This window comes from Lolium rigidum, chromosome 1 (assembly GCF_022539505.1).
Source record: "Lolium rigidum isolate FL_2022 chromosome 1, APGP_CSIRO_Lrig_0.1, whole genome shotgun sequence".
NCBI lineage: Eukaryota > Viridiplantae > Streptophyta > Magnoliopsida > Poales > Poaceae > Lolium > Lolium rigidum.
Genome location: NC_061508.1, coordinates 99,237,856 through 99,289,452, shown reverse-complemented (window position 1 = coordinate 99,289,452; position 51,597 = coordinate 99,237,856). Strand labels below are relative to the sequence as shown.

General features: G+C 44.8%; 2 protein-coding genes across 3 annotated transcripts; one reads left to right on the top strand and one right to left on the bottom strand.

Annotated features, from left to right (window-relative positions):
• The first annotated feature begins 1,768 nt into the window (after window positions 1-1,768).
• Window positions 1,769-5,899, top strand: LOC124701403 (oxysterol-binding protein-related protein 4C-like). Of its 2 annotated transcripts, none has more exons than XM_047233551.1 (6): window positions 1,769-2,087; window positions 3,174-3,350; window positions 4,477-4,722; window positions 4,821-4,917; window positions 5,020-5,423; window positions 5,583-5,899. In XM_047233551.1, the coding sequence occupies exons 1-6, from the start codon at window positions 2,085-2,087 to the stop codon at window positions 5,838-5,840; spliced, it is 1,185 nt and encodes a 394-aa protein (XP_047089507.1). In that variant the 5' UTR covers window positions 1,769-2,084; the 3' UTR covers window positions 5,841-5,899. The 2 variants fall into 2 exon arrangements, with proteins under 2 accessions (XP_047089507.1, XP_047089439.1); XM_047233483.1 differs by lacking the exon at window positions 1,769-2,087 and adding an exon at window positions 2,924-3,086.
• Window positions 5,900-19,012: 13,113 nt separating this feature from the next.
• LOC124678516 (pathogenesis-related thaumatin-like protein 3.5) lies at window positions 19,013-20,779 on the bottom strand. The gene is made up of 3 exons (XM_047214392.1): window positions 20,244-20,779; window positions 19,884-20,145; window positions 19,013-19,659 (listed from the first exon to the last, which is right to left on the bottom strand). Exons 1-3 carry the CDS (start codon window positions 20,767-20,769, stop codon window positions 19,305-19,307), a joined length of 1,143 nt encoding a protein of 380 aa, XP_047070348.1. The 5' UTR covers window positions 20,770-20,779; the 3' UTR covers window positions 19,013-19,304.
• Window positions 20,780-51,597: the final 30,818 nt, after the last annotated feature.

Here is a 51,597-nt window from a genome sequence, read left to right as displayed (position 1 = left end):
ACAAAACCTTACAACATGACACATCTATCAATAGGAAGCCGCATTCTTACTAACAAGTGTCCCTACACCTTCAAGTTTGATAGAGGGGATGTGACATCATCTAAAACCGGCGCACGGGTCCATCGGACTACCAATCATGCATCTCGTGCGGACGCTGCTGAAGTTGTTCTCGTTGTCTTTTACGGATCCATCTTCATGATAGAGATCTACACATTGACCTTGACAGGCAACATCGCATCGTTGTAGCCTAGATCTAGCCCGACAACCTCACATCTCAGCCGCCCTTACGCTGTTCTCGGCCGTGCCATGGCTACCACGACAACGCATCACTATCACCGGAGAAGGAAGGATCAGACGCCGCTGCATCCCACTGAGTTACCATTGAAGGAGCCGTCGTCGCACCGCACGGGCTTTGGCTGCCGACATCCTCAACTGTGACGGGAAGGGGGGGGGGGGGTGCGTGGAAGAGGTGCTAAAGGAACCGACGGTAGGCGGTCTGGTGGGGCCCGGCGTGGGACCAGCCCCCCCCCCCCCCCTATCAAGCTTCCAAGTAAACAACATGGCTATACTCATATTAGTTTGAGCACTGCTAGAAAAAGTATAGAGATGCTGGAGATCAGCCAACTTAATGTTGGGTCCTTCTAACTTTGTTGAAGGTGATCGCATGCCAATAATCTGCAAGAGATTAGAGGGCTTGGAATTTAAAATCTGATAAATCTTGTTTCAGCGCTTCGCATGAGATAGCTCTGGAATGAATAGAATGAGGAACCGACCGTGGGGTGGGTTTGGAAACCCTTGCACTCCCCAAGATCGTGATCTCCGGATACTACTGAAAGTAGATAGAAGGTGATTTTTTTAGAAGCAACTTGGGTTAGTGGATTAGTACCAAAAGATATTGCTTCACTCATTTTTTTAATTCTCCAAAATACAAAAAAATGTTAGTAAAGCTTCGGATAATGATTTTTGGATCTCCATAACAACACCCAAAGTAGCCTCTCTAGATCGTACAATTCACCAACATTGTCCAATAGTGCGCCCGATATGATCTGTTGAAAGCTCTCCAACGATTTGACGCTATATGGAAAAATTGGCATAGAAGATGCAACCTCCTTAGAGATTTGGCTTGGTATTCATGACATTGAACCGAGAAATTTGGCAGGCCATTCCACACCAAAGATTGGTGGAGCGAACGAATGCAGCAGATGTAAGGGTGTGTGGGGGGGGGGGGGAATCAAGGAAGGTCGTAGCATCTCTACCTGATTTGGTTTCGCGGGGATTCTAGGAAAGAAAGAAATGTACGAGCATTTCGAAACAAATCGATTACGTCGATAACGAAAATTAAAGATGAAGCGGCACTGTGGTGGCGCCTCCCCAGGGGCTACGGCCTTCAGTATCACAACTCACAAATCCTTAGCCTTGTGGCCAAGATTGGTGTGTAAGACCTCTCTAAACTTTTTGCAGATGCAGCATGCATTGCAGGAGGAGAAAGTATCAGTAACCACCTCGCAGTTTCTCCGTGTTAGTCGCACTAGTCCGGCTAGGCGGAAACTGTTGTGGTTGGCCGGTGCGGCCGAGAAGTGGTACGCGTTCACATCACACGCACGGTCGCTGGGCAGCGACACGAGGAAACACGGAGAGCACGACGTGCGTCACCCCCTCCGCGCTGCCTATCAAGGAAGGCTGTACATGCCCTGAAACTGAAAGGGGAGAAAATGGAAGAAGGCCTGAAAGAGACAGACAGACAGAGCACGAGGGCGGGCGGGCGTGTATAAATAGACGCTTGCGCCACCGAGCCTGCTAAAGAAAGGAGACCCATCGATCGATCGATCCAGCCAGCGATTTGCTTCCTTCTTCCCCTTATCGAGAAGAGAGGATTCCAGCCGTCCCGCCCCACGCAGCGCAGGGAGGAAGGGAGGAAGAAGAAGAAGAAGATATAGTTCCTTGTTCGCCATTTCTAGCTCCAAGCAGAAGATAAGATTAAGAAGGAGCACATCCGGAGCCGGCCGGGGAGGAGAAGATCGGAGGCGCTTCGGTAGCTTGGGCTGGGGATTTGACTCGCGCGGACCTCTGCCTTCATTCCATCGATGGTACGCCTTTGCCCCTGCCCCTCTGTTTCTTGGTTGGACATTCCTGCAAGCTTGCCCCTTCTTTTAGTTTAGCGAGTTTCGTGGTTATTATCCACCGATCACGCCAAGCAGTCGTACTTGCTCTGCTTCTCCGCCGCCGGTCGTCCGGCGAGCATCGGCAGCGACGAGAATCTGCGATTGTCGTGATCGAAGTTTTGGGGGGCGGTGCCGCAAGTGGCCTGTCGCTCGATCGTGCCCGGCGTCCACGTCACGGCTGCTGCGAATATCGCCGATGCTGCTTTTTGCTCCGCTGTCCTCGCCTCGCCTTTTATCAGGGCCCTGCCATTTTCTTCGCTTCCACATTTACCGCTAAGCGGTAATAAAGGCGATTATTATCCGTTTTTCCTTTTGAAAAAGAAAAAACATAAGGACAGAGACACCAGGCGAATCGAGCTAGGTCCGTGACGTCATGTTTCGTCGGCACTGACAATTATCCCCCGAATCCTCGTGCGTCTGCTGGTCCGAATCCTAGCTACCCCTTCTTCGACTAATTTCTTTTTCTTCACAAGGAAGAAAGAGACAACGAAAACGGAGCTCCAGTTCCATCCCACTTTTTTCTGCCGCGTACAACGCGTATATCGCCAAAGAAAAAAAAAGCAATAATGCTAAAAAAAAAGGTGTACCCTCACATGAAATGCAACGCCCTGACAGGCCGACACATGTAACACCTGCTAGCTTTACGCAGCTTGGCCATGGCCGCGGCCGGCGTCTTCATCAGCCGGCACTGACCTTTTCAAAGCTTTATTTTTTAGTGTACACACTCCTACTAGAAATCGGACGACCCTATAATAGCTGGAGGATGGGACGGCACGATTTGATTCCCATTTTATTTGGTCAATCCAAGCAGTACTCCAGACGACTGTTTCTTGGAACCTCCCCTCCAAGGAAAGCAATTGAACGAAGCCTGAACGCAACAAGGAGATGAGGCCACGACGAGCGATCGGTCGCATGAAGCATCGAGTACTTAATTTGTAGCACTAGAACTAGTGGTTCAATTGCTATTCACGGCGGAGCTGAGCTGATCGATCTGGCTGTATTTTAATGCAGGTTGAATCGGAGGTCGACGCGTCGGCGTCGGCGGCAGGGGAAGCAACGGCGGTGCTCACGGCGCCGCTGTCCCTCGAGGGCGGGCTCGCGGCGGAGCTCAAACCGGCCAACATCGTGCAGCGGGTGCTCAGCCTCTTCCGGAACGTCAGGCCGGGCGCCGATCTCTCGCACTTCCAGGTACACAAAAATAGTGCCACTGCCCACTCGCCCTGCCTATGGTTCTTGAATCTTGAATTCTTGATCCAGGCAAAGCAAGCCGTCGTGCACGGTACTGTACATGCATGTGATGCGAGAACTCCGATCTCGAGAGCAAGGCCTGGATCCGGCGGCTTGTTTATTTAGTTCGAGATTAGGACTGCTCCCGAAGCACCCTGAATGCCGCAGAATTCAGGGGGCTGGCCTCTGGTCACTTGGCCAGTGTACCGATCAGGCCACTTAACAGTTTGCCTATGGGAGAGCAGAGTGGGTGGGGTTCAGCTAAACAACGAAGCAACCTTCACGAGCTAGAAAACTTAATTTTTTGCGTGTTTCTAATGGACCGCACGCTTGGACAATGGAATAAACATGTTTGGTCCAAAGATGTTCAAGTTGGGAGGTTCCCACGTCACTTCACTTGACCGCATTGATGTGCAATGTGTTCCGGAAATTCAATTCTGCTCCCGGGTGCGTATGCTCTCTCTACTAAAAAAACATATTTCGAAATGTCGAAAAATTTGGATAAAAAATCCTACATGTACATCTCCATAATGTATGTGCATTCGCTAAGTTTCACGAAAAACCAATATTTTTTGTGGTCTATGTAAAAAGGAGAAACTTTATCTTGTGAAAAGCATTATTTTTAGCACTGAATTTTGTCTTTTTTACACACGTCACATGATAAGTCGATTTTTTATGAAACGACTTTATGAGCGCGTAGCACGTGAAGATGTACGTACAAATTTTTTGTTTCAATTTTTTTGAAATTTAAAATGTACATAAGATGTATTTCAAAATATAGGGAGCATATGCACCCATGTTCCAAAACACCACTCCCAATGTGTTCTCAGTACTATCCAAAGATAAGCTCAATAGGTTACTGAAGCTCAACCATAATGATTTGGTTAGTCGCTTTCCAGCCACCTAAACCACATTCGTTTGTTAGCTCCATGTAAGTTCGTTCGGTAGCTGCATGCGCTTCTTAAGTTTTTCTTGTCTCTAAAAGTCGATGGTCGCTGCTGCTGCCTGCGTTGCTATTTTTTTTTTACAAGTGTTCAAGCACACTTCGCTCCTTCACTGACGACACGACCGATGAACCTCCTTTCAGCTGCCTGCCACGTTCAACCTCCCGAAATCTCAGCTCCAGTTGTACGGGGAAGGTGTCTACTGCGCAGGAGAAGACTACCTGAGCAGATGCGCCCGAGGCAAGGACAGCCTGGAGCGGCTCACGGCGGTCGTGGCGTGGAGCATCTCGACGACGAGGCCGCCCATCTTCGGCTTCGCACCCTACAACCCGGTGCTCGGAGAGACGCACCATGTCTCCGGTGGCTCAATCCATGTCCTCCTTGAGCAGGTACCGGACTTGGCAGATTACTCATTTTCTTCAACAGCAAATTGCTCATCTCTTCAGACTAAATGTTCTGAATAATCATATGGCATGGACATTTTCAGGTGTCTCATCGTCCCCCGGTCTCCGCGCTTCACGCCACCGACGACGGTGGGAACGTCGAGCTTGTATGGTGCCAGAACCCAGTGCCGAAGTTTCATGGTACGCCGCTCGAAGAAAACGAATTCTCAACTTTCAGCATAACACTCCTCTTCAAACAAGAAAAGAAACTTATCTGAACCTCCTGCATCCATTCCACTGAAGGTACTAGCATAGAGGCGACCGTGAACGGCAATAGGCAGGTCAAGCTTCTGAAGTTCAATGAGACCTACGAGGTGGATTGCCCGAACCTTCTCATAAGGCTTCTGCCCGCTCCCTCGGTCGAGTGGTCGGGGACCGTCAGGATCGCCTGCAAAGAATCCGGTCTCGAGGCGGAGCTGAGCTACCACAGAAGCCGCTCCTTCTTGGGCATAGGAGGCGACGCGAGGTGCGTGAAGGGCAAGGTCTTCCGTTCGTCATCCGGCTCGCAGGAGACCGTCTGCGAGATCGATGGCCACTGGGATAGGACTGTCTCATTGAAGGATGTTCAGAGCGGGGAGGTTTCGGTTCTGTACGATGCAGAGCGCGCCATCGGTAACCTCGTCACACCCGAGGTCAAAGATACAGAGGTGAAATTTTAAATCTACTCGTTTTCTTGTTTATCAAACTCATGAAATTTCACATTTCGATGTGATTTGTCATTGTATACTTTATGTTCAACATATATAGCTGAAACTTGCAAACAAGCACAATGGTAATACTCATGAATGACGATGATAATGTGGCAGGAGTTGTCATCTTCGGAGTCGGCGGTGGTCTGGAGCGAAGTCAGCGAGGCTATCCTAGCAAAGGATTGGGATAAGGCTAGCGAGGCGAAGCGGCAAGTGGAGGGCAGAGCTAGGAAGCTTGACAAGGAGAGGAATGAGAGAGGAGAGGTGTGGATGCCCAAGCACTTCTCATTGTCTCAGGACAAGAATGGGAACTGGGAGTGCTGGCCGTTGGAGAAATCAGTGCGTCCAGCTCCTATCATCGTACCTTCTTCATGACAGTACATCCCATGTAACAAGTGTTAAATTATATAATAAAGCTGACCATTTTTTAACAAGTTTAGTTGCTTCCTTTTCTTGTTTGTTTGGTGATTTGGTCGTCCAATTTCTTGGACAACAAATTTCTATCAAGGATTAGGCACGGTTATTCAGTTCAAATGACCCAAACACTATAAAAAGGGGGAAAATTGAGCACTCACGGTGGTAAAGTTCCTAAAAGCCATGAACCATAAAAACGAGCATAATATATTCATTATTGATGGAATCAATAAGTGCATCATTCGTGAGAATGTGTGAAAACCCCCAACTCCTATGTTGGCAATAAGGCTTAGTTTTCTTTTGAACTATCATAGCTTCGGGAGGATGGTTTTTATGATATGACTAAAAGAGAATGGAATGCTGTTACGAGTGGAAATACACCGATGGAAGTTTGGTAAAAAAAATTAAGGCACCTACGGCTTTGTTTGGGGCTGGGCAAAGAATAGAACTGGAGTGTATAATAAACAGAAGGAGAAATTGTTGGCTCTTATTGATGAGCTGGATATAAAAGCGGAAACTGTTTTCCTAGTTATATCAGAAAGAGAGGGCTTTGGAGTGTGAACGACGTTTAGCAAAACTAAGACAAGATGAGGAAGCGCAGAGAGCTAAAGTTAAGCATGTGCAAGAAGAAGAAAATAATACGAGATATTTCCAGCTTATTGCTAATAGTAAACATAGAAAAAGAGGAATTCTGATTGAGCAAGACCAAGGGACAATAGTAGGCTAGAAAAACTTGAAAGTATTAACTTTTTGGGGCACCAAAAATAGCTTTAATATGAGAGAAGATTATGTCGCGGATATACCTCAGTTATTTCTAGAGGAAAATAACATTCTCAATGCGGACTTCACAGAGGAGGAAGTTTTCAATGTTATTTCTCATATGGAACTTAATAAACCTCTGGGGTCAGGCGGGTTTTCCGCTGAGTTTTATAAACAATTTTGAGACATTATTAAATAAGATCTTATGAATTTATTTGCGCCACTACAACAAGTAGATCTCCCATTATTTATGATTAACTTTGGGGGGATCACTTTGTTACCGAAGAAAGAGGATGCCGTTCAGATTCAACAATATAGGGGTATATGCTAAGTTAATGGTGAGTTTTAAGGTATTTACCAAAGTAGGTACTAATATAATAACTGGGATAGTCTACACACTTATTAAGCCGACACAATCTACTTTCACACCGGAGCGATATATACTCGAAGGAGTAGTCGTGTTGCATGATACCATTCGTGAGCTTCAAAAGAAGAAAATGGATGGTGTTCTTTTTAAAATAGACTCTGAGAAGGGTTATAATAAAGTTCAATGGACTTTCCTCTAGCAAACCATGCCTATGAAAGGTTTTTCACCCAAATGGTGTGAGTTGGTTGATAGTTTTGTGAGGGGAGGATCTGTGGGAATAAAGGTCAATGACGACATTAGCCCTTATTTTTTAACTAGGAAGGAGCTAAGACAAGGTGATCCTCTATCCCTAATCCTTTTCATTTAGTGGCCGATGACGATCCTAATTGCAAAGGCAGAGGAGGATGGTCAAGTAGGTGGTCTCATCCCACATCTAGTTGAGGGAGAGGTATCCATTCTACAATACGCGGATGATATTCTTTAATTTCAAGTAACACGACCTAGAGAAAGTTGTTAACATGAAATTGATTTTATGTATCATCGAGCAACTATCGGTCCTCAAATTAATTTTCTCATGAGCGATATTTTGTTTTGTTTTGGAAAGTCTAAGGATCAAGAGGAACAGTATACAAAAATATTCGGTTGTGAAGCTGGTTCTCTTCCCTTTCGATACTTGGATATTCCTATCCATTACCGAAAATTTCTAAACAAAGAAGGGAACCTAGTTGAGAACCGCTTTGTACAAAATTTGGATTGTTGTCAAAGCAAGTTACTCTCATACGGAGATAGACTACTGCTTATAAGTTTCGTTCTAACTAGTTTACCGATATTTATGCTATCATTTCTAGAAATACCTAAAGAGGTACGGAAAAGATTCCACAGGTCTAGATTCTTTTGGCAAAATGATCAACTTAAGCGTAAATACCGGTTAACAAAATGGAACATAATTTGTCGTCCTAAATACCAAGGGGGATGGGGGTGGAAGTGTTATAGATCAAAAAGAAATGTTTACTCAGCAAATGACTGTTAAACTCTTAAATGAAGAGGGGGCATGACAAGAATTGTTGCGGAATAATTACCTCCAGAATAAAACACTGTCACAAGTGACTGTTACGATCACCGACTCCCCATTTTGGAAAGGACTAATGGGAGTGAAAGACATTTTTTGTTTCTCACGAGGTTCTTTTAAGGTTGACAATGGTCAGAAAACACGCTTTTGGGAAGATGTGTGGTTATTCGAGCAACCATTTGCTCGGGAGTAACCATCCTTGTATAACGTCGTACGTTAAAAAAATGCTTTGATAGCGGATGTTTTAACGGGGCTTCTCTAAATATAATTTTTTTAGAAGAACCTTCAACAACGCCAAATAGGTAGCTTGGCGGTATTTCTTACAACATTTTATTGTGGTAAACCTAACGGAAGACACGGATGTTTTGGTTTAGAAATTCACTACCTCTGTTAGATCCATGTATGCAGATATAATGAATGGCAATACGTTTTTTCTGAAAATAAACATTTGGAAAATTAAGGTACCGCTAAATATTATGATCTTCATGTGGTTCCTTTACAAAAAAGTGATTCTCACTAAAGATAACCTCGCCAAAAGAATTGAATGGTGGTAAGAAATGTGTGTTCTGTAAGGCAGATGAGTATACATACCATTTATTTTTTGATTGTCCATTCGCTCGTCTTATTTGGAGAACTATTCAATATACTTTTAATATTTTTCCACCAACTAGTGCTACAAATATGTTTGGAAATCGACTTAATGAATCGAGAAAACATCTAAAGAACAGATTCGAACGGGTATTTGTGCTTTGATATGGGCTATAAGGAATTATTGTAATGATATTGTCTTTAACAAGAGTATGAATGATTTTTTTTTACAGGTTATCCATATGGTTACACACTGGATCGACGAGTATGAATTTTGAATGAAGCCAAGTTGCTCGGATTATCTACAACCAGGGTGGTTGACTGCTTTCTAAGATAATACAAGATTCATAGGCATTATATCTTTTTTCGTTAGTTAATGTTTATGTACACACTATGTGATCCATAAGATGTATTTCTTTTAAACTCTGTGTAACATCCCATGTTTTCTAATAAAATACTTGTTGCTAGTTGTGCATAAGCATGCATGCATTTGCATAAAATTTGAGAAATCTTGCACCAAAATGGTTTGAAACAATGTTGCCAATGTTGTATTTTGCTCTAAGAAAATTTTAGTGCAAAAGCCCCTCAAAATTTTGGGTCAAAACACCCTAAAATTCCCTTAATTCTTCCCTGTTTAAAATTTCCACAAATTTTACTAAATTGCAGGGGGTTTTGGGGAATTTTCCCCTTGTCTTCTTCCTCCTTTCGACAGGCAGGCAGCTGCCTGGCAGCTCGAGGTGGCTCGCCGGCCACCTCCTGCTTCTCCTGGCTAGAGGATGAGGACGCCTCGTCCTCCCTCCTCTCCCTCCCGACCTCACTTCCCCCTGGCACCCTCGTTCCTCTCTCTCTCTATGCACAGGAAGCCAAACCCTAACCCCGGCCAGAGCTCGTCGCCGCCGCCGCTCCGCTCGTCCCCGCGCCCAGCCGACGACGCCATCAGCTCCGCCGCAACGCCCTCGACCTCCTCCGTCCAGCAGCGCAAGCGGAGGCGCCCCGAATCGCGCGAATCAGACCACCTCTGCGCCGCCGGCCACCGCCTCCCGCAGGCGACTCCGGCCTCCTCTCGCCTCTCCGTCAAGCCTCCCGTGCTCGCGGTGAGCTCCTGAGCCGCGTGGTGCTCTCCTCCTCCCCGATTTCTTCCTCCTCCGGCCCAGCACCGTGAGCCCGCCCCGCCTCCGCGCGAGCTCGCCGGAGACGTCGCTCCGGCGACCATTCGCGAGCGGCGCCGCCACCAAAAGCCTCCCCGCGTCGCCCCGCCTCTTTTCCCCCTCGCACGCCTCAATCCCGGACCGAGGCGGCCGATTGTAGCTCGACCCGAGCTCCCGGGGAGCTCATGGCGTGGCTGACGTCATCATGACATCATGCCCACGTCATAATTTCTTTTTCTTATTTTCAGAAAATGGTTAATTCTTGCTTAATTCGTAACTATTTCATTTTAAATCAGAAAAATGTGTATAATATATCAAAATCTTCAGAAAAATGAGATCTACACTTTAGTATCAAAAGCATGCATTGTTAAACAACTTTGAACCCTGTCCTTAATAGAAGAACATATGAACCCTCTTCTTTAATATGCGGGGTTTATGGAATTGCAAAGTATTATGCATTCCAACCCTATTTAAATTGATGAACATGTTATAGATCACTTTCTTTAATATTAACATGTCATATCATCATCCTTGTATGCGCATTGCATCGATGCCATGTGTTGATTGTTCTTTACCTTTCGGTATTTGCTTCTTCGCGGTCGATAGAGCAATTGCTTTGAGACGATGAAGATCGACATCACCGAAGGTCAATAATTGTCCATCAGCGAACAAGTCAAGCATGGGATCCTCGAAGATCCATATTGGTTTGTCAGGGACAAAGGCAAGCCCTAGCCTGGTTCATATATGATTTTGAAATGCTTGTACTCTGGTTCCTACATATTGCATACGATTCAAGCTGTCTTTTATCGATAGGTAGAGTTACCCTATCTATTGCATGTTCCACCCACGTAGCCTCAAATACCCTGATCCACTTGCTCCTAGCATAACTAGGTTTGGCATGTGTGCATCGCTAGAGCCTTTATATCTTTATGCTTAGCCGTGCTTAGTTTGTTACGCTATTTACTCCTGTCTTCGGACTGGAGTCTTACAATGAAATGAATCTAGCATGACAGGTTGACGTGGTAAGTGTAGAGATGTTGTTAAATATGATTAAAGGCTCAGACGAGAGGCCACATTGGGATGTGGTGGGTTGTTTCGTTTCTGCCGACCCTAGGAACCGAGTTCTCGCCTCTTGAACCAAGACCGAGCGTACAACCACACGAGGCCCTATTATGGTACCCTCTCGACTCACTAACTTGCCTAGTAGATTCCATGAGTCACATAGTTTGCGCGTTACCTGGTCATATGCATTGCATTTTGCTTGGGGGTAAAGGTACATAACGAGCGAGGTAAGCGTGGTCGTGGTGGTCGGGGTTGCGGCCTCGCGGGGAAACCCACCTCGGTACACATCGTTAAGGGCCGACTTCGGGACTTGACCCGTTACGGCGGAACAATCCTTAGCGCGTGACTCATGGTCTCGGCGACGAAGCAAGGTAAAGGTCGTGGTCAACCACTCTCTGCCGGCTTTCCAAGGAAGAGAGCTAATGTTCCGGCACTAAGAATCGGTTGGCACGTGTGGGTAAAGTTGTGCACCCTGCAGGGTTAAATCTTTTCGAAAAGCCGTGTCCACGGTTACGGACGACTTGGGAATGGATTCTGTGATCATAGACAACTTTAATCTAATCGTAAAACTTGGCAAACAATGTGTGTTTACGGATACCTTCTCCGGGCGTTGAGGGGGTGATCCGAGGATAGTTGTTCGAGATGATGAAGATTGGTGGATACAATATGATGATCAATACAGATAGAGATATCGCTCTCTTATCCCCTTTTAAAGGTTCTGAGTAGTCGAGCTTCTTCTCCCTCTTGTTTAACCAAGTAAAACTGGCGTTACGCAAAAGAAGCTCTACAGAAAGCCCGCATACCCGCTTTGCTAAAAGGTTGTACTAAGTCTTGCTGAGTCCCTGTACTCAGCTTTGCATGCTTTTGTTTCGAAGAAGTCGCTCCAACGAGATGGTGGTTTCTAGTCGACATCGACGAGTAGCTTGGGGTTCCCGGGTGGCAGCCTGGAATCTATGGGCTGGGACGTCGCCGTTATGCTCCTGGCCTCTTAGGCCTTTTGCTATCTTGCTATGTCTAATAGCATAACTTCGCTTCCGTTGATTTATGTATGTCAGGTCAGTGACCTCTGCTTGTAATACTTTGGTTCTTCGCTCGGTTATGAGCTTGTATTACTTCTTGAGTCGTAGAGTCACTCGTTGTGTTACCGAATCTCTCACTTGTAGTCTCTCGAGGTCTAGGTTAGGCTTATGTCGGACGAAGATCCGGTATTTGTCTAACCACGATCCCGGGGTGCCACGAGGTTTTGGTATCGAGCAGGGACTGCCTGTAGGAAAACCCTTTCTACTAGTCGATGTTGCGTCTAGTGTTTGTGAAAACTATTTGAAAGCTAAAAATATTTGCGAAAATCTGATTAGGCTTCTTTTTACTCCTTATCTGGTATCGCTCTAATTCTAAGGTGCCTTACCTTGTGTTGATTTGAAAATTTTCCTATTGTTTCTAGTCTTTCAAACTTAGGTGCCTCAAGGGCATGTCGTTCCTAAACCAGTTGACCTAGTGCAGAGTTCTCTAGAGTCGAGTGTGTTTTGTGCATCCTCCTTGTTTTGTTCTAATAGAGAGATTTCTTTCCATCATGATCTCTCCATTTTGTGGGTTCCACATCCTTCTGTTCTAGGCTTCGAGATTTCCTTTCGCATTGTATGCCTCCTCTTTATTTGCTTGGGTAGTTTGGAAGCTATGCATTGCTTCTAGATGGTACATCGTGATTACTACCTCGCAGTGTCCTTTGTGTCACTCATTTAGTAGTTACTTCTTTCTCGGTTTTTAACCCTTGGACTTGAACCGAAGGTCCCCGATTGTGCTGGATTCTAGTATGCGAATCTTAGTACATGAAGCTGGCCTTTAACCCAAGATTCATGCCATTGAACACTGGTGTTAATGTTCAAACATTTCATCGGTATGGCTAAATTCAAATCAAGCTAGTGTTAAACCTTGTGCTTATTGTCGTATTGAATTGCGGCAATAAAGATCTTTCCCTTCCCTTAGCAATCGCAGAGGTTCTCTCATTGAACTAAATGGATCACGACAAGAGTGCTCTTTGCGAGTCCCACTTCTATGTCTGTGACTCCGCCACACCTCCCTTTTCAGTATGAGTTTCACAAAAGTGTTATCTTGTGCATCTACATCTCAGTAATTCTAATCCTGGTCATGTTCCTCCTCTTTTATTACTTTCCGACCTTTGTCTGATAGTGAGCAGACAAGTTCTAAATGTGTATTGGTGTTTTCCAATGTATGTTACTCTTGTGGTTCTTCAAGACATTCCACTTCAGTACGTCAGGAGAAACAAACTCCAGTACCTTGTCCATTTCAAAGACTTGGTCAAAGTGTTGTAATCTGCAGATTAAGAAGTCTTGTTAGCTTCTGTTCTGTTCTACCTTGGAGTATCACCCTCTTCTATATCATGAGGTCGTGGTTTGTATCATGGCCTTATTGATGAAGTGATGCTCTTACATATCTTTACTCACCCTTTCTCTGAGCTGTCTATGGTTGGGAATGTTGGGGTTTACGTATTGATGTGGCCATCTGAGATTCTTAGCAATTGTTATTGCTTTGGGATCCAAGGACGTTTGTGTCATTCTTAGCATGATTGGTTCGCCAATTACTAAGCGAAGTTTGATTGTGCTGCCAAGTCCATTTGTTTAGGCGCACCTTTTTGGTCAAAGAGTTAGATTAATGCCAAAGCTCTCGAGACCATATCGTATTGCTTTGTACAGCAAGATCCCCCCTCGAACTCAGTGATATATCGGTGGTTCATGATATTCTGGATGTCTTTCTAGAAGTATCACCATGCTGACACATAACCGTGTTGTCGAGTTCATGAGTAACAGTTGGTTCTCTAAATCACTCCTTCTCCAAGAAACCATACTGGACATCCAGGACTAGTTGGTTGAGCTTGAACAACAACTTGGAGAGTTGAAAGGCAAAAGCTCTATCCGACTTGACCCTTCTTAAAGGGATGTCTAGTTTTGTTCGTGTAGAAGTCACGAAGTATCTCCTTTATGGATATGCTATCTTCCCCATATTTGATTTGGGCTTGGGCTATCGTCAAATCAAACTCAGTTCCAAGGACTATCTTGATGATGTTTATACTCATAGTGCTTCGTCTGAGTAAACCTTCATGTCCTTTGGTCTGACCAATACTTTTGCCTTGTTCATGCAACATATGAGTCCCTCATTGGATTATCTTGATAAGTTTGTTGTTGAGCCCATCGATGACATTCCTATTTTTTTCCATGTTTAAAGAGGTTCATATTGGACAAGTGGCACTAATGTTGGAAACTTTTAAGAACCATCTTTGTGCCACCACGAAGTATGTGTTCTGGATGTCAGAAGTGACCTTCTCAGGTTCATGTGCATTTGCTGAAAGATGTCGCCGTGGATCCGAGTCGAGTTTCCTTTGTTTTCCTCGGGAATCATCGCAAGTCGGCCTTTGTTGTTGAGCCCATCGATGACATTCCTATTTTTTTCCATGTTTAAAGAGGTTCATATTGGACAAGTGGCACTAATGTTGGAAACTTTTAAGAACCATCTTTGTGCCACCACGAAGTATGTGTTCTGGATGTCAGAAGTGACCTTCTCAGGTTCATGTGCATTTGCTGAAAGATGTCGCCGTGGATCCGAGTCGAGTTTCCTTTGTTTTCCTCGGGAATCATCGCAAGTCGGCCATGCATGTGCGAAGTATTCTTGAGAAGGAAGGTTGTTACCTCCATTCCTTGAAACATTCCTCTATGCACACTAAGCCACTGACTGGTTTGTTCAAGAAAGAGAAGAAGCTTAAGAACTTCAATATCTTCTTTGGTGTCCCCATAAGGACTCACTTGTGTTACATTGCAAGTTCATATGCACGCAATTGCCTTTGGTAGTCGCAACCATATGTATCACGCAATCTAGCTCGATCTTTTGGAGCTTGACATTGTGGTCCTTATCTTGAGAATCTAGCAACTTTATCTTGGTGGTAGTTGTTGCAATTTCTATTCGTACATGCTGAGTCTGAAATATCTTTACACCTAACCTAAGCTGAATCTCAAGCGGCAATGATGGTTAGTGCTTATCAAGGATTTTTGACATAGGTCTCTTTGTAAATCCGAGAAGATTGATGTCGTGGTTAACACACTTAGTCGGAAGGCCTAATACCATAATCTCTTGAATCATCAAGAATAACCACTTTCCATGAGGATTTCCCTCCTAGCAGCTTTTCAATTCCGAAGTCCGACCTTGACTCGATGACCTATTGAAGGCTCGTCAATAGCCTAAAATTGGTGTCTATAACATCAAGGAGAACATCATAAGCAGTGTTGCTAAATGTCTCTCGGTCAGTTCCTTGAAACTATTTCCGGTGACAACAACTTCGTTCGGAAAAATTTCACTCCCCGTTGATCCTTGGCACTTCTGTAGCCAGTACCCTTCCCTTTCCTTTGGTTATTACCTGAAATTCTAATCAATTCACACGTTGTGTGAATTCGTCGATCATCTAGGCCCTAGCCTTTTGAGTAGACAACAATCATTTCATGTACCCTTGCCAGAAAAGTGACTATGATTCTTAAATCCAAAGTTGCTATGGTTGGATAATCATTTGTGTTTCCACGAGTCACCCTCTCTAAGAGTGCCTCGTCATGGTATCAAAGGCAGTTTAACTCCTCGCTACCTTGTCCCTTCGTATTCTTTTCAAGCGTGGAGCAATTGGCTACCAAAATTTGAAACTTCTTCCATCTCTTCCGTTACCTTGACGTGTTTCATGTTTGTTAGCTCAAAAGTTGTTTTTGAACACTTCCTCCATGAGTTAACCATGAGATACTCGATCTTTGTGAAGATCCACCGTCTAGTGTCATTCCCTCTTTCCTTAGAGTGAAGAAAGCAAAATGAAGCGCTTCATACATGGTGTAGTGGATCAAATTCATTCGTGGTGTTGTGGATCAAATTCATTCATGGTGTCGTGAATCAACTTCTTCAACAAAGAAGATCACCGTGGTATCGACAAGCTCGTTGAAGAACGGTGTAGTCCTTGTTACCTTCTCTTCTCCTACTTTAGAAATCTCGGGGACGAGATTCTTGTAAGGGGGGTAGAGTTGTAACATCCCATGTTTTCTAATAAAATACTTGTTGCTAGTTGTGCATAAGCATGCATGCATTTGCATAAAATTTGAGAAATCTTGCACCAAAATGGTTTGAAACAATGTTGCCAATGTTGTATTTTGCTCTAAGAAAATTTTAGTGCAAAAGCCCCTCAAAATTTTGGGTCAAAACACCCTAAAATTCCCTTAATTCTTCCCTGTTTAAAATTTCCACAAATTTTACTAAATTGCGAGGGGTTTTGGGGAATTTTCCCCTTGTCTTCTTCCTCCTTTCGACGAGCGGGCAGCTGCCTGGCAGCTCGAGGTGGCTCGCCGGCCACCTCCTGCTTCTCCTGGCTAGAGGATGAGGACGCCTCGTCCTCCCTCCTCTCCCTCCCGACCTCACTTCCCCCTGGCACCCTCGTTCCTCTCTCTCTCTATGCACAGGAAGCCAAACCCTAACCCCGGCCAGAGCTCGTCGCCGCCGCCGCTCCGCGCTCGTCCCCGCGCCCGGCCGACGACGCCATCAGCTCCGCCGCAACGCCCTCGACCTCCTCCGTCCGGCGGCGCAAGCGGAGGCGCCCCGACTCGCGCGGAATCGGACCACCTCGCGCCGCCGGCCACCGCCTCCCGCAGGCGACTCCGGCCTCCTCACGCCTCTCCGTCAAGCCTCCCGTGCTCGCGGTGAGCTCCTGAGCCGCGTGGTGCTCTCCTCCTCCCCGATTTCTTCCTCCTCCGGCCCAGCACCGTGAGCCCGCCCCGGCCTCCGCGCGAGCTCGCCGGAGACGTCGCTCCGGCGACCATTCGCGAGCGGCGCCGCCACCAAAAGCCTCCCCGCGTCGCCCTGCCTCTTTTCCCCCCCCTCGCACGCCTCAATCCCAGACCGAGGCGGCCGATTGTAGCTCGACCAGAGCTCCCAGGGAGCTCATGGCGTGGCTGACGTCATCATGACATCATGCCCACGTCATAATTTCTTTTTCTTATTTTCAGAAAATGGTTAATTCTTGCTTAATTCGTAACTATTTCATTTTAAATCAGAAAAATGTGTATAATATATCAAAATCTTCAGAAAAATGAGATCTACACTTTAGTATCAAAAGCATGCATTGTTAAACAACTTTGAACCCTGTCCTTAATAGAAGAACATATGAACCCTCTTCTTTAATATGCGGGGTTTATGGAATTGCAAAGTATTATGCATTCCAACCCTATTTAAATTGATGAACATGTTATAGATCACTTTCTTTAATATTAACATGTCATATCATCATCCTTGTATGCGCATTGCATCGATGCCATGTGTTGATTGTTCTTTACCTTTCCGGTATTTGCTTCTTCGCGGTCGATAGAGCAATTGCTGAGACGATGAAGATCGACATCACCGAAGGTCAATAATTGTCCATCAGCGAACAAGTCAAGCATGGGATCCTCGAAGATCCATATTGGTTTGTCAGGGACAAAGGCAAGCCCTAGCCTGGTTCATATATGATTTTGAAATGCTTGTACTCTGGTTCCTACATATTGCATACGATTCAACTGTCTTTTATCGATAGGTAGAGTTACCCTATCTATTGCATGTTCCACCCCTGTAGCCTCAAATACCCTGATCCACTGCTCCTAGCATAACTAGGTTTGGCATGTGTGCATCGCTAGAGCCTTTATATCTTTATGCTTAGCCGTGCTTAGTTTGTTACGCTATTTACTCCTGTCTTCGGACTGGAGTCTTACAATGAAATGAATCTAGCATGACAGGTTGACGTGGTAAGTGTAGAGATGTTGTTAAATATGATTAAAGGCTCAGACGAGAGGCCACATTGGGATGTGGTGGGTTGTTTCGTTTACGCCGACCCTAGGAACCGAGTTCTCGCCTCTTGAACCAAGACCGAGCGTACAACCACACGAGGCCCTATTATGGTACCCTCTCGACTCACTAACTTGCCTAGTAGATTCCATGAGTCACATAGTTTGCGCGTTACCTGGTCATATGCATTGCATTTTGCTTGGGGGTAAAGGTACATAACAGGCAGGTAAGCGTGGTCGTGGTGGCTGGGGGTTGCGGCCTCTGGGGAAACCCACCTCGGTACACATCGTTAAGGGCCGACTTCGGGACTTGACCCGTTACGGCGGAACAATCCTTAGCGCGTGACTCATGGTCTCGGCGACAGCAAGGTAAAGGTCGTGGTCAACCACTCTCTGCCGGCTTTCCAAGGAAGAGAGCTAATGTTACGGCACTAAGAATCGGTTGGCACGTGTGGGTAAAGTTGTGCACCCTGCAGGGTTAAATCTTTTCGAAAAGCCGTGTCCACGGTTACGGACGACTTGGGAATGGATTCTGTGATCATAGACAACTTTAATCTAATCGTAAAACTTGGCAAACAATGTGTGTTTACGGATACCTTCTCCGGGCGTTGAGGGGGTGATCCGAGGATAGTTGTTCGAGATGATGAAGATTGGTGGATACAATATGATATCAATACAGATAGAGATATCGCTCTCTTATCCCTTTCTAAAGGTTCTGAGTAGTCGAGCTTCTTCTCCCTCTTGTTTAACCAAGTAAAACTGGCGTTACGCAAAAGAAGCTCTACAGAAAGCCCGCATACCCGCTTTGCTAAAAGGTTGTACTAAGTCTTGCTGAGTCCCTGTACTCAGCTTTGCATGCTTTTGTTTCAGAAGAAGTCGCTCCAACAGATGGTGGTTTCTAGTCGACATCGACGAGTAGCTTGGGGTTCCCAGGTGGCAGCCTGGAATCTATGGGCTGGGACGTCGCCGTTATGCTCCTGGCCTCTTAGGCCTTTTGCTATCTTGCTATGTCTAATAGCATAACTTCGCTTCCGTTGATTTATGTATGTCAGGTCAGTGACCTCTGCTTGTAATACTTTGGTTCTTCGCTCAGTTATGAGCTTGTATTACTTCTTGAGTCGTAGAGTCACTGTTGTGTTACCGATTCTCTCACTGTAGTCTCTCGAGCTCTAGGTTAGGCTTATGTCAGACGAAGATCTGGTATTTGTCTAACCCTGATCCCGGGGGTGCCACACTCTGAAACTATGCAATAAAACGGATGTGTGCATAAATTGATGCAGATACCAGGTTTAGCTCCCCATTTTCGAAAAACGTAAAAGAGTACAATATTTACATATCCCCACTATTGAACCAATATACTATCTAGTTTCTGAGACTCAATTTACAATTGCTAGAGGAACTGCAAGTTTGAACAACTGTCACGCAGTCAGAATTCAGAAACTCCTACAAGATTTCTGCTTGATGCACAGCTGAGCTTCTTCTTTATTCCACCCCTTCGATCACTCAATCCTCTATTGTGTCCACCCTGCGCTATTCGCGGTTTTCCAGTCTTCTGAAGATGAGAATGATCACCGGTGAGAATGATCATATTAGGAAAAACAGCGCCGCAGGTAGCAGAAGCAGCTGGTTGTATCGTGCGCTCGCCGAAGATGGCACCATCCCCGGCTGGTAGGCGCTTCTGAGGCCATTGTTGCCCATCAGGGGGTAGTAATTTCCGACGCCATCGTTGGTAGCCAAGGGCGGCTGGTAGCCACTTCCGACGCCATTGCCGCCTGTTGGAGGTGGCAGGTAGGAACTTCCAGCAGCACTGTTACCTGTGGGGGGTGGTTGATAGACGCTTCCAACACCGCTGTTGCCTGCCGGGGGCGGCACGTAGGTGCTTCCAGCGCCATTGTTGTTGGCAGGAGGAACAATGTTAGCATCACCAGGCGTGTCCAACCTGTGCAAACCACGGGTTATCCATCAAATTTCCAGTATTCCAAAGCCTAAAAATCGAAAATTTCAGGTGTACATATCTGATGAACTTTGACACGTGTGAAGTACTAAGTTTGGTTCCCCAGATATTCAGAAGCACATTTCAAGAATCACCGTTATTTACTGGTTGCAGATTGCAAAACTTTTTTTACTATGTCGAAGTGAATGAAAGAAAGGATTGGTTGGTACCCGGTGGGAGGGAGGCAGAAGGAGATGGTGTAGTCGACAGCGTTGCAGGTGAAGAGGCTGGTGCCGTCGTCGTAGGCGTAGCTGTAGGCCCGCGGACATGCCGACTTGAAAATGGACGAGTAGGCCGTCGAGCTGCACGTCGCCGGCGTCGCATACGCGCCGCTGCAGCAGTACTTGTCCTGCGCGAATGCCTCGCACGCGCTCCGGCATGCCACTGCGCCGCCACCATTGCCACCGTCCACCTGCAGCTCCTTGGGACATGCTGCAGCAACATAATCGCATATGCGTCAGACAGACAACATGTACACTTCTAGAACATGGACGCATAGATGCTTTATAATTATGCTACGTGACACGTACACAGGTTGAGGTCAGCGTTGCAGCCGGTGGTGTTGCAGCTGCCCTGCCGCGCCCGCGGGACGGCGATGACGGGCAGGTTGTACCCGTCGACCAGGCTCACGTCGTAGAAGTCCTGGTCGGCGGGGCCGCCCTTCCCCAGCGTGATCTCGAACAGCGTCGCTGGCGGCGTCCCTCCCGTGCCGCCGCACTCCAAGTGTCCACCGCCACAGTCGCCGGTCTGGCACGCCACCGCACCAGCAGGCGCACCCGAACCGTCGGCGCTGAAGTTGCACCCCGTGCGCGCCCATATACGGCCGGACCACCCGGCTGGCGCTGGGACCTGCACCGTCTGCCCCGGGTCGAGCCGGAACCCTGTCGTGGGTAGCTGCGGCGTGCCCGCGCCGGCCATGGTCGCCGGCCAGATGGTCTGGGTGCAGTGGTTGGATATGGTGAAGCTGCAGCTAGCCATTGAGACGCTGCACCCATGGGCAGCTAGCGCCAGCACAAGGAGCAAACATGGGGCACTGCAACTTCTTGGTGCTTCCATGGTCTTGAGATGTTCTTGATTTCCTTGTCACTTGTTGGAATCCTGTTCTTCAAATATATGATGGCGCCCAGGGTCCAAAAATGTTTTGAGTTGCTTGGTGGGATTGCTTTAGCATTTTGCATGGGTAGGGTGGCCTCACAGAGAAGAAATACCTTATGTATGACTGCAAGCGATAATAAAGTAAAAAATGCTACAGTATTAGGAACCTACAAAATAACACTGGAAACTGTATATATGCCTTAACTTCGTACAAAGAAAACTTGTCAGTCTAAACCAGTCCATATTGTTAATGTTCTGTACGACTCCGACGCGGGCCCCAGCGTATCTCACAGCGATGCGGGCAGCTGGGATTTCGACCCCGCCCCATTTCGACCACACCAACGTATTAATATCAGAGATATCAATTACACCCAGCCTCTGCAACAACGCACTGCCCTAGAGACATTACGGATGCACACAGTTAAAAAAGAAAGAAGAATTACCAAAAAAGAAAAACCCCGCTGCAGTGATCTAATCCTTTAAACAACAGCACTAACACCACCATGACAGCACCAGAAGTTCAGCTTCTCCAAAAGCGACGCCTCCAAGAAGGTAACAGTGCACCAGCGCTATCGTCGCCCGATCATAGATCTTAGGTTTTCACCTGAAGAAAATCCTCACTCTCAAAACAATGCCTTCAACAAGGACATTGCCAGGCACAACCAATTAAGGCCAGACCTTGGATTTTCACCCTGAAAGGTAAGTTTTTGAACTTCTCCGTGCGATCGCCCACACTCGCATGCCGCTGCTCCAAAGACACCGATCACGAAGCCAATTCCTCCTCGCCACCCGGACTCGAGCCACCATTGCAAGACCACGAGATCTCGACTTTCATGTCATTCTCCGCCGGCACCACGGAGCAGACGTGCTCCATGATAACCGCCAGCAGAGCTTCGAAACGCTCCCTCTGTAACCAAATGGCCAGAGTAAAAACATGGGTGCGCTCGACCGAATTCCACCCGATCCAGCAACCTCCAGGCTTGAATCGCCCAATGGAGCGCCGGTGGAGCCTTCCGGAACACGACACATCCGCCAAATCGATGAGGACAGGCACCAGCAGATCTGCATCTTGGCGCGAGAAGAAATCCAAGGACCACCGTCATTATTCGCAAGATCAGCCGGTCCCCACACCGCTAGTCAACTCCGATGCAGCAAAGGCCGAAAGAGGAAGAAAAGAAGATCCAGTGCAAGACCGGACTAACCCCACGATCACCGGATTGGGCCGCAGCCATCCACCAGATCTCGCGGGTCAGGGCGCCGCCACGGACGCCTCACCCCTCCTCCTCGACGCCTCCCGCCGGAGACCTCAAGCGCCGGCCATGGGGCAGCCGCGCGGCCCTGCGCCCCCGAACCGATCTCCCACCTCCTCCCATGAGAGACCTCCAGGGCGCGCCTCCCCTACCCACCATCGGGTGGGTGCCGCCACCGCTGCCTGTGAGGGCAGCAGCGACGGCCAGAAGGGCAGCGGAGGGCGGCCTTGAGGCGACGTGTAATGTCCCAGGTTTAGAGACGATCGAGGGATAGATCTTAGAAAGGGATGTGCATTGCATAGTAAATTCTGGGGAAATTTCGCGCTTTTAAACAAAAATGCATCGAAGGGGGACAAGTTTCTCTCTCGACACCTTACAGGGTTAGGGTTTCGAGGGTGCGACAAACTTGCTTCTCACTTCACTAGTTTAGGGTTTTGAGAAGAGAGGGGAGAGTTCACATGATTGAATTCTAAATGTTATGACATGGTTGAATTCAAAACAAGGTTGAATTTGAATTTCAAATTCAAACATTAAATAATTACTTAAATAATTCAATTGAGGAAATTCATTAAGTAAATGATCAATAATAAATAAGATGAACAATTATATTAAAGTAAAGCTCATTAGAGAAAACTTTGAGCTTTATTGATAATCACACACATGATACAATGTCATTACAATATTCAGAATAAATATATGAATTTACAACACATTACAAGAATTGAAGAAATAGAAAAAGAAAAAGGAAAATTACAAGTCAATTAAATGTCCTAAACTACATTGTTGATCATCATGTAATTCTTGCTCAAGAAGATCTTGATCTTCATCTTGATCATCACATTATCCCTGCACATACACACAAAGACCAAACAAGGATTAAGCCAAGTGGCAAAGCCACTTGGCAGGTTAACTAAGAAAAATGAAAATGAGAGGATATGACCATGATCAGCCGAGCTGATCCACTCACCTGGACCAAGTACCAAGCAGCAAACACACAGGCAGCTCACTAGCTTGTGTGCATGCCTCACAGCACACAAGCCTGGGAGAGTCACCAAAAAGGACCAGACCTTGCTGTCGACCAGGGAGAGCTGAGCAGCACCATATATAACCTTTACAGTGCTCAAACCCTAGCCATTTGTTCATCCATCGACAGCAGCAGTGGTAAGTTCATCAAGAACAGCCAAGAACACCAAGAACAGATGAACAGCTAGAGCTGTTCCATCTATTCACAATCACCAGAAATTAAACCAAGACTTCAAGCTTGCTAGGAGGAGCGAGGGCAAGCAAAAGACCATCAGAAGCAAAACCTCTACACCAACACTCATTTTCTAGGAGGCTGGAGTGAGGTATACCACACAAAAGCACGAGCAAGATCATATCTTGCTCATAAATAAGCATACCATGCATCACGGGAGCACGGGAGGGTAGAATACCCTGTGTGTGTCATCATCTGGCTAGCAAGCCATGTGGTGCAAGCATAGATGGGTAAGATCACTAGGTAAACATCCTATGGGAACAACAGTTATGCAAATCCATGCATAACTAGAGAAATCCAGCCAAGAATGAAACCATAGCTAACCTAATCCACACACTTAGCACCTACAGCTAGCTGAGGCCATCAGACATTAGACAAATCATTGTCTATTTGATTTCAACATCAAAAGCTACTGGCAATCCAACAAATGGATCACCCAGAAAGCATCTAGTGGGCCACAGCAAGCCAACAAGAGGGAGCTACCCTAAGGCAGTATATGATTACTGCTAGGGTCACCTCAACCACTAAAACAGCCAAAACCACCAAGCCCAACACTTGTATCATCACCCAAATGGGTTCAAAGAGGGGCTAGGGTCCCCAACCACTGTTGGCATCCCTCTAGCCCAATCAAGCTAATTACAAGAGTCATCACTGCAAGCAGTTCATCTCATTTATCCAATAAACAAGGACAAGCTATACGAGATAAATGAAAATTCACAAATCAACGATGACTGGAACACTTGCACATGATCCGGAGGATCACTCTGCAAGTAACGAGCGGATGCTTGAGCAAGCACCGGCAAACACCGAGGCCAAGCCTGTGTGATGCACACCCAACACAGAGAGAGAGCAATAGTGAGGCACAGTGATACAACAACACATATACAAGCAACTGATGATCATGTGATCATCAGAAGCTTGTCATAGCATGCCAGTACATGCTAGGGACAATCTAGTACCAAACCATGAACCATATAACTTACATAGAACCAATTCATCAACGAGTTGCTTCACGAGATAATCAAATGGATGATTTATAATTGTATCCGAAGCACATCAAATACATGATGTACCACTTGGATCAAGCTAGACATGAATGGCACACACATATGATTAAGCCTTAACAACAACCAGAGCCATTAAGCAAGCAATTGAATTAATTGTAGCATGTCCAGTAGCAATTTAGCAGTCCATGAGCATTACAAGATGCTCATGAGCAAGCAGATATGAATACACTTGAGTATCTGGCGAGCATAATAACAAGAACAGAGCCACAGAGAGGGAATTAAGCAAGAAATGAAAGAATAGCAATCAATTAGACCAAGAATTCTTACACAAAGATATGACAGGGCTGCACACAGCAGCAGCACATGCATAGCGCAGCAGTTTGGCACAACCAGAGCAGGCACCATGGCGCTACAGAAGAGCACAACAGCTCTGGTGCAGGCAAGCACAGCACAGCAGTAGAGCTAGCAGAGGAAGAAGGACGAGGCACGAGAAGAGGAGCGAAGGGGAGGCGCACTTACTTGGAGTCGAGAAGGACGGTGTAGCCATGGCGGCCACGGCGGCACGCGCCGGAGCACGGCGGCGCCGAGGCCAAGCCAAGCCACTGCGGCGCCGCGGCTACCGGCAACCACGGCGTGGCACACGGCCGCACCGCGGCGCACTGGGACGCCGGCGAACGGCGGATCTTCGCGGATCCGTGCGGCCATGGCGCGATAGGGTTGGTGGCGAGCAGGAATGGCGGCGAACGCCAAATCGACGCGGACCCGAGAGATGCGCCGTCGTGCGGAGGCTCGATTGACACCGACCTCGCCGATGGGAAGGGCCGGTGGCGGTCGGATTAGGGGCGGCGGCGGCGAGGCGACCGCGGCATCGTGAGAGGACGAGGGGGATTAGGGTTCTACACGGGGCGAGAAAGGGGCGAGTGGGCCGGCCGAGCCCAAGTGTGGCTCGGGTTAGGGTTAACCCCACTGGGCCACCACGACGAGTGGGCCCAAGGGTAAATGTGTCATTTCACATTTTAAATAAACAAGAAACTTTGAAAATAAATAGAAAATGATTCAAAGCTCTAAAAAAATAATTAAAAATATGAAAATAGATCAGCATAAAATTCTCTATCTAAATAAAATATCAAAGAGAATTTTTTGAAGACAATTAAGAATGAGTCTTAATTTGAGGATTTAAATAATCATTTAAATCACACATAAAAATAAGTCCATTAAATGCCTTTGGACTTCAAAACACCTTGAAAACATTTCAAGGTTTGATTTACCCTAAATCAAGTATCCCTAAGATGTTCTTAGTATCTAACCTCTCATAAAATAACAACGACATCGGAAAGGGGGGAAACAAACCCTAAAACTGGAATCATGCATTATTGCTTCTTTAACCATTGCCCTTATCGGACAATGATGCTATTTTTCAGAACAAGAGGACAAGGGTCAGTCCATACCTTCCAAGCTGCAGAACTTTGCGGTGTTCGAGCAAGTTCATCACTTGCTCATGTCATTTGAGTATTTCTATCAAATTACTTGCAAAGTATTATGGTTATCACTATTGCACAAAAATCAAAACCATTACTTTCGTAACTATGAATATGACTAAGTGGTGGGCAATGGAACCATGGATCGTGTTGATATGGTGGAGGTTCCATTGCACGGGCTTATATCCATCTAGGATTAAACAACAAATGTTGCCAGTGATTCTTGTGCCGTAATATCCGTGTTAACCATAAGATCCGGAGTGGGACGGAGTAGTCAAAAGTGTTTCCACCTCTCGTTCATCAACGGATGCGCTTTACCGTAGACACTTGTATCCGTCGGGGCAAGCGGTGGGCTGGGGAAGCCTTAAGTCCCCACGGCATAGTCCGTAGACACTTGTCGCTCGAAGTGCAAGCGGTGGGGTGGGGAGGCCTAAAGTCCCCACGGTATTGCGGTCTATGATGGGTTGCAGCTACCGGCGAAGGAGTTTGGTTCAATCCCAAACTGTTGTCGTGGTCGGGGTCCATCCTTAAGTGGTATAAGAGGACCGACGAGGACCCAGGGTCGGGGTTTGCAACAAAGGGTGGGTGTTCGAGGTAGCGGAGGAACATGATTGGCTAGACCTTATACCGGGCCTCACACCTAAGGAAGTGTGGACGGGAAAGCTGCCCGGTTGGCACCAAGGTTAAGATCTCTTATGGGTAAAGCAACACACCTCTGCGAGTGTAAGAACCGTGACTGTCATTCCCTGTTCCGGGATTGAGGAGCTACGAACGCGGCCGGAAAGGAGCTCCATGAAGTTCTAGTAAACCGGTGAAGGCTGACGGACATAGCTCTTTGAAATAAAAGCAATCTCTTGAAGAAATGTTTACCAAAACTTGCATTGGTATTAGACTTTACGGTCTAATATCGTAGCTAGTGCATTAAACACCTCTTATCTATAATGAACTTGTTGAGTACGCTCGTACTCATACCACTCTTAAACCCCATGCTTAGATTGTGCGAACCATGCGGAGGAGGACGACGACAACCATGATGGAGCCGAGATCATCGGCTACGAGGAACCAGACCTCTCAGGAGGAGTGGAAGGCGTAGACTACATCATAGTCTATGGATCCGGAGAGGCTTCCGGAGGAGAACAAGCCTAAGGATATCAGGAGGAGGAGGAGTAGCCGAGCAGCGCGAACTCTTACTATTTAGCTGCTCGTTTAAATAAATGTTTAGTTTAATGAGACAATGGTATTGTAAATTAAGTTGGGTTCGCCTCGAACCCGGGAGTTATCCTCTCGGAACCCAAGAGGAGCTCCGAGACGACTTGTGTATGTGTATTGTAATAATATGTGAATGAGTTATGGACCTTGCTATGTTCCGTTGTACTACTACGAGGGATGTGATATTTGCGGAATGGTACTTCGCGAATGTTATATCAACGGCCGGCATACTACAACATGCGGTGGTATGCGGGGTCACCACGGTTGGTATCGAGCAAAAGCTTTGACCTTAGGTTGGAACCTAGTAAATGGGACTAAAACGTTAGGAGTCAAATAGGATTAGTAAAGAGTTCTCTAAAAATATGGTGTATATTCAATTGAGAATACAACAACCATATCTTTTAGTGCGATAATTCTTTATGATCTCTATTATGATGCATTATTACTAATCTCATAATCTTTCTATTTCTACAGCCAACATGGCAAGTTCACGACCAGGGAGAAACGTGAAAGTTATAGATTCAACGCTGAACGAGTACCAGGGAGGACTTGCTGATATCTTACGAGCCATGCTATTGGAATTTGGGTGTGATCCCCGGATTCCGGTAAAGAAGTACATGTTTTATGATGGTCCGGTGTTGGCCAAGTGCGAGTAGGACTGCGACTTCCCGAATCTTTGGGAATGAGCGTAGTCATGCCCAGCTGGGGAAGCGAGGACAACCAATACAGCCTACCATATAGGCTGTTATGAGAGCCATAACGGACATTCGGGAGCATAAGACGAAAGCGCTTATGGGTTCCGAATTCACCCACATTCCTCATATGGAGGAAGATAATGATCCCATGCTTGAACCATTTCAAATATGCCAAAAGTAAACCCAGCTGAAGCAGCCAAATATATGGATAACAGCCAGTAACTTCATATCATTACTCTTTCGAGTTGAATAATCATCGATAGGAGCTATTGATACGATGCTTGAGGAGTTCATCGAACCCAAGGAGGAGAGTAGGGGCAAAGAACCTATGGAGAATGTGGTACACACACCGGTTTATTCAGCTGGTGACTACATCGGTTTTGATCCACTTGCACGTGAACCTACACTGTTACACCTGGGAACTATCTGGGTAGTTCCTATGGGGGATACGAAGGCGGCGAGGAATCCGGAAACAATCAGCGTTCCGAGACTCCAATCGAGAATTCTAGGGGTTGGCGTTGGGGAGATGATACTGGAACCCATAGTACTACTGAGTATTATGATGGAGAGATGAATGATGACGCAACAACCCAGAACCAGAGCTATCCTAGTAATGAAGGAGTGGATGGAGGATATCCGACACAGGTTGAGTCGGGTATGGGTTTTGGTAATCCTTATGGTGGGGCTACAGGAGAGTACACCCGATGGGTGGATTATGATGCGCTCAACGATCAGTTTATGAACACTGATTTCTCCTTAGGATCATCATCCGACTCGGATTACAAGCCAACGGGGAAACCTTATGTTCCAGGGTCTATCAGGAGGACGACACGTTCGACTGGATGGAAGCCTGGAATGTACCGGGAGTGAAGACCGAGTAGAAGACCACCAAGGGAGGTGTGGCTATAATACACAAGTACCACGTGTATTATAGTTTGTAACATTTGTATAAATTTGTACATATACTTTAATAAGTGAGTTTGCATACTCACATCGACTTGAGTTATGTAATAAGACCACTTATGTATGTAAATATATGGTATATGTTTTGTATGATTTGGATTTGCTTCTTGATTTCCATTGCGTGACTAGTTCTGTGCACAATGTTGAGCTCAGAAAACTTGCGCATGGAGTAATTATGAGTATCATCTTGTGTTGCAGAACTAGGGGAATTATGTCGGGAACGTTAGGAAACGAGACGGAAGCGCAGCGCATGGAGCGCGAAGCAAAGGAGAAGGAAGAGGCTGAGGGTGCAGCTAGAGATCAGTTTCCACCACCACCACCACCCATGACGCAGCAAAACTTTATCCAGTACATGCAACTGGCGGAAGAGAGGCAGCGTGTAACATTGGAGCTGCAGAATAAATTCCTTCAGGATCTGATGCAGCAGAATAGGGTGGAGAGACCGGAGAACCAGGGAGTCTCATTAGCAGACTTCCAAAACACCAAGCCGATATCTTTCGCATACGCGCCCGAGCCGATGGACGCGGAAGATTGGTTGATGGATGCGAGCGCAAGCTCAATACTGTTGGATGCAATGACCAAGAGAAGGTCCGATATGCTACCCATCTGCTATGTGGACCTGCCGCATCATGGTGGGACAACATTGTAGCCGTGTATCCGGCAGGAAAGGTATTTACATGGGAGGAGTTCGCAAGGAAATTCAGGGAATCCAATGTCCCTGAAAGTATCGTGGAACTGAAGCGTCGAGAGTTTGAGAGTCTCGAGCAGAAGGATAAGGCAATCCTGACCTATGTCAGGGAGTTTTCAAAGCTGTCCCGGTATGCTTGTTGAGGAAGTCAATACCGAGGACAAGAAGAAGAAGAGATTTACGAGGGGGTTAAGTCCCCGAGTTTAAGGTGCAACTACGGATGATGAGAGCAACGGAATTCCAAGAGTTGGTGGATGCAGCCATCACTCTTGAAGATGACTTTAAACAAGCTGCAAGAAGAAAAGAGGAAGAAGGCCAAGTATGAGCCGAAGAGGTTTGTTAGTAACAAGCCCAATACCGGCTTGAGTTTCAAGCCACGGTATAACAACAACAACAATAACAACGAGCAATCAGAGGAGGAACCAAGGATATCAGTCTGCAAATCAGATTATATGTCATTCCTGTGGTTTAAAAGGACATGTCATGAAGGATTGTAGGAAACCCAAGATCATATGCTTTGGGTGTCGTCAGGAGGGGCACATGCTGAAGGACTGCCCCAAGAAGAATAGTGGAGGAGGAGGAAATCGAGGAAACACCGGTGGGAATTGGAAGAATAAGAAGCCCTTCGGCAAGCTGAACTGTACCAGTCTGGAGGAGGTGGTCAACTCTGACCAGGCGGTGATAGGTACGCTTCAGATACTCACTCATCCTGGCAAAGTACTTTTTGATACTGGTGCAACTACATCATTCATTTCTCAACAATTCATCACCAAACATGGGATTAGTTGCACTAAGTTAGATACAACCATAACCATACTTTCTGCGGGGGAACGATATTAGTAACCCATGCCAAACAAAAACAAGTCATTATGATCAATAAGTGCGCGTTTGACGCGGACCTGTTCATTTTACCGATGAAGGACATTGATGTCATTCTTGGTATGAACTGGTTAGAAGCTAATGGAGCATTGATCGATTGTGTAAACAAAACGGTGTCATTAAAAAGTCCCGATGGAAGTAGAATGATCTACCAAGGCGACAAACATACACGGATTGAAGTGGAGCTACGAGCTGAATAGCATGAAGGAGGTGAAGTTAGAAGATATCCCTGTAGTAAATGAATTCCAGGATGTGTTTCTGCGGAATTACCAGTATGCCACCGAGATAGGGAGATAGAATTCACTATCGACCTAATTCCAGGAACGAGCTCCGATTGCTAAAGCACCATATAAGATGGGGCCTAAGGAATTGAAAGAAGCTGAAGGAGCAAGCTGGATGACTTGGAACAAAAGGGATTCATTCAAGAAAGTGTTTCACCATGGGGATCACCTGTGATCTTCGTGGATAAAAGGGATGGAGGAAGAAGGATGTGCGGAGACTACGAAATCTGAACAACGTCACAATCAAGAACAAGTATCCACTTCCAAGAATACAAGATCTATTTGATCAGGTTAGAGGAGCGGGAGTCTTTTCCAAGATTGATCTAAGATCCGGTTACCACCAGATAAAGATCAAGAAGGAGGACGTTCCGAAAACAGCCTTTGTCTCAAGGTATGGACATCATGAATACCTTGTAGTACCTTTTGGATTAACCAATGCCCCAGCAATATTCATGAATCTCATGAATAAGATCTTCATGCCATATCTAGACAAGTTTGTCATCGTATTCATCGATGATATCTTGATATATTCCAAGAACAAGGCGGAACATGCCGAACATTTGAGGTTAGTGTTGCAAACACTAAGGGAACATCAACTCTATGCCAAACTTAGTAAGTGTGAATTTTGGCTAGATCAAGTGGAATTTCTTGGTCATGTCATTAGTAAAGATGGAATAGCTGTTAACCCAAGTAAGGTAGCAGCAGTTCTCGAATGGGAAGCACCCAAGACTGTCAAGGAGATCCGAGGATTCCTAGGAATGGCAGGATATTATCGGAGATTCATTGAAGGATTCTCCAAGATAGCAGGACCAATGACAAAGCTGTTAAGAAAGAACACACCATTCGTGTGGTCGGAGGAGTGTGAGAAAAGTTTTCAAACTCTAAAGGAAAAACTCACCACGGCACCGGTGTTAGCGGTTCCGGAAGTTGGCAAGGATTACACCGTGTACTTGTGACGCATCCAAGCACGGATTGGGTTGTGTACTCATGCAAGATCGGAAAGTGATATCTTATGGATCGAGACAACTCGGACCTCATGAAGTGAATTATCCAACACACGACTTGGAATTAGCAGCGGTCGTATTCGCACTTAAAACATGGAGACATTTTCTCTATGGAGCTAAGTGTGAGCTCTATACCGATCATAAAAGCCTCAAATATTTCTTCACTCGAAGGAACTCAATATGAGGCGAGAAAAGATGGCTAGAATTGATTAAGGATTATGATCCGACAATCAATTACACACCGAGGAAGGCTAATGTTGTAGCAGACGCCACTGAGTAGAAAGAGTACCGGAGGAGTGGAACAAGAAATATCACCGGAATTGAGGAAGGAAATAAGCCAAGCCCAAATACAACTTTGGGAGAAGGAAGCCCATGAAGGATTATCGGCGTTGCAAGTAGCCGATGAGTTGAATGTCAACTTGAAGAATGAGATAATGATGGGTCAGTTGGACGATCCATTCATTGTAGAAGAGATGAGGAGAATAGATGAGGGAAGATCATCAGAATTTCACCGTGGAGAATCTGGATCTTTGTGGTTCCAGAAGAGGATTTGCGTTCCGGATATTGCTGAAATCAAGGAAGTAATACTCCGGGAAGCTCATCAAACACCATATTCAATACATCCGGGAAGTACAAAGATGTATATGGATCTAAAGGAACTATTCTGGTGGAATAATATGAAGAGGGAGATAGCACAATATGTTGCTGAATGCCATACCTGCCAGCGAGTGAAGGCTGAACATCAGAGTCCGGCAGGGAAATTACAACCTCTACCTATTCCAGAGTGGAAATGGGAGGAAATAGGGATGGATTTCATCACCGGACTACCCATGACTAATAAAAAGAAGGACATGATATGGGTAATCGTGGACCGGTTGACGAAAAGCGCCCACTTCTTAGCGGTGAACCAACGGGATAAAGGAGAGAAACTTATTGATCTTTACATCAAAGAGATCGTGAGTAAACATGGAGTGCCTAAGAAGATAGTGTCGGATCGAGGATCCGTGTTCACATCAGCATTTTGGAAGCAACTTCACGAAGCTTTAGGATCCAAGTTGGATTATAGTACCGCGTATCACCCACAAACAGGCGGACAAACTGAGAGAACCAATCAGATCTTAGAAGATATGCTTAGGGCTTGTGCCCTAGACTTCGGAGGATCATGGGAGGAGCATCTACCTTTAGCAGAGTTTTCATACAACAATAGTTACCAAAGCAGCATTAAGATGGCACCATTTGAAGCTCTGTATGGAAGGAAGTGTAGATCACCGATATGTTGGTATGAAGCCGGAGCAAGCAAAGAGTTCAACCCTGATTATGTCAAGGAAAAACAACAAATCATTGACATTATCAGAGACAGGCTTAAGATAGCCCAAAGCCGGCAAAAGAGTTACGCAGATCAGAAGAGGAGAACTTGGGAGCCACAAGTTGGAGACATGGTATATCTTAAGGTAAGCCCGATGAAAGGACTTCAGAGATTCGGAGTAAAAGGAAAGTTAAGCCCTAGATACATAGGACCTTTCAAGATACGAGTCGGAATCGAGGTTTAGCCTTTGAGTTGGATCTACCGGGAAGGTTAGCTCAAGTTCATAATGTATTCCATGTGTCACAACTTCGGAAATGTTTGAAGACCCCAGATGAACCAATATCACATGAGGAGCTTGAGTTACAACCTGACTTGACATACATCGAAAAGCCAGCCAAGATTCTCGAGGAAAGCTGGAAACAACTCAGAAACAAGGCAATCAAGTATTGCAAGATTCAATGGAAGCATCACCCCGAGAGAGAAGCCACCTGGGAAAAAGAGGAAGACCTAAGGAAAACATACCCCGAGCTGTTCAGGTATTACAACCACAACTTCGGGACGAAGTTTTCTTTAAGGGGAAAGGCTGTAATGTCCCAGGTTTAGAGACGATCGAGGGATAGATCTTAGAAAGGGATGTGCATTGCATAGTAAATTCGGGGAAATTTCGCGCTTTTAAACAAAAATGCATCGAAGGGGGACAAGTTTCTCTCTCGACACCTTACGGGGTTAGGGTTTCGAGGGTGCGACAAACTTGCTTCTCACTTCACTAGTTTAGGGTTTTGAGAAGAGAGGGAGAGTTCACATGATTGAATTCTAAATGTTATGACATGGTTGAATTCAAAACAAGGTTGAATTTGAATTTCAAATTCAAACATTAAATAATTACTTAAATAATTCAATTGAGGAAATTCATTAAGTAAATGATCAATAATAAATAAGATGAACAATTATATTAAAGTAAAGCTCATTAGAGAAAACTTTGAGCTTTATTGATAATCACACACATGATACAATGTCATTACAATATTCAGAATAAATATATGAATTTACAACACATTACAAGAATTGAAGAAATAGAAAAAAGAAAAAGGAAAATTACAAGTCAATTAAATGTCCTAAACTACATTGTTGATCATCATGTAATTCTTGCTCAAGAAGATCTTGATCTTCATCTTGATCATCACATTATCCCCGCACATACACACAAAGACCAAACAAGGATTAAGCCAAGTGGCAAAGCCACTTGGCAGAGTTAACAAGAAAAATGAAAATGAGAGGATATGACCATGATCAGCCGAGCTGATCCACTCACTGGACCAAGTACCAAGCAGCAAACACACAGGCAGCTCACTAGCTTGTGTGCATGCCTCACAGCACACAAGCCTGGGAGAGTCACCAAAAAGGACCAGACCTTGCTGTCGACCAGGGAGAGCTGAGCAGCACCATATATAACCTTTACAGTGCTCAAACCCTAGCCATTTGTTCATCCATCGACGAGCAGCGGTGGTAAGTTCATCAAGAACAGCCAAGAACACCAAGAACGGATGAACGGCTAGAGCTGTTCCATCTATTCACAATCACCGGAAATTAAACCAAGACTTCAAGCTTGCTAGGAGGAGCGAGGGCAAGCAAAAGACCATCGAAGCAAAACCTCTACACCAACACTCATTTTCTAGGAGCTGGAGTGAGGTATACCACACAAAAGCACTGAGCAAGATCATATCTTGCTCATAAATAAGCATACCATGCATCACAGGAGCACAGGAGGGTAGAATACCCTGTGTGTGTCATCATCTGGCTAGCAAGCCATGTGGTGCAAGCATAGATGGGTAAGATCACTAGGTAAACATCCTATGGGAACAACAGTTATGCAAATCCATGCATAACTAGAGAAATCCAGCCAAGAATGAAACCATAGCTAACCTAATCCACACACTTAGCACCTACAGCTAGCTGAGGCCATCAGACATTAGACAAATCATTGTCTATTTGATTTCAACATCAAAAGCTACTGGCAATCCAACAAATGGATCACCCAGAAAGCATCTAGTGGGCCACAGCAAGCCAACAAGAGGGGAGCTACCCTAAGGCAGTATATGATTACTGCTAGGGTCACCTCAACCACTAAAACAGCCAAAACCACCAAGCCCAGCACTTGTATCATCACCCAAATGGGTTCAAAGAGGGGCTAGGGTCCCCAACCACTGTTGGCATCCCTCTAGCCCAATCAAGCTAATTACAAGAGTCATCACTGCAAGCAGTTCATCTCATTTATCCAATAAACAAGGACAAGCTATACAGATAAATGAAAATTCACAAATCAACAGTAACTGGAACACTTGCACATGATCCAGAGGATCACTGCAAGTAACGACGAATGCTTGAGCAAGCACCGGCAAACACCAGGCCAAGCTCGTGTGATGCACACCCAACACAGAGAGAGAGCAATAGTGAGGCACAGTGATACAACAACACATATACAAGCAACTGATGATCATGTGATCATCAGAAGCTTGTCATAGCATGCCAGTACATGCTAGGGACAATCTAGTACCAAACCATGAACCATATAACTTACATAGAACCAATTCATCAACAGTTGCTTCACAGATAATCAAATGGATGATTTATAATTGTATCCAGAAGCACATCAAATACATGATGTACCACTGGATCAAGCTAGACATGAATGGCACACACATATGATTAAGCCTTAACAACAACCAGAGCCATTAAGCAAGCAATTGAATTAATTGTAGCATGTCCAGTAGCAATTTAGCAGTCCATGAGCATTACAAGATGCTCATGAGCAAGCGAATATGAATACACTTGAGTATCCGGCGAGCATAATAACAAGAACAGAGCCACGAGAGAGGGAATTAAGCAAGAAATGAAAGAATAGCAATCAATTAGACCAAGAATTCTTACACAAAGATATGACGGGGCTGCACACAGCGGCGAGCACATGCATAGCGCAGCAGCTTGGCACAACCAGAGCGAGGCACCATGGCGCTACGAGAAGAGCACAACGGCTACGGGTGCGAGGCAAGCACAGCACAGCAGTAGAGCTAGCAGAGGAAGAAGGACAGGCACAGAAGAGGAGCAGAAGGGGAGGCGCACTTACTTGGAGTCGAGAAGGACAGTGTAGCCATGGCGGCCACGGCGGCACGCGCCGGAGCACGGCGGCGCCAGGCCAAGCCAAGCCACTGCAGCGCCGCAGCTACCAGCAACCACGGCGTGGCACACGGCCGCACCGCAGCGCCTGGGACGCCGGCGAACAGCGGATCTTCGCGGATCCGTGCGGCCATGGCGCAGTAGGGTTGGTGGCGAGCAGGAATGGCGGCGAACGCCAAATCGACGCGGACCCAGAGATGCGCCGTCGTGCGGAGGCTCGATTGACACCGACCTCGCCGATGGGAAGGGCCGGTGGCGGTCGGATTAGGGGCGGCGGCGGCGAGGCGACCGCAGCATCGCGAGAGGACGAGGGGGATTAGGGTTCTACACGGGGCAGAAAGGGGCGAGTGGGCCGACCGAGCCCAAGTGTGGCTCGGGTTAGGGTTAACCCCACTGGGCCACCCTGACAGGTGGGCCCAAGGGTAAATGTGTCATTTCACATTTTAAATAAACAAGAAACTTTGAAAATAAATAGAAAATGATTCAAAGCTCTAAAAAAATAATTAAAAATATGAAAATAGATCAGCATAAAATTCTCTATCTAAATAAAATATCAAAGAGAATTTTTGAAGACAATTAAGAATGAGTCTTAATTTGAGGATTTAAATAATCATTTAAATCACACATAAAAATAAGTCCATTAAATGCCTTTGGACTTCAAAACACCTTGAAAACATTTCAAGGTTTGATTTACCCTAAATCAAGTATCCCTAAGATGTTCTTAGTATCTAACCTCTCATAAAATAACAACGACATCGGAAAGGGGGAAACAAACCCTAAAACTGGAATCATGCATTATTGCTTCTTTAACCATTGCCCTTATCGGACAATGATGCTATTTTTCAGAACAAGAGGACAAGGGTCAGTCCATACCTTCCAACTGCAGAACTTTGCAGTGTTCAGGCAAGTTCATCACTTGCTCATGTCATTTGAGTATTTCTATCAAATTACTTGCAAAGTATTATGGTTATCACTATTGCACAAAAATCAAAACCATTACTTTCGTAACTATGAATATGACTAAGTGGTGGGCAATGGAACCATGGATCGTGTTGATATGGTGGAGGTTCCATTGCACGGGCTTATATCCATCTAGGATTAAACAACAAATGTCGCCGAGTGATTCTTGTGCCGTAATATCCGTGTTAACCATAAGATCCGGAGTGGGACGGAGTAGTCAAAAGTGTTTCCACCTCTCGTTCATCAACGGATGCGCTTTACCGTAGACACTTGTATCTGTCAGGGCAAGCGGTGGGCTGGGGAAGCCTTAAGTCCCCACGGCATAGTCCGTAGACACTTGTCGCTCGAAGTGCAAGCGGTGGGCTGGGGAGGCCTAAAGTCCCCACGGTATTGCGGTCTATGATGGGTTGCAGCTACCGGCGAAGGAGTTTGGTTCAATCCCAAACTGTTGTCGTGGTCGGGGTCCATCCTTAAGTGGTATAAGAGGACCGACGAGGACCCAGGGTCGGGGTTTGCAACAAAGGGTGGGTGTTCGAGGTAGCGGAGGAACATGATTGGCTAGACCTTATACCGGGCCTCACACCTAAGGAAGTGTGGACGGGAAAGCTGCCCGGTTGGCACCAAGGTTAAGATCTCTTATGGGTAAAGCAACACACCTCTGCAGAGTGTAAGAACCGTGACCTGTCATTCCCTGTTCCGGGATTGAGGAACTGCGAACGCGGCCGGAAAGGAGCTCCATGAAGTTCTAGTAAACCGGTGAAGGCTGACGGACATAGCTCTTTGAAATAAAAGCAATCTCTTGAAGAAATGTTTACCAAAACTTGCATTGGTATTAGACTTTCCGGTCTAATATCGTAGCTAGTGCATTAACCACCTCTTATCTATAATGAACTTGTTGAGTACGCTCGTACTCATACCACTCTTAAACCCCATGCTTAGATTGTCCGAACCATCCGGAGGAGGACGACGACAACCATGATGGAGCCGAGATCATCGGCTACGAGGAACCAGACCTCTCAGGAGGAGTGGAAGGCGTAGACTACATCATAGTCTATGGATCCGGAGAGGCTTCCGGAGGAGAACAAGCCTAAGGATATCAGGAGGAGGAGGAGTAGCCGAGCAGCGCGAACTCTTACTATTTAGCTGCTCGTTTAAATAAATGTTTAGTTTAATGAGACAATGGTATTGTAAATTAAGTTGGGTTCGCCTCGAACCCAGGAGTTATCCTCTCAGAACCCAAGAGGAGCTCCGAGACGACTTGTGTATGTGTATTGTAATAATATGTGAATGAGTTATGGACCTTGCTATGTTCTGTTGTACTACTCTGAGGGATGTGATATTTGCGGAATGGTACTTCGCGAATGTTATATCAACGACTGGCATACTACAACATGCAGTGGTATGCAGGGTCACCACACGACGGCGGCGGGGTCCCCCGGAGTCGCTCGAGAGAGGAGCGACTCGGGAGGAAACGGTTCGGCTCTGTGCTTGGATGTCTCGACTTAAAATCAATGCATTGATAGAAAAGACAATCAATGCAAATGAAAGGAAAATCGATAGTCGCATGTATGTACATGTATGTTCCATGTACTATCTCCACACTTTTGCAAGGCATCGGAATATTTTATGACCATTCCAATTTCCAATCCACATGGACAAAGATTTACATAAAAATAAACTGTTCAAGGGGACCAATCTCAAATTTAAGCATTCAATTAAAACAAACCACAACTGCTACTACAGTTAACACAACTGCTACTACAATTTTCCATTTATGGGACAGTCTTGCAGATTACAACTAAAGACCTATCCTATTTTTGGGCACAACCTATGATTCTCCTGACATTGCTTTCACGGGGTGTAAACTGAACACTTAGCTTTGAGGCGGTAAGAAACACAAGATAACAAGAAAGGTATCAATTTGTCACATCCATGGTACAGATTCTACTTAGAATTAGTAAATCATCTCACGAATATAAACAACGGCTTGGGTACTTAACAAGATGCCAAGTGCTACCTTTGCAGATCCATGAAAGAAAAATACCACCTTCTCCACCAGTTCAGATAAAGCATAGCTTCCTGGTGGGTGTCGCAGAAAGAATAACCTTCCACAGACAACTTCTTTAAGCTCCAGCCAACTTTTTCTGCAGCTACCAAGTATCCATGTAATATTAAAATTTGATCTCCAGAAGTACTAGCTCACACAGTATATCCCAGGATAAGCTTGCTTACGTCTACTTCCACCATTCAAGTATAAAATAAGTGCCGGAAACCTACTAAGAGAAACATAGTGCCATGCATACAACTAGTCAAATTTTAACGCGCATATGATGCATAAAATCCTTCGCAAGAAGCCTGATAACCGGGTGTATACGTGAGCACGCATCCATTGGTTGACACGTGTCACATCTAGCAATCCACGGTTACCATCATTGTTAGGTTAGCAAACCACATCAGCACTAACAACACTTCCAAATCACGTAGGACCTACCTTTTTGAATTTAAATAGTGAGCCAGATGCACTTTCAAATCACGTAGGACCCACACCAAGTACGCTTAGCGATGGATAAGACAACGTCAAGGCAACATGTCCAATTGACGAGAACCGAATCTCAACGCAGATCGTGTGGCATCTAGAGGGTGCTCACGTATACACCTAGTCACCAAATCCCCTCTCTAAAATCCTTTATCCTGAACTGTCATGGCACTCTTTTATAATGTTTTGCTGCTCAAACTCAGGTGCATAGCGTCTAATAATACCATCAACACCTTTATTATAAAGAAAAAGATCATCCCAAAAGTAATATCTAAGATTATAGAAGAATTTCTTTCTTTGTTAATAAGTAAAATGAGGTGGTATAACTTTTTCAACAATAAGATTAGCATAACCAGCGAACCATGGGAAAGCTAGTCTTGCACTAGACACATTAATTAATATTTGAAAGTTATTCATTAGCAAAACTATTGTTGTTAGGGGGTCGGATCATCCTGAGTGTTGTCCATTCTAGACAGATAATCAGCTATAGGATTATCCTCACCCTTTCTATCAACAATATATAAATTAAATTCTTCCAATAATAAAACACATCTAATAAGTCTAGGCTTATCATCTTTCTTATTCATAATATATTTAATAGAAGAATGATTACAATGCACAATAACTTTAGAATCTACTATGTAAGGTCTAAACTTATCACAAGCAAAGAACACAACAAAAAATTCTTTTTCAGTAGTACCATAATTTTTGGTGCCATCAAGAGTCTTACTAGCATAATATATAACATTAAGTTTCTTATCAACTCTTTGCCCCAACACAACACCTACTGCTAGTCACTTGCATCACACATAATCTCAAAAGGAAAATTAAAATCAGGTGGTTGAATTATAGGAGCATTAATTAAAGCATTGTTTAAAACATTGAAAGACTCCACACAATCATAATTAAAAGAAAATGGAACATACTTTCGTAAAAGATTAGTAAGAGACTTCGATATTTTAGAAAAGTCCTTAATGAATCTTCTATAAAACCCCGCATGCCCAATGAAACTTCTTATATCTTCAATATCTCGCGGATATGGTAGCTTCTGTATGGCTTCTATCTTCGCGCGGTTCACTTCAATGCCTCTTCCGGAAACTCGATGACCAAGGATTACACCCTCTGTAACATAAAATGACACTTCTTCCAATTAAGGACTAAGTGTTGGTCCTCACACCACTGCAGAACTTTGTTAAGATTGAATAGGCAATTATCGAAAGAGGTACCATACACAGAAAATTCATCCATAAATACTTCAATAATATTTTCAATATAATCAGAAATATAGCATTCATGCATCATTGAAAAGTAGCAGGAACATTACATAAACCAAATGTCATTCTTCGAGAAGCAAAAGTACCAAAGTGACAAGTAAAGATAGCCTTTTCTTGATCGTCTTTGTGCACAAGAATTTGAGAAAAACCAGAATAACCATCAAGATAGCAATGTTTAGATAATATTAATAACATTTGATCAATAAAGGGTAAAGGATAATGATCTTTACGAGTAGATTTATTTAAATTTCTAAAATAATTGTACATTCTATAACCAGTAACAGTACGTTGAGCAACAAGTTCATTTTCATCATTTAGAACCACAGTGATTCGTCCTTTCTTAGGTACAAAATGAACATGACTTACCCATTTACTATCAGCTATAGGATAAATTATACCAGACTCAATGAGTTTAATTACCTCTTTTCTTACCACTTCCTTCGTTTTTGGATGAAGACAACGTTGATAATCAACAATGGGATTTGCATCTTCTTCCAAATTAATCTTATGCATGCATAAAGCATGACTTATACCTTTAAAATCATCAAGAGAGTAACCAATATCCGGTTTATGAGCACGCAATACTTCAAGTAATTTTGTTTCTTAAGATCCTGAAAGTTTAGCACTAATAATAACATGATATATATTTTTCTCATCAAGGTACGCATATTTCATATCATCAGGCAAAGGTTTTAGTTCAAAACTAGGATCTTCTTTGGGTGGTGGTAACACTCCAAGATTATCAGGTATAATATGAAATTTTAAATGTGGTGGTTGTTGAGATAAAAAATTGTTCTAAAGCTTCTCTTTCTTCATTATTATATGGTTCCTCTTGATTAAGTACATATCCCCACCACATCCGATGAAGCGACTGCCACAGAAGCAAGAGTTTCCACAATATCTTTTTCAAACTTTATTTTTCTGAATGCTTATCAGTAAACTTGGAAAAATTAAATTCTAACCTTTCTCCAGCACATTTAATAAACACTCTCTCTTTTGGCAAAGTAATTTCAGCACCAACAATATGTAAGAAAGGTCTACCAAATATAATAGGGAAAATGGATCTTGGTAGCAACCAAGTACAATAAAATCGGCGACATACTTTAACTTTCCTACTAATACTTTAACATATCTTACCATACCAAGAGGACATATAACATCTTTATTTGGAAGTTGAATAGTTATACCAGTTTCCTCCATGTGTATGGGATCAATATCAGGCTTGATTTTGAGATATAGATAATATGGTATCACATTTATACTTGCTCCAATATCACAAAGACCATGATAACACGAAGTTCCAATAGCGCAAGATATAATAGGTTTACCAACTCTAGCAGTATTACCTTGAATTACCTTAGTGTAATCTTCGCATAAATAGACATCACAAGGAGTCCGTTCATTTAATTCTTTGATGGCCGAAATTTGAGGCTTCATAGTAATTTGTTCATATGGTTCATGACATCTTCTAGCACTCTTATTTGAGTGGTGAGTAAATTTTCCTTCACCCTGCTTGGATATGGAGGAGATTCCACATATTCTTTTATAGTAACAGAGGAAGCTTGCTGAACCTGTTTCACAAATTAGCAATATATGGTGAATCCTTAAGAGGTTCAGTAAATTTTTTAAATCCTATCTTAGGAACATTCAAATGGTTAGCAAAAGATTTAGAAACTTCTACTTAAATATGAGGATCAAGACCAAACTTATTCTTTAATTCTTCAAACAATATAGTAGTAGAGAAATTATCTACACATGCATATTCAAATTCAAAACAAGGCTCGCTACCTTTAACAAAACCCCATGCAGCTAAATTATTAGCAATTCCTTGCTTCCTGTTGAGTTCTATTAGTAAAACTCCCTTCAGATGAATTATTTAGAAAATCCCTATGATGCTAGGGCAGCCTCATATATAAGACTATCATGAATACCATCACAAGGATTCTTACGGATGAGTTCATTAAGCCTACCCCAAGCTTGAACAATACTTTCTCCAACACGAGGCCAAAAATTATAAATATGACAGCAATCATCATAAGCTTCTTTAGGAGTATAGAACTTGGTATAGAAGGCCTTTGATATATTGCAACGTATCTATAATTTTTGATGCTCCATGCTTGTTTTACACCAATTTCTATATGTTTTGTTTACACTTTGTTGCACTTTTATGCATTTTCTGGAACTAACCTATTGACAAGATGCCACAGTGCTAGTTCCTGTTTTTCTGCTGTTATGTATTTCAGAAAAATTGTACAGGAAATATTCTCGGAATTGGACGAAACCAAGGCCACACTTCCTATTTTACTGTAACGAAACCAGAGGGCAGACGAAGAAGTGCCAGGAGGTGGCCACACCATACCTGGGCGCGGCCCAGCCCCTGGCCGCGCCTAGGGGTGGTGTGGTCCCCTCGGGCGCCCACCGACCTCGCCCTTCCGCCTTTAAATTGCCTCCCGATGCGAAAACCCTAAATCAACCAGCCTCTTGCTGGCGTGCACTCGTAGTACGCAGACACGCTGTTGGGAAACCCCAAGAGGAAGGTGTGAAGAGCACAACAGCAAGTTTTCCCTCAGTACGAAACCAAGGTTTAATCGACCAGTAGAAGAAAGACGTGACTTCTGAAGGTGTTACTGGCTGACTAGTGGCAAGGCTCGTCGCCGGTAGGCTCGGGCCGAAGCGTAGCGGAGTCTGAAGTTAGCCCATACGTCGTGCCCTGCAGGAACGCCTACGAAGGGGGGTGCGGGAGGCGGTAGCCCCCCGCGGTACGGATCGTTGCCACCACCTTTATATACATATTGTAAGCCGCCGGCTAGGGTTTATCTATAAGATAACTCATGGCGTTTGTAAACACTCCCCGATATAGTGAAGTTTTGCTGGGTGGCAGTCGTGGTTTTTTCCCCTTCTGTGTTGGAAGGGGTTTTCCACGTTAAATCTCGTGTCTCCGCTGCGTTTTCTTTTATTGTTCTTCGTTATTTGCTTGTCGCGTTTATAACACGACGAGTAGTTGTCGTCCGCAGTCCAGTACCAGGAGACGGAATCAGGGATTTCAGGTAGCAGAACAACCTCTTCCCGTCTTCACTTTGTTATGAAGGACTTTACTCCAAGCAATGATGATCACACTCTGCTGATTCAAGGCTGCGTAAAATCGAGGGCTGGGACTACTCCAAACTTGATGCCCATACTGGGAGGTGTCATCAGGAACACCGCCAATGACGACAGGGGAAACACCAACGTGTTCTGTGGAGAAAGGAATTTTTATCTAGAAACTCCAAAGAAGGATATTATTAGTGAAGCAATGAGTATTTTTTTCTTTTTGAAAAGGGGGTTTACCCTAGCCTCTGCATCGTGATGATGCACACGGACTTTATTAATAGATTCAAAATAAACAAAAGTCTGTGATACAAAATTCACGGATCACGCATGGTGGATAGATAAATCAACCAGTGAAACATCAAAAATCTGAAACTAGGCGAACTAAGCATCGTGTAGTCGACTAGTGTGACACCATCCAGCCTTGGACAAGATACCCTGCGCGACCGTCTGGAGATGGTTGCATCTAGTATCCATAAACGCCCGCTGGTACTGAGGGAGGAGTAACGCCCACCGTTGCACCCAGTGGAGGATCATATGAATAACCTGCATGATATTGAAAGTAGTTGAATTATTAAACACAATATTATTTCGACATCTCCATATTGACCAACACAAAGCAGACACACCAATGTGTATTCTATCTTTTGATTTTTTTTTTCAACACCATTCAGCCAATTACCAAACATATTGGTAATATTATCTGGGGGCAGGAGATTAAAAGTGGAAAACACCATACGCCAAAGTAATTTTGAAAGAGGACAAGCTATAAAAAGATGTTCGATGGTTTCTTGTGGACCACAAAAACAACATTTTTACACCCTTTCCAATTCCTCTTTGCAAGATTATCTTTGGTTAACAAAACTTTATTATGAAGAAACCACATAAAAAATTTGATCTTCAGCGGAATTTTAAGCTTCCATAAATATTTCCGCAGAAAAGGAGTACGGTCATTCATCAAGTCTTCATACATAGATTTAACATTAAATAAACCTGAGGTTGTAAGATTTCAAGCAAAAGTATCCGGTTCATTCTCAAGAGTAATAGTCATCAAACGTCTACATAAATGTAACCAATCTGTCCACTTATTCCCATGTAACAGTCTCCTAAACTGAATATTCAGCGGTACCTGAGCTAGTACATCTGCAGCTAAGACATTTCTATGTTGCACAATGTGATACAAATATGGGTACTGATGCGCCAAAGATTTATCCCCCAGCAAAACATCCTTCCAAAATCTAACAGCCGAACCATCCCCTAATTTAAAGTGGCCTCATGCAAAGAAATCATCTTTCACATGCATTAGTCCCTTCCAAAAAGGAGAATCAGATGGTTTAGCTTGAACTTGAGAAAGAGTTTTTTGAGAGAGATATTTATTATGTAATAACTCCTGCCACACCCCCTCTTCAGTTAATAGTTTGAAGAGCCATTTACTTAGAAGGCATTTATTTTTTAGTTCTAAAACCTCAATACCAAGACCACCTTGATCTTTTGGCCTACAAATAATATGCCATTTTGTTAATCTATATTTCCTCTTTTCCCTATCTCCTTGCCAAAAAAAAATCTAGAACGATAAAAATCGAGTCTTTTCAGGACCCCTTTCGGAATCTCGAGGAAAGATAACATCAACATCGGTAAACTTGTCGACACAGAATTGATCAAAACAAGTGTATCCCCATAAGATAAGAGTTTGCCTTTCCAGCATCCCAATTTGCCCTCAAATCGAGTTTCTACCAGATACCAATCTGAATTTCTAAGGGTTTTGTAGTGAATAGGAACTCCAAGGTACTTAAACGGCAAAGAGCCCGCCTCACATCTAAAAATATGTTTATATTGCTGCTCCTCTTCCCTTGCTTTTCTGAAACAAAATAATTCGCTCTTATGAAAATTAATTTTCAAACCCGAGAGTTGTTCAAAAATACACAAAATTAATTTCATGTTTAGTGCCTTTTCCAAATCATGCTCCATAAACAGAATTGTATCATCCGCATATTGTAAAATTGAAATACCTCCCTCAACAAGATGCGGGATTAGGCTTCCCACTTGGCCATCTGCCTTACCGCGCTCGATTAAAATGGCCAACATATCTACAACAATGTTAAAGAGGATAGGCGAGAGAGGGTCACCCTATCTCAATCCCTTCCTAGTTTGGAAATAATGCCCAATATCATCATTAACCTTGACTGTGACACTCCCGTCTCGGACAAAATCTTTGATGAAACGACACAATTCTGGCGCAAAACTTTTCGTTCTCAACGTTTGTTGCAGGAATGACCATTTAACCTTATCATAAGCCTTTTCGAAATCAATTTTAAACAAAACCCCATCCATTTTCTTCGAATGCAACTCATGAATAGTTTCGTGTAATATAACCACACCTTCCAATATATGTCTACCCGGCATAAAAGCCGTTTGTGTGGGTCTAATCACTTTCGAAGCAATCTCCGTCACGCAATTAGTACCAACTTTCGTGAACACTTTGAAACTCACATTAAGTAAACAAATAGGCCTATATTGTTGAATCTGAACTGCATTTTCCATTTTGGGTAATAATGTAATGATGCCATAATTCAGTTTATCTAAGGACAACTCCCCACTATGCAACTGACTAAATAACGCCATTCGGTCATTGTTAATAACCTCCCAAAAAATCTGATAAAACTCAGCGGGAAACCCATCCGGCCCAGGAGCCTTATTATGCTCCATTTGAGAAATAGCTTCATGCACCTCCTTCTCAGTAAAAGGAGAAGTAAGAAGATTATTTTCCTCAATAGAGAGCTTGGGTATATCCTGATTGTTGTCCTCAACATTGGATGGGATTGGGTCTCCAAAAAGCTTATTATAAAATTTAGAAATATAAACCTTTAAATATTCATCACCAACAATAGTCCCTTCCTCTTGCTCAAGTTGGTATTTTTTCTTTTTTTTTTATTTTTGCCTGTAGCAATTAGATGAAAATACTTAGTATTACTCCCCCCTTGTTGAATGTGTTTTACTTTCGCCCTTTGAGCCCATTTGGTCTCCTCATCTCTCCATAGCTTAGTGATTTTTTTAATCGCATCTTTCAAAGTAGCCCTTTCGGCTTGAGAGAGAGGAGTAGTTTCTGATTTTAGATCAAGGTCGTCTATATAAGAGCAATTAGTCTCTCTTTCTCTTTTTTATAATTACCACTCAAACTCTTGGCCCAACCTTTTAAGAATTGTCTCAAATGTCTAATCTTATTTTGCCATCGCTCAATAGGATTACGACCTGTAGTAATAGAATTCCATTCCTTTGATACCAGAACAGTTCAAAAGAGAATCTGGATTTATTCCCATTATGTGCTTTTATACCAGAGTCTATGAGGAGAGGAGTATGATCAGAACCAGACCCTATCCTAGATAAGGCTCTCACCGACACTAATGGAAATTTCTGTTCCCAATCTACTGTAGTCAGAATTCTATCCAACTTCTCATAAGTAGGATTATCTCTTCGACTAGCCCATGTAAATTGTCTCCCCGAAAGGCCAATTTCCCTTAAGTTGAGAGATTGAATAATCGAATTAAACACAAAAGGCCATCTTGCATTAAAATTATCATTATTTTTTCTTCTTTTTTCCTAATGATGATAAAGAGAGTGCATTTGCTACCCACGGGGGTAGCTACGCATGCATTGGTTGCTGTCCGATCTGTGTTGAGATTCCATTTTGCTACTTTGCATGTGTTGACCGTGTCATATAGCTGGTAGCTGATTGTTGGTGATTAAACGAGGATACGGAAAAATCCCCCACCTAACCCCTGAATGACCGGACCTCGTCTCTACGCTCCTCCGCTTCCTCTCAACAACGGCATCCTATCGCGCTCGAACACCGGCGCCGCCATCGAGTGCTCGCCGACGCACCGGCAAACTCCTCGATTCTCGTCGCCGTAGAGCGCTCTCCGCGGGCCGCACCTCCAATCCACCATTGGCGTCGAGATGGCGCGGCCGGTGCAACGCTGAAGCGGCATTTTCGAGCTGGTGCGCGCTCGTGATGGAGCGGCCGAGCGGGGCAAGTGGAAAAGAGAGGCGGTGGTCGGTGGAGCACGGCCGGAGCAACGCGACTCGCGCGCACGGACGGCTCCCACACGAGATGCCAACCTGCATGCGAGAAGCGCGGAGCACGGCTTGCTCGCTCGCGTAAAAATCCCCGGCCCGAGCTGCAAATCTCCCAAATTCCTCTTAACGGAGCGGCTCACGAGATCCCATGAAGGAAGCCAAGCCATTGGATAGAGCCTCCCCATCGGACAAGCACAGCCGATATAGACCAATCAAATCGAATCGAATTGGCTCTCTAGCAAGGTGAAGATCAAATCGAATTCGCTCTCCAAATCAAATCGAATTTCCTATCTAGCAAGGTGAAGATCTCAAAATTTCGTCCTAGCAAGATGAAGATCAAATCGAATTTGCTCTCCAAATCGGTTGATATAGACCAATCAGCGGATAAATTTTTCGTTCTAGCAAGATGAAGACCACACTCAGCTTATACATGTCAATCCCCAAGCTCGACCGCCGCACCTCCGGCCAGCCCCTTACGCCCGGCACGCCCGCGAGCCACTTCTCGTCGAGCACCAGCGCCAAGACCGGATGATTTTGGAGCAGCTCGCGAGGATGGCCGCCGTCGTACCCCTCGTTCCCCACCCCGTGTCGTAGATAGCTATAGGAGGAGCGGAGGGTCAGCCGATTCTCGTAGAGCAGCGGCGCCAAGAGAGACGACCTGCCCGCTCGTCCTCATTCGATTTTGGAGAGGAGAGGGGAGCACCGCTCAACCTCCTCTGCCTGGAGCGGATCCGGTGACCCGGTGGCCTGCGGGCCAGCTCGGCGGCGCTCGGATGCTTGTCCGGCAGGGGAGTAGGCGGCGGTGACCAAGACTCGGCGTCGGCGGTGATGGGGCTCCGAGCTGGCATTGGGCGAGCAATTTTTATTTCCATGATTTAGCACTTAATAGCTGGGAGACCAACTCGGATTAAATGTTAAGTACGTGTACAGTACCAGGTGGGAGGGGATAATGAGGTTTGACCAATGGGACACGTGTCAGCCCGTGGAGGGGTGTGCAGCTACCCCCGTGGGTAGCGAGGTTCATCCGTGATGATAAAATCACCACCTACCGTCATAGGGAGATCTTGATTATCACACATCCTTACTAGCTCAGCTAAGAAATCTGGTTTTTGTGCATCTTGGGCAGCCCCATAAACAGGCACAAAATTCCATTCAAAATCATCTCTCTTACATTTCATGTGCATGCGTACAGAAAAGTCCCCAGTGGTAAATTTTAGTACATCAAGAGTGTCAGAATTAACTCCTACTAAGATTCCTCCATACCTCCCTTGAGGAGGTAGACAAAACCATGAGAAATTGAAAGGGCCAGCTAGTTGACTTAAGAAAGGGATTGCAAAGTTTGATCTCCATGTCTCCAGCAAAGCAATGAAATCAAGTGCATATTCCCTAATAGATTCTTTAACAAAAAGATGTTTAGCCGTATCCCCAAAGCCACCTCCATTCCATATCATACCTTTTAAATTCTGCATTTTAGTAAATTTTCTTAATTCTCTTTCTATTACTCCTACGAATATTAGAAGGATCACACACCTTTTTTTCTTACTTTCTTTTCTTTTATTCATCAATTCCTATTACTCCTACTCCTACGCATCGTCACCTCGTCCCTCGCTAGTCTCCGTTTATTCAGCAGTTCCTGTTTCGAGTTACAAATGTGAGCAACCGAACCAGTATCAAATACCCAGACACTACTACGATGACCACTAAGATAGACATCAATAACATGTATATCCAATATACCTTTCTTCTTGACGTGGCCGCTCTTCAGATTAGCCTGGAATTTGGAGCAATTGCGCTTCCAGTGCCCTTCTTCCTTGCAGTAAAAGCACACAATATCAGGCTTAGGGCCAGCCTATGGTTTCTTAGGAGGCGCAGCAGCTTTCTTGTCACCCTTCTTGAAGTTGCCCTTGTTGTTAGGCTTGCCCTGTGATACGTCTCAAACGTATCTATAATTTCTTATGTTCCATGCTACTTTTATGATGATACTCACATGTTTTATACACACTTTATGTCGTTATTATGCATTTTCCGGAACTAACCTATTGACGAGATGCCGAAGAGCCGATTCTTTGTTTTCTGCTGTTTTTGGTTTCAGAAATCCTACAAAGGAAATATTCTCGGAATTTGACGAAATCAACGCCCAGGGTCTTATTTTTCCATGAAGCTTCCAGAAGACCCAGGGAGATACGAAGTGGGGCCACGGGGCGCCGACACCATAAGGCGGCGCGGCCAGGGTGGGCCCCGCGCCGCCCTGTGGTGTGGGGGCCCCGTGCCTCCTCCGACTCCGCCCTTCCGCCTACTTAAAGCCTTCGTCGCGAAAACCCCAGTACCGAGAGCCACGATACGGAAAACCTTCCAGAGACGCCGCCGCCAATCCCATCTCGGGGGATTCAGGAGATCGCCTCCGGCACCCTGCCGGAGAGGGGAATCATCTCCCGGAGGACTCTTCATCACCATGATCGCCTCCGGATTGATGTGTGAGTAGTTCACCCCTGGACTATGGGTCCATAGCGGTAGCTAGATGGTTGTCTTCTCCTCATTGTGCCATCATGTTAGATCTTGTGAGCTGCCTATCATGATCAAGATCATCTATTTGTAATGCTACATGTTGTGTTTGTTGGGATCCGATGAATATGGAATACTATGTCAAGTTGATTATCAATCTATCATATATGTGTTGTTTATGATCTTGCATGCTCTCCGTTGCTAGTAGAGGCTCTGGCCAAGTTGATACTTGTAACTCCAAGAGGGAGTATTTATGCTCGATAGTGGGTTCATGCCTCCATTGAATCGCGGGACAGTGACGGAAAGTTCTAAGGTTGTGGATGTGCTTGTTTCCACTAGGGATAAAACATCAATGCTTTGTCTAAGGATATTTGTGTTGATTACATTACGCACCATACTTAATGCAATTGTCTGTTGTTTGCAACTTAATACTAGAAGGGGTTCGGATGATAACTTGAAGGTGGACTTTTTAGGCATAGATGCATGATGGATAGCGGTCTATGTACTTTGTCGTAATGCCACTGATTAAATCTCATAGTAGTCATCGTGATATATGTATGTGCATTGTTATGCCTTCTTTATTTGTCAATTGCCCAACTGTAATTTGTTCACCCAACATGCTATTTCTTATCGGAGAGACACCACTAGTGAACTGTGGACCCCGGTCCATTCTTTACATCTGAAATACAATCTACTGCAATACTTGTTCTTTACTGTTCTTCGCAAACAAACATCATTTTCCACAGCATACGTTTAATCCTTTGCTTATAGCAAGCCGGTGAGATTGACAACCTCACTGTTAAGTTGGGGCAATGTACTTTGATTGTGTTGTGCAGGTTCCACATTGGCGCCGGAATCCCTGGTGTTGCGCCGCACTACACTCCGTCACCAACAACCTTCACGTGGTCCTTGACTCCTACTGGTTCGATAACCTTGGTTTCTTACTGAGGGAAAACTTCTTGCTTGTACGCATCACACCTTCCTCTTGGGGTTTCCAACGGACGTGTGCTTCACGCGTTATCAAGCTCTTTTTCACGGCGCCGTTGCCGGGGAGATCAAGACACGCTGCAAGGGGTGTCTCCCACATCCAATCTCTTTACTTTGTTTTTGTCTTGCTTTACTTTACTTTATTTACTGCTTTGTTTTTTCTCTATATCAAAAATACAA

What these genes read in the sequence shown, in the direction of transcription:
- LOC124678516 (XM_047214392.1), bottom strand. Translation starts at nt 20,769, where the DNA reads ATGGAAGCACCAAGAAGTTGCAGTGCCCCATGTTTGCTCCTTGTGCTG. An exon ending in CAACGCTGACCTCAACCTGT is followed by an intron (nt 20,146 to 20,243) that starts GTACGTGTCACG and finishes ATGTTGCTGCAG; the next exon opens with CATGTCCCAAGGAGCTGCAG. An exon ending in TTCTGCCTCCCTCCCACCGG is followed by an intron (nt 19,660 to 19,883) that starts GTACCAACCAAT and finishes TGGTTTGCACAG; the next exon opens with GTTGGACACGCCTGGTGATG.
- LOC124701403 (XM_047233483.1), top strand. Translation starts at nt 3,048, where the DNA reads ATGAGGCCACGACGAGCGATCGGTCGCATGAAGCATCGA. An exon ending in TCCATGTCCTCCTTGAGCAG is followed by an intron (nt 4,723 to 4,820) that starts GTACCGGACTTG and finishes GGACATTTTCAG; the next exon opens with GTGTCTCATCGTCCCCCGGT. An exon ending in CCCAGTGCCGAAGTTTCATG is followed by an intron (nt 4,918 to 5,019) that starts GTACGCCGCTCG and finishes ATTCCACTGAAG; the next exon opens with GTACTAGCATAGAGGCGACC.